Source organism: Gadus chalcogrammus, chromosome 2 (assembly GCF_026213295.1).
Source record: "Gadus chalcogrammus isolate NIFS_2021 chromosome 2, NIFS_Gcha_1.0, whole genome shotgun sequence".
NCBI lineage: Eukaryota > Metazoa > Chordata > Actinopteri > Gadiformes > Gadidae > Gadus > Gadus chalcogrammus.
The window spans coordinates 20,165,485-20,225,772 of NC_079413.1; the positions used below are offsets into that span (position 1 = coordinate 20,165,485).

The 60,288-nt window shown below is 45.7% G+C and overlaps 1 protein-coding gene and 1 pseudogene across 6 annotated transcripts; both read left to right on the top strand.

The window, feature by feature from the left end:
- LOC130402362 (serine/threonine-protein kinase BRSK1-like) overlaps nucleotides 1–1,447 on the top strand; it is a 6,788-nt pseudogene extending 5,341 nt beyond the window's left edge.
- A 4,646-nt stretch (nucleotides 1,448–6,093) lies between these two features.
- Nucleotides 6,094–56,095, top strand: LOC130397984 (carnitine O-palmitoyltransferase 1, liver isoform-like). Of its 6 annotated transcripts, none has more exons than XR_008900584.1 (32): nucleotides 6,094–6,170; nucleotides 8,287–8,429; nucleotides 10,526–10,665; nucleotides 13,751–13,928; nucleotides 14,962–15,063; nucleotides 15,276–15,413; nucleotides 15,572–15,649; nucleotides 16,522–16,629; nucleotides 17,165–17,252; nucleotides 18,750–18,945; nucleotides 20,339–20,527; nucleotides 21,686–21,791; nucleotides 22,204–22,320; nucleotides 25,921–26,085; nucleotides 29,764–29,892; nucleotides 33,234–33,389; nucleotides 33,679–33,792; nucleotides 34,609–34,701; nucleotides 39,581–41,252; nucleotides 41,917–42,001; nucleotides 42,636–42,704; nucleotides 42,880–42,945; nucleotides 43,426–43,503; nucleotides 45,823–45,945; nucleotides 46,106–46,214; nucleotides 46,647–46,661; nucleotides 47,683–47,721; nucleotides 48,751–48,903; nucleotides 49,025–49,075; nucleotides 49,183–49,274; nucleotides 52,009–52,050; nucleotides 52,751–56,095. XR_008900584.1 is itself a non-coding variant. In XM_056604887.1 (19 exons), the coding sequence occupies exons 2-19, from the start codon at nucleotides 8,289–8,291 to the stop codon at nucleotides 39,707–39,709; spliced, it is 2,367 nt and encodes a 788-aa protein (XP_056460862.1). In that variant the 5' UTR covers nucleotides 6,094–6,170; nucleotides 8,287–8,288; the 3' UTR covers nucleotides 39,710–41,431. The 6 variants fall into 6 exon arrangements, 1 of the variants encoding a protein (XP_056460862.1); XR_008900572.1 differs by having other exon boundaries at nucleotides 39,581–41,382; nucleotides 52,751–56,094; XR_008900578.1 differs by lacking the exon at nucleotides 41,917–42,001 and having other exon boundaries at nucleotides 39,581–41,382; nucleotides 52,751–56,094.
- Nucleotides 56,096–60,288: the final 4,193 nt, after the last annotated feature.

A 60,288-nucleotide genomic window follows, 5' to 3' on the forward strand; every position in this document is an offset into this window, starting at 1 on the left:
AGTCCCGGTGGAAATGTCGGAGGATTAGCGACGCCTTTGGCCTCGTTGGCACCGTTCAAGGTTTCTGTGTTTGCCCAGACGTGCTACGATTAGTCCCACATGCTAGTTATAGCATTGCTGTTTTCTGATTGGCCTGAATTAGGACCATGTGATGTCCTCACTTGAGGTTTGAGTGGATGATGACATCAGCAGGTAGTTTACCAGAGGTAGCAGGATGTTGTTTTAATGGGTGTTTCTTCAGACTGCCCTGGGAGGTTACACCCAGACTGGCTTGGGGGAACCCGACACACCGTCTGTGTGTGTGTGTGTGTGTGTGTGTGTGTGTGTGTGTGTGTGTGTGTGTGTGTGTGTGTGTGTGTGTGTGTGTGTGTGTGTGTGTGTGTGTACAGGTGTGTGTGTACAGGTGTGTGTGTGTATGTGTGTCTTGGTGTGTGCATGCATATGCATGTGTATACATGTGTGAATGTGAGTGTGTGTATGTATATGTATACGTGTGTGTGTGTGTGTGTGTGTGTGTGTGTGTGTGTGTGTGTGTGTGTGTGTGTGTGTGTGTGTGTGTGTGTGTGTGTGTGTGTGTGTGTGTGTGTGTGTGTGAAGACATTGAATACATTGAAAGGCGATTGTTGCAAATAACATGTTAGGAATAAAATACATGAAACGGATGTTATCGTTTGGTCAATGGAACTCTGATCTTGAAGGGCGTGCCTTGTGTACTCGTGTCTTATTGGATCAGGTCCCAGTCGCAGGTTTAAGAGGGTGGTGGAGACCATCCAAGCCCAGCTCCTGAGTACCCATGATCAACCCTCTGTACAGGCGCTGGCTGGTGGGTTACACACACACACACGCACGCACACGCACGCACGCACGCACGCACGCACGCACGCACGGCACGCACGCACACAAAGGCGCAAGCACACACACACACGCACACACCACACACGCACACGCACACACACACACGCACGGCACACAAAGGCACAACACATACCACACACACCCCCACACACCACACACACACACACACACACACACACACACACCACCCTCACACACACACACCACTCACACAGCACACACACACACAGACACACCCTCCGAGGTCCCTCTAACTTCCCCTCTCCGCCCCCCCCCCAGACGAGAAGAACGGTCAGCTACTGCGTCCGCCCAGCACCCCCACCCGACAGAACTCCCGCCGCTCGGAGGGCGCCCCCGACCGCGAGTGGGACCACGGCGCCGAGCGGGAGAAGGCGGACCGCGGCGGCGAGGGCGGCGGGGTTCAACGGCCGCGCTGGGCGACGGCGGCGGCGTTGGCGTCGGCGGCGGCGTTGGCGGCGGCGGCGGCGGTGTGGCGGCGGTCGCCGGCGGGGCTGCCCTACAACGGAGGGGCTCGGGGAAAGACAAGACCCGACTCCTCTCGACCACCAACGGGACGCAGTCTCACCCCTAGGTGGAGCCGACGGAGAGACGAGGAAGAGGGGGAGAAAAAGAAGAGAATGTCTTGGGGAGACGGGGAGGGGCTTCCCTTGCTGCCCCTTGCTTCCTCCCCTCCCTCCCTGTTTCCCTTCCTCTGTTCTTTCCATCCTCGCTGTCCTGGGACGGTGACACTCGTCCCCACCCCCCACCCCCACCCCCCCTGCCCCGCCGTCAACACTGAACAACACAAGATGTCAACAGAACAATCAGCGGAGAGCCGGCTCCAGACTCACTGACCCCGCGGCGCGGACGTCGCGCTCGGAGGGACGGGGGGCGTACCCGGTAACTAGCTCCACTGGTTCATGTGGAGCTACGTGCACTTTTGGCTCCGGACTAGGGACCCAACCCCCCCCCCCCCCCCCCCCACGGGGGTCAAGAATCGCCAATGAACACCGTCACGGTCGAACTACTTAAACCGATGGCTTCGCGTCTCTAGACGACGTTCACGCATACATATACGTCACCCGTACTCTTTGTTAGAGAGAGACACCATAGTCTACCCCTCAGCTATTAACCAGTTAACTATGCTTTTGCCACCAAACCACATTTCACTTCTCGTCCAATCCGCCCGCATCCCCAACATCACCTGACCAGAGGTGGAAGGTCACATGACAGTGAGATTGCTCTCTGTATTGGCCCCCTCTGGCGAAGATCACACGCACACACACACACACACACACACACACACACACACACACACACACACACACACACACACACACACACACACAACCTGAATGTCTTTTACGAAAACAGAACAATAACAGCTGCGTTACAGAATAGCAATTGAAAGTAGACCTTGACGACAACGTGCACGTTTTGAATGTGGGTTTTTGATCCATCGTTGACCAATCCCGAGCGTTCTTCTTCATAGCCCCCGCCCACTGCGAGATGACGGAGAATCAACACAATAATAGACAGTGGAAGGACTGGCTTGTAGCAACCCTGAACACACACACACACACACACACACACACACAAATACACACGCACACAGCTGACTCAGCAAGTTGAATAGAAAACCTTCACCTGGGACACAAGCGAGTAGATCATCAGCATAACAAGGGAACCATCCAGAGCAGATGGCCCTCTGAGGAGCTCCTCGACAGCCACGACGCACCACATTGCCTTCGGCGAGGAGACGGAAGAGTCGAGAGAGCCTCGCCAGATTTCGCTCGGGTGTAGAAGATCTGACCGTATACCGACAGGTATAAAGGGACGGACAAAAGATCCGCTAAACGATAGGTAGGTAGATAGATACTAGCTAGATAGAGCCATAGGTAAGGTAGGTAAGAGCACTGATAAAGGCCGAGGTTAGACGCAGGAAGGGTAGAAGGACGGAGGATAGCTATAGGTGTTGCTAGGCGATATCAGGACTGGTCATCAGTTGACGCAGCGCAATGAAAGTAGACAAAGAAACGTGTTTGAATGTTTGTCCGAATTTAAACAATAAGTCATTTTAGATTTGATACTGTCGATGCAAAGTGGCATGGGCGGTAAGCATCAACGTGTACAAAAGTGTTTCTGCAACAAACCTCAGACTCCACATTTACCCTTTCTCCTCTGGACCAATGAAAAGAATGAAAGGCACTGACCACACCCCAGGGGCCATACCCCCACCCTATAGCGGACTGCACTGCACGTTCACATTCACACCTTTCGGTCGCTCCCCTCTCCCCATCTCTTTCTCTTGTCATTTTGAGGGAGCGGAAAGAGAAAGAGAGAGAGCCGGCCGAAGAAGAGACAAAAACTTGCAGGAACTGAACTCTGCCGCTCATCACTGGAGCCAGCCTGTTTCTCCTTCTCTCTCTGCTTCTTCTTTTTGGGAATGTATCTTTATTGCTTTGACACCAGAAAAAAACACCATGTAGAATGTAAAATGTCACGTCTAGTAATGAATGTTAATATTTATTTATTTATTCAAATGTATTTATTTATTTAATTTCAACAGAGCCAACACTTATGTTCATTTTGTTTGTCGGTGGACATTTCGGTGGACATTTTTTTAATTGTTTTTTTATAATCGCTAAATGTCCCATGGATGAGGAAGAGGAAGGTACCGCAGACTTTCAGCGGAACGTTTTTTCTGGTCGGCCTCAACGTTGCTGATGAAGTGATGATGCGTGTCGACATACTGGCTTTCACTGGGCTGACCGGTGCAATGCAGTGATTCCCACTGTTATTCTACTGTGTCCTGTAGAGAGAACACGACTGAACTGCAAATACCTTTTCATTTTATAACATTGTTTGACATGCACTGCCGTAAAACAGGAGAACACACATGCAATGAGTGAAAGATTTGCTGCTTTTTAAAGGAGACACCGATCAAACTTGGTCTGCTGGAAACACGTATAGAGGTGACTGAACCAATTTTTTTTTTTTTTAAGTATTTAGCCATTAGTTGTTTAATTCACTCAATCCCTCCTTTTATTCTCATCGCACTGTACATTGATTGAATACACTTTATTTACTGACACTTAGCGAGGTATGCTGAGCTGACCTGAACTCAAATACCAGAATGTTAGTTATTTTTGCAGCTGCGTGCGTGTGTGTGTGTCTGTGTTTGGCTGTGTGAGAGTGTGTGTTTGTGTGTGTGTGTGTGTGTGTGTGTGTGTGTGTGTGTGTGTGTGTGTGTGTGTGTGTGTGTGTGTGTACAAGGCTGAACATGTTTACCCCCCCTCCCCACCACCATGAACATGTCATCTCCACTGTCCTCAAAACTGAGTTTCTCTTCATTCAAACGCAAACGTGTCGTTCCTTCTCCCGAGCCCCTCCTTTTCTCTCTTCTGTGCATTTCCTAGTAGCTACACGCTATACAAGAGACCACACCCTCTGACCACAAAGCCCGGTATCACCTCCTCCGTTCACCTTTCACCGGTTCCACCCTTGAAGTTCCTACAAAAGCTACATGTGTGATTCGGTTTTCCCTGTCGCATCACCTGGCAACCGGACAGCTATCTTAAGATACCGCAAAGCCATTTCATACCAGTCATTCCATTTCAGAACTGGGTTTGAAGTTGAGGTCTGACATTGAAGTTACGTAACAATTGCTTTGTTTTGTTTCCATCTTACTTCGTTGCGACGTCTTACTGCCGAAAAACGACACGACAGTGTGAGAGAGGTGGTTGGTGAGTTAGTTACCTGGTTAGTTAGGGTAATAGCAGGGAACGACAAAAAGACCACACGCTGCAAGCAGTGATGTAAGGAGGGGAAATGCCTGGAAGGAGCGCTTGAGCAAGGAGACAGGAATGTAGGGAGTCCCGGGTACTGCGGTACACACACTTACACATGGACATGAGAGGTCAAAGTTCATCCATTTCATTTGCATACTCTTGACATTTTGAGAAACCTTCAATGCCACAGTATACCCTGCCTCTCTCGCTCCCGCCCTCTCGCTCTCTCTCTCTCTCTCTCTCTCTCTCTCTCTCTCTCTCTCTCTCTCTCTCTCTCTCTCTCTCTCTCTCTCTCTCTCTCTCTCTCTCTCTCTCTCTCTCTCTCTCTCTCTCTCTCTCTCTCCATGAAACTGAATCCACCTCGCCCATATATGTAATAGCACTCCCCCCCCTCCCCCCGCACCCTATCACTTGTAAACATTTTATACATTGCATACTTTAAATGTCCGTGCTGGCGGACTCGGTCCGGGCGCGTCCTTCGTCGTATCTATGTACCCTTAACACTATCTTTGATTCGACACTGTAGTCGCCATATCTTCTTCGTCGTTATTATTCATCTCATTCATCTTCAGCACTTATGATTGTACGATTGTAATCTTCCTCTTCTCCCCCCCCCCCCTGAGCTCTTCATCCTTGCCCCCTCAAACCCACACGAGACCCCGCCCCCCTCCCGATCTGCCGTCGTCCTGTCACCTGTACCCCCCGCCCCCCCCCCCCCCCCCCCCCCTACACACACCTTAACCTGCACAAAAGAACAAGTTTGTCTCGAAACATCAATAATGACATGGGATACCTGAGAAGGTTAGAAGATCAGCATCGACGTGCTAGATGATGAAAAGAAATGTCTACAAAAAATACTAAAGTGAAAATGGTGAAGTGCACTATTATTATTGCCTGTGAGAAATAATGACCAATAAACAGAAAACAAAATAAGTAGTTGTTTTTTTAATCGTGGACGTGGTTAAATATTTGCAGATGAAATGGATGTCAATTGACTTTCCGAATTATAGAATTGTTTTTAGCCTATATAAAAATAAATAGCATGGCTAGATTTTCCGTTGTCAATCATAGGTAGGCTTAAAGATAGAGACTGATAGCCCATATGTTGATTTGTAAGCAACACACAGTGGAGTACAGATAACTAATGAGACTTATTTTAAATGCTTAGCTGACAGAGAATAATGCAACATTAAATCAAATTCATTGTCCTGTCCCACTGGGACGATACCATGGACATAAAAAGAACGAAGTTGTGTACCCCTACACAACTTCCTTTCTTGGCTTGTCACGTGTCAGTGGTGGGCGGGGGCTTCGTCGAGTGACGTCAGCGATGTTTTACAAACCATCCCTCCAAAAAAAGTGAAGCCGAGCCGAGCCGCGCCCCTTCGTCCCTGCGAGTGTTCTTCCAGTCGCTTCTTCTGTAGGAGCGATAGTGGGCGGTCAGATCAAAGAGCGTGGTGGAAAGAAAACACAAACGGTTCGGGACTTAGGATTTTCCCCGGGAAGTGAACAAAATATAACCGGGTAATTAACTTTTATTTTCGTTTTAACTAACCAGAAATCCGCCCTTTTCGGCTACGTTGTGTGTCAAAACAGTCTACTGGCATTCGTGTTTCAGCCGGTTGATGCTGCGTAGAGCACACTGATGCTGATGTTATATACCCAAAGCATTGTTTTGCTTTACTGTTTGTTAGTTTTTGCAGTTTGTGATCGTGTGGGTGTGCCTTGCTCAAGGGAATGTGGGCAGTGCAGGATGGCTGCACATTTAATGTTTTGAAAATGTTTCCGAACAGTTTGGCCTCATAACATGCAGGCCGGTAAAACAGCAGCCAAAGCAACGCGGTTTGTTTTATAACATCTTTTAAGTCTGATCTTTGAGCCACTGTCCAATGCCTCATCCTTTTACTTGGGAGGTGTTCTATGCTGTATAAATAAAATTACTTTATTACTACGTTTGTCACCCTAGTGTCGCTATCGGCAACTATACACCGCCCACACGAGACGTATGGCTCTTAAAGCGAGCTATGGATTCTGACGACGATTCAGCCAAGGGCTTTGTCACTGCCATTCGGAAATTCCAGTTCCTGTCAGACGTCGCTGCTGGCATAAACATGATTATAGGAGTATAGGAGTATATAGGTGTGTGTGTGTGTGTGTGTGTGTGTGTGTGTGTGTGTGTGTGTGTGTGTGTGTGTGTGTGTGTGTGTGTGTGTGTGTGTGTGTGTGTGTGTGTGTGCGCACAAACACACATGTTTGGGCGCACGTGTATGTGTGTTTGGGTGGGATGGGCACAAACACACATGTTTGGGCGCACGTGTGTGTGTGTGTGTGTTTGGGTGGACTGGACACAACCACGCACGTTTGCGCGAGTGTGTGTGTGTCAGTGTGCATGAGTGAGTGTGTGAGTGAAAGGCGCGCCATTCACCGTTCGTTTCCGCCGAGTGCCGCCTCCACGCGCTCTGTGCTCACCGCTCGGGTCCTTCCAGTTCGGCCTGAACTGGAAGGAGGAGTTCGTGTTTAAAACGTTTGAAAATGTTTTGTTTTTTTCTTCATACCTTTGGTGGTAAGGTGTTAGTTAGTGGGTTCGGCGTAGGTCATCTGGTTTTAAACATGGAACGAAAGAAAAAGCTATTATAGTGAGGTTTTTAACCACTTGGATGTTTGCATAATTATGTTTATTGATGGTAACTTGAATTTCATTCAAGTTACTCATTCATCAATGTAGCCCACAAGTGTCAATCTAATAATGGAGTTGAATATTGCTTCATATGACTTTTTTCTATAAGAACAATTTTATTTCAACGCTATTGACACATCCTATGTCGACCTAAATCTCCATGTTGTTGACAATGTCATGATGCGTTCCGTAGCCAAACCAAGAGGAGTCAACACTCAGCAGTCGACTGCTATTTCTATCCGGAAATACCAGATGAAGTTATTGCAATGGGTTTTGCATTGTTATTCTGCGTCAGTAGAGTGACAATAGAGTGGTCACTCTATTGTTGAACGTGGTGACAATAGCTAGAGATATGACCTCGGCTGATGGAGGGAGTCGGGCTCAGGCCTCCGCACATCGCAGAGACGGTGAAGAAACACAATGCTCCCTCTTTCCCTCCACAATACTGCACTTGTTAAGCGGCGGGGGTGGGGCTCCAAGTTGCTGCTTTTGAGAGTGTTGCCATGTCAGTCCTGTCAAGCCAATGTTGTGAGTTTGATTATGTTTGTTAAAAGCAAACTTTGTTTGGGTGTCTTATTTAGAACAGCATCAACGATACTGGTATCACTTCTAGATACATGCAACACTGCATGTGTGTGTGTGTGTGTGTTAGCTAGTGCCAGGTATGGTCAATTGTACTGTACATTGAGTGCATTGCTGTTCCATAAGACAATGTAAGAAGGTATAACTGGACTTCACAATCCCAATAACAAATGTAGTGAAACAATCTGAACACATCCCTCTGCATTTAAGATTGATTGAATCTTGAATCCTTGAGATGGATGTTTTTGGAATGAAGACACGCGAACGCACGCACGCACACACTCACACACGCACACACGCACACACACCCTTCCCCCTATAAGCTGGTTTACCTCAAGCGTTGTGTCTGTGTGCTGCTCCCTCCCCCCCCCCCCTTCCCAGAGATGGCAGAGGCCCACCAGGCGGTGGCCTTCCAGTTCACCATCACCCCCGAGGGCATGGACCTGCAGCTGTCCTACCAGGCCCTGCACCAGATCTACCGCTCTGGGCTCCGCTCCTGGAAGAAACGGATCAGCCGCATGCAGGTGCGTCCCCCCGGTCACTCGTGCACCGAGCTCCCGGCCCCCGCACCAGAGCCGGCCACACGTTTATTGAGGGGTTACCGGTGTCTGCTTTGCGATATTCAAATAGAGTGATTTATGAGGCTACTCCGATAGGAAGGCTTCGTGTTGTAGGCCCAAGACTGTGAGTCTTTTGTCTGTGTGGTCTGGACCTGGGAGGCGTCCATCTTTCTTTAACTGGTTTGCACCAGTTGACGTTGACGATGGATGCTTAACGTGCCTGGGTAGTAAGACCATGTAGGCCGGTGGTTTTAGAATAATGTAGAAGGATAGTCTAGTGGACATTTGTCTACGCAGTGTTAGTTGGACTTTTTCTGGATGCAGGATGATGTCTATATTGACAGGTTATAAATGATTGACTGGCTGATGTGCTTGGACATAAGGCTTTGTTTGCACTATAATATGTAAACGCTTATTTCAAGGTTGTTGTTGTTGTTGTTCAAAAATGGTTTCCTTTTGTGGTTCCAGATGAGCCACAAAAACAAATACCGGTACTTTCGCTTTTGGTATCGTGTCTGAAACCAGGTTTTACTGAAGTCTGGTTTCAGGGGAGCTGACAGACAAAGGTCTTGTTGAAGGCAATTTTCTTATACTTATATAAATTGAGTTTTGTGGTTTGTTTAATCAGCCCGACTTATCCTCTGGTTCCAGCTACTTCCACGGTAGACTCTGCATCATATATCAAACATAAATAATTCAAACTAACTTGACTCCCGTTGAAGCAACACCAAGACAGGATAATTTCTCATGAGGAAGCAAAGCAATGCGTGAGTGTGTACATCCTAATGCGAGTTTCCTGCCCTGAAGCGACTATAAGCTAAATAAACATCCACCTATTTGCCTACCATCGCAAAAAAAAGTTTGCTGGAAATAAATGCTTAATTTGAATAATTTATTGAGCAGCGACCAAAGCAGTTGGAAGGGTTTCAACCTTTCTCTTGACAGCTCTGGATTACAACTGTGAATCTGATCATCACAGGTATTTAACATTCAGCCCCAGTTCCAAAATACAATCCACCTGTAGAAGGACAACAGCTTCGGTCCGTGCACGTCAACCCTGACGCCAATGTAGACGGCATGCATTTCTCCCACACTAAATGCTAGACTGATGTTTATTTCCCACAACAGGGAAAAGGGTGTTTCCCTGTTCCTCTGCATCAGTGGAGAGTAGACATGGCCATAGCTTCTTCATTGTATCCTCTAGGATGTCAACATTCGGAGAACAAGCCTACTATTTGAACAAGATATCAATGCAAATGTTTGCTGATAGGCAGGTCAAAAGGCTAATATCAAAGTAAACAAACATTGAGCTGCCATGGCAACATCCATGGGGACTTTTGAGCGAGGCCTACAACAATGGAACTGTACAATCAATATTTTTCAGCACGAATACAAATATTGATGGTGCATCCCATCGTTAAGTGCTCCTGAGTCAGATCTATTTCACATCAACAAACTATGTATGTATGTATGTATGTATGTATGTATGTATGTATGTATGTATGTATGTATGTATGTATGTATGTATGTATGTATGTATGTATGTATGTATGTATGTAGTATGTATGTATGTATGTATGTATGTATGTATGTATGTATGTATGTATGTATGTATGTATGTATGTATGTATGTATGTATGTATGTATGTATGTATGTATGTATGTATGTATGTATGTATGTATGTATGTATGTATGTATTGGAAATCTATTTTGCTGCGTGATGAACTGTAGCCTGATTTTGCATCATATGCAATGATCACTCATTTATTCTTATGATGTATGCTCAATATCTTTACCCAACAGTCTTGCCTTGTTTACGAATTCAAAAGCAAGTGATAGTGGGCTCGCTTTAATGTGGCGGTTGGGGGGGGGGGGGTTGGTTGAACACCTAATGAGACCAATTATATCCCGCACATGTACAGACATGTTGCATCCATCAATAATTCACAAACAAAGGTGTTTCACTTCACCCCACCAGAGCTACGTGCTGCCCTAAGGTGGTTATTGTGTTTCTTGAAGGCTACAAAGTGTTTTCTTTCTGCTTCTTCCTGGGCCACAGAACAGGGTGATCAAGGGAGTGTATCCTGCGAGCCCTTCTTCCTGGCTCTTCGTCGTCATAGCGATCCTGGCAACCATGTACATGCGCTCTGATCCCAGCATGGGCCTGATTGCCAAGATACAGCAGCACCTGCCACTGAGGTAAACACACACACACACACACACACACACACACACACACACACACACACACACACACACACACACACACACACACACACACACACACACACACACACACACACACACACACACTTGGAAGTGTCATGTCATGGTAAATGACATGACACTTGGAAGTGTCATGTCATGGTAAATGACATGACACTTGGAAGTGTCATGTCATGGTAAATGACATGACACTTGGAAGTGTCATGTCATGGTAAATGACATGACACTGGTACATTTTTTTACAGTCATTTCACATAATATGCCATACCCTCTTATTATTATTAATTTACATTTATCAATATGACTCGGTCATCAATAATATTGAATGATTCCCACGCCCTCTGCTCAGGCAAACTACAACAGCATGTGCAGAGTAAACTCTGAAAGAAATGAAACTAGTGTATGCTCTGGGAGGCAGACGAGGTGTGGCTGGCTTTAGGTTCGAGCATGGCAGATGACTACATGACAAGAATGTGTCAGGAGCAGTCACAAAAGCACACAGCGTGCACAGACCCTTTCAATAGGCAGACGAACCAGATTCAGGTTCACAGGGAACTCGGGGCCAACTCCTGCCGACTATGCATCATATGCATTGAAGACTTGACAATTGTTTACAGGCCAGATGTTCAGTGTGCAGCTGGGCATGTTACCAGAGGAAGTTCCATTACAACGTGGCATGAATGAGAAACAGATTAAAGCTAAGCATTTTTCGAAAAGAAAGAACCATTAGTAGTCTGCAAAGAAAGCCCCAAAGCGTTCTAATGTGTACTGGTCGCCCACTAAAGACAAATCAAACAATATTTCAAGTCAAGTACATTTTATTTTTTGTAGCCCTTAACAACTTCCGTTCTTCCCGGGACCCTAAAAGGCCCCAATTCCAATTTCCCTATCAGGCACATTTTTAACACCTTGGGTTTGGCTATTTCTAATTGAGGTATATGATCCTATCTATACTGAGTTGCTTCCTGGCTGCCATAACTCTTATAAATAACTTTTAAGTGTCAAACTGGAACTACCGGTATTCTCTTTCCAACAGCACACCTGCATGAGGGCTTTGTGTTCAATTATGTCAAAGTGTTTGTCAAGGGCTCGAAAAAGCAATCACACCAAATTCCTATTTTCTGAGGATCGCGACTGATGGCATTTAATACATTGACCCAGACAAATGAAATGTTTTCATTGGCAACACTTTTGTGTGTGTGTGTGTGTGTGTGTGTGTGTGTGTGTGTGTGTGTGTGTGTGTGTGTGTGTGTGTGTGTGTGTGTGTGTGTGTGTGTGTGTGTGTGTGTGTGTGTGTGTGTGTGTGTGTGTGTGTGTCAACACCTTGACAAATATAGTTTAAAGATTAATGTTAAAAGGGACGCCTCAATCTTTATGATATATCCGGATATTTTCAAACCCCTCTGGACAAAAATTAAATGCAAACCTGTCCCGTAAGCTCGTCATGATCCCAGCAGATGGTGCTGCCACCACAGAGACTGCTTGTGCTTCTCAGGACCACCAGAGGGCAGTGTTCGATCTCTTACTCCGCGTGTTCTCAATTTATTTAAGGTCCAATGGCATGAAAATTTCTCTTTTATGAGGTTTTCTAAGATTAATATGAGTTCCCCTAGCCTGCCTATCGTCCCCCAGTGGCTAAAACTTGCGTTCGGTGTAAAACGAGCACTAGCTGTTCTGCTCGCCTTTGAAAAAAAATGGAAGCTCAGGCGAGCTTATTTGGAACGTGGCCCCACAGGTCGTCATAAGTGGCCAAGCTACCTCCCCTTTCTATGCCTTGGCCGCTCAGAGAATTTGGCCCGCCAATGAGACACGTCTGTGCGAGCGCCTCGCGTGTGTTTGTGTGTGTGTGTATTACACACACTGTAACACAAGTGTTGTATGCTTCTTTGTTATCTGGGTAACCGTTCTGCGGTTGGTGTTATGGCGCATAACACGTTGGTTCTTTGACGTCTCTGGTGTTTCCACAACGAGACTGTAGTTGGGGCTATCTCAGCCATGGTTCATGGTTGAGACGGAACTGGGGGAAACAATCGCGGTCAACAACCGCGGTCATCAATCCCTTTCTCCTCCATGTCGTGGTTCAGTCTATATCGTCTGGACACACACAGCTTTCGGCCGTGATAATATCTATAGATATCTGTGTATTATATGATATTATTTAGATATATCATATATTCGGGAACGTCTTCAAATACTGTGTTTGGGGCCCACTAATACCTATATTAAAGCATCCATAAAGTAGCATGCCATGGGACCTTTAATTAAAAAAATACCTTGTCGATTGAAAAAAAGTAATAGAACAGCCTCATTACATAAAAAAGAGAAAATTAACAAATAAAAAGTAGAGGTCCACTGCCCAAGGATATCGGAATACTGGCACAATGTACAGAAGGAAATAAAAAAAAAAAGTCTCTTTATAGATATACCTCTTGAATCTTCACACTTTATACTAGGGGTACTCCCAGCTGAACTTGAAGAGAACAACCAAACATACTTGCTGAGAGTCCTTCTCTTAATAGCGAATAAGGTAATCACAGCCCCCTGGCTGAAACCACAACCCCCAGCAATCATTCAATGGAGGGAAAGAATCCGACACGTTTACAACATGGAACGTACAACAGAATTATTACAACTGAAAACAGACGTATTCCTCATAGATGGTCATCCATTGCCCTACATTTTCATTTGATTTGGCTGATATGCAGATGTTTTTACTTTATTGTTGTTATTCGTTTGCTGTTATTATTATTGCTGTTGTGGTTGTTGTTATTGTCATGATGATAATGGTGATGTATTTTATTTTAATTATCGTATAATTTACTAGATGTAATATTATACCTTTACATATAATGTTAAGGATGAGAGACATTCATGGACTGTTAACCGTTTTATCCGCTTGCCCGTGGCACCGCACAGTACCATCAAATGACTTTGTTGTGTATTGTTTGTTTGTCTGACTGCACTTGATAAGAAAATGATAATAAAAATCAAAAGTTCAAAAAATAAATACAAAGTAAAAGCCGGGTGTAATAACGGTGTTGTGTGTCCCCCGGGGCAGTCTGCACGTGTCCCTGAGCTCGCAGGGCCAGACCATGCTGTCGGCGCTGGTGTTCAGCACGCTGCTCTGGCTCTCGGTCATCCTGGCCCTGCGCTTCTGCCTCAAGCTGCTGCTGTCCTACCACCGCTGGATGTTCGAGAAGCACGGAAGCACCTCCACCACCACCAAAGTCTGGGTGGTGAGACCTGCAGTACCCCCCCCCCCCCCCCCCCCCCCCCCCTCATCGCAGTGCCCTGTACACCTCTCGCTCCCCTTAGGGTTCACCGAGAAACCTGCACCCATCACTGCGTCAGCGGTCGCTTTGGTTTGAACCTTTGGTCGCTGGTTCATGGTCAACTCTTTCCCCGTTAAATGATAAGAAAGATTCAACTTTATTAATCCCCGTTAAATGATAAGAAAGATTAAACTTTATTAATCCGCCAGAGAGGAAATTTCTGTGTTACATCATTCGTGGCAGACACAGGATATAATACAATACAAATGCAAATAGATAAAAAAAAGTAAATGCTATAGTAAGGACCAACAGAACAAACAGGGCAAACTGGATAAACAATATGAACAGAATAAATTATAAATCCATTTAAAGGTATGATGTGCAACGTTTCTGCATTTAAATATCGTAAAACGACTACAGCTATATACTAATATTTGGTTGGGTTGTGTACTTTCATTATCCCAATTGTTTCCAACACGTTTCGAACGCAGGGAAGTCTCTAGTTTTATTCAATGATTACTTCTATACACAATCGCTTAAGTGGTCCACTAGATGGCGATGTTCCCCTGCATGCGTTTTAAGAGAAGTAGCAGACATTTCTGTCTATGTATGAAAGTGCATTGGCCTTTTCTGCTGCATACTGTAAGCTTCACAACACCGACGCCAACGCCGACTAATTACCAATCAGATCCTCGAACTTTGACATGACTGAAATATCTTCTATGCCCTCTAGATGTAGAGAATATGTTCATATTTTCTGCAGCTGAGGCTGTCCTAACTTCTTTAAGTCAGCCAGCTGCCTGACTCGCAAACGAATAATATAATATAAAAAATATTTATAAAATAAGGACATCACAAAAATTATATAACTGTCTGTCTTGTGGCCGCTAGCACCCTCTAGTGGCTACATTACTCAAACCGTTTCCAAAAAAATAACATCTGTGTAAAAATGTAATGCCCATCGTTGAAGCTCGCTCCTTCTTCCCCCTCCCTGCAGACATTGTTACGGCTGTTGTCGGGCAGGAAACCGCTTCTTTACAGCTACCAGACTTCTCTACCACACCTCCCCGTCCCCACCATCAAGGACACGCTCAGTAGGGTAAGCACACACACACTCACACAAACTTACCCACCAACTAGTCAGATCAAACCTATCTGCAAATATTGAAGTAAATGGAACAAAATAATATGACAGCGCTTCTTTTTCATTTTTTTTTTAATGAGTAGAAAAGTAGCTCATAATAATTGCAATAATTTAATGTTCTTGGGAAGATCAAATCATGCATTTTGTCCCTCCTCCCTCTCCGTCAGTACCTGGAGTCGGTGCACCCGTTGCTGACGGGTCCCGGGTTCGAGCGGATGACGGGGCTGGCCAATCAGTTTGAGCTGAGCCTCGGGAACCGGCTGCAGCGCTACCTCAAGCTGAAGGCTCTCTGGGCCACCAACTACGTAGGTACCCCCCCCCGAACCCCCGAACCCGCTGGGCTGAGTCCTCATCTGCATGGGGAAGAACATCCACAGCTATGAACACAGCAAGCCTTCATTTTAGGCCTATTTGAATGTATAGATTTATTTTTAAGCTTGAGGTGCGTTTGTTTTCTGCTCAGGTGAGTGACTGGTGGGAGGAGTACATCTACCTGCGCGGTCGCGGCCCCATCATGGTCAACAGCAACTACTACGGCATGGTAACTAGGGCTGGTGGTAACTAGGGCTGGGCCATTAATCACAATTTTGATCGCGATTTCGATTTTAGCGTCAAACGATCACAAAATTAACATAATCCAGTTTTTCGATTTAAAAAAAGATTATTATTATTATTATTTCTTTTTTAATTTTATCTTTTATAGAAAGGGCAGAACAGCTGGATACATATCTTTGTATTATTTTAGATTGGAACATTACTTTTTGACGATTTCGTGTATTTCCTTAAGGCAAACGTTCTTTTGGGAGAGACAAAATACATGTTTTTTCAAACTCAAAAATAATCGTTTGAATAATCGTGATTTCTATATTGACCAAAATAATCGTGATTATGATATTTCCCATAGTCGAGCAGCCCTAATGGTAACAGAGTCTGCCCCTGACTGTGTGTCTGTCTCCACAGACACACAGACGCTCAGTGTGCGCTCTGCTTTGTGTCCATAGAGTCCACATCGCCTAGAATCAACAACAGCCACCTAACATAGAATCCATTGTAAATATGAGCTGGCAAAAGGTGATTCAGCGTCTAGTTCACACTGAATCTGTGCTTTTCTCGCTGCTTGCTCAGGTGACGTGATGTTATGTCACTTGCTACTTGTAATCCAACACTCTTGCTCGATGAGAAATGGGATTGTATTATCTTTGTAATTAATTGTCTATATCTTGCCGGTGTTGTAGTCACTGCCCCTTAGTCAGCATCCTTTTTAATTATTTGGTGCTTTGGATTAAAGTGATAAGCGGTGTTCATTAAATGTCAGTTGCTGTTATGTTAATTAGTGTCAGTAACCTGCAGTGATCACACGGCTGACAATAAGACGAGGGTTTTGAAGTGATCGTCTCTCTGCGCTGCTCCCAGGACTTCCTGTACGTGACCCCCACGTCGGTCCAGGCGGCCCGGGCGGGGAACACCATCACGGCCCTGCTCCTCTACCGCCGCAAGGTCAACCGGGAGGAGCTCAAGCCGGTAGGGATCAGAAGCACCCTCTCGGATACACCTACAACACTGGTTCAGGTTCAAGCCGTTTTGAACACCGGCCTCCTCTGACATCACAAGTGGGCGTGTCCAACTAGATGTGTGACGGATGGATTAGCGACGTTTGCTACACTGGGTAGGCTGGTAGGCTGATCTATCCAGCACACGTCTAGGTGGACACGCCCACTTGTGATGTCAGAAGAGGCAGATTTTCAAAACGGCTTGTAACGGCTAATCCCACTCACACCTGGTGGTATGATATGTAACCTTTTAAAAGTAAAATTCTAAACCCCAAATAATGTATTGATATATTAATGGTCTGTTTAATTGTCTGAATTTTAAACCGGTAGGATATATCTGAATGCTGTATAACTCAATGCCAAGTTGGCAAAAGTTTTAGACCAGACTATTATTATTCGTGCTTCCATGTTGGGCAGGTAAAAGGTGTGTTTGTCATGCGTGTTTTTTCTTAGCCCTTTATTTGCAGGACGTAATTAGCGTGTGGTTGACCTCCCTCTCTCCTCAGAGCCGCGTTCCCGGTACGGTCATCCCGCTGTGTGCCGCCCAGTGTGAGCGAATGTTCAACACCACCCGCACACCTGGGATTGAGACAGGTGCACACACACACACACGCACACACACACCACAGATTTCCTACACTTCAACCACACACCACATGCTTTATACACCCAGGCCCAATTCCAAAGTCCGGAACCACAGACTTTGCTGCGCGTTCTGGCGAAATTATTACGGCTTCAAGGCTGTCCCAATGTCTAATTCCAAAGGGCATGAGGGTTTGAGTCCACACTTATGGAGCCCTCTACGCGAGTCCGCATCAGTGCAGACTTCACCTAAAGGAATTACCCAGAGTTCAAAGTTCGGATGGGCGTGAGGAATCGATTACTCGAGTTCAGTAGTAACACGGACAAGTTTTCTGAAGCAAACGTATTAATTTTCTGTGTGGCGCGTGCCGTGTGCACAAAGCAATCGAAATGTATCAAATTTCTGGGTGGCGCGTGCCGTGCACAACGCCAGACATCAAAAAGTTAAGCGATAGGAAAGCACAGCCAAGTATTGAAATACTTTTTACAGAAATAGGAGATCATGAGGTGAAATGTAAAACATGCGAAGCGAAATTGAGCTACCAGAGTACTACAAGTACTACTATGCGGCAACACATGCTCCTGAAACACAACGGTGAGTTCGGGAAAGCAGATCCGCAGCAACCAAGTGTGTCGGCTATTTTCACCGCTGCAAGACGCAGCTGTAATCCCGACCGTGTAGAGAAGATCACAACGCTGAGTTTTTTTTTTAAGTTCATTTGCTGCCGTTTTATTTGCAGCTTTCAATTATTATTATTAAAAGGTTACAGGCCTCTGCTCGACGTGATTTCAATTGTGAGATACATATTTATTTTTGTAAGGAAAATGTGTTTGAATATTTGCACAAATATATAATGAATACTCTGATAACTCTTGGCTGTTTTGATTGAGAATAAGCATTACATGTTTGGTTGGTAATATTGCCGTTCATCTTCAGGCCTATTCCTGCTGCAGATTCTAAAATAGATTTGATTAAATGAGTACTCGATTGATCCTTGAGGTATTATTCGATCACTCGAGTTTGGAATTTACTACTCGTTCCCATCCTTAGTTTAAAGGATGGGCACTTAACCCTCAGGGCTGACTTTGGGATTGGGACACACACACACACACACACACACACACACACACACACACACACACACACACACACACACACACACACACACACACACACACACACACACACACACACACCCTACACTTCACACGCACTACACACACACACACCCTACACTTCACACGCACTACACACACACACACCCTACACTTCACACGCACTACACACACACACACCCTACACTTCACACGCACTACACACACACACCCCTACACTTCACACGCACTACACACACACACACACACCCTACACTTCACACGCACTACACACACACACACCCTACACTTCACACGCACTACACACACACACTCTTCACGCAACCACAAAGAACGTGCCAAAAAAAGTGCTGACGGACAAAACTCCCTCCTCCTCCGCACAAACGCCCAAAGACGTCCTCCAGCACTGGCAGGACAGCGAGTTTGTGGCGGTGTACCACCGGGGCCGGTTCTTCCGCCTGTGGGTGTACCAGGCGGGCCGGCTGCTCAGCCCCAGGGAGATCCAGTCCCAGGTGCAGAGGATCCTGGACGACCCCTCCCCCCCCCAGCCGGGCGAGGAGAAGCTGGGGGCCCTCACGGCAGGCGACAGGTGGGTCCAGCACGACGTGGTGGTCGGATGCACACGAATGATGCCCTTACCTTCTCTCTTCTGAATCTGGGTCAAATGTGAACTCCCACACATTTTCCAGTACGCAAAAAAAGGACGAGGTTACCCGGGGACATGTTGATAAGACAAGGTACAGTTCATGGCCGACCAGCAGGGGGCAGTGAGGGACACTGTGTCTGAGGGAGAAGAAGAGGTAGAGTTCAGGACAGAACGCTAGGGGGCAGGCAAAAGGTTGACCATGGTTAAAGCAATTATGCAGTCTTTGCTCCACTTTTTATAAATTCATTATTAATGTTGCCATCGACCGTGTGTGTGTGTGTGTGTACAGACAGACAGACAGACAGTTAGGAGGAGAATAACCGAGTTCTAACACTTCGACTAACTAAGGGTGCACTCACACTAGGCCATCTGGCCGTGGCCGTTGGCCGTCGCAACTGTGGCCTGGCCGCGGTAGGCTCTTGTACATAAGTCATCACGTCATCACCAAGCGTCCGCTGCATGGACCATAATAATAACACAGAGAACACAGTTCGCACTTTGCTGAGTCTGTTGCTTATTTGGAGCCGTTCTCAGATGGAGCCCACAGACTTTGCATATGGTCGCGGATTCTCCCAAATACATCGGAGTTCTTGTGGGTCCAACTGTGCCTGAATAGCATCGGCTAACAGACACTCGACTTCTCTATGGGACCAACGTGAACCAACAGTTGAACCGATTGAAGCCACGTTTACCTTAATGGAAAGAAGGCTTGTCGCTTATATGTCCGGGTCGCGCATGGACTCTACCTCATCAGATCAGGTTGCGTAGCCGCGTTGTGTGCGGTGCCGGCTCATTAGCTATCTGTACCGTGGCGGCCCGTACCGTTGCAGCACACCTCTCCCAAGTTGCCTGGCCAGACTGGCCAGACTGGCCACACTCACACTGGCGGATTTGAGCACGGTTAGGTGTGAAAACGGCACAAACAACAAAGCCGAGCAGTTTGCAAAGCACCGCCGGTCAACAGATCCCGGCGTCCTTGTTATCCACACATACAAAGCAGCTTCTTGTTTGGGGTGTCCGCCCGCCCACGGCCCATCAGTCATGGATTCCTTTAAGCGCGTGTTGAACAACGCTAATCTTAAACACCAGGCTGAGGTCAGCACGCATTGCCCCGGTAGCCTCCGGCTCCTGGGCTAACGTACGCTCTGACCCTAGACTCCCTGGCACCGTGCCAAGCCTTGGATCAGAATCCAGAGGCGTTTCAGATGCTTTCTACCATTAGATATGTAGGCCTAATAATAATCATGGTTTACCATAGAATATAATCATTCATTTCTTCCATAACATACACATATATAGATATATACCTGTGTGCGTCTCGCCCCCCTCTCTCCAGAGTCCCCTGGTCGGAGGTGCGTAAGCGCCACTTCGGCGCCGGGGTGAACCGGCGCTCGCTGGACGTCATCGAGCGGGCGGCCTTCTTCGTCACGCTGGACGAGGAGGAGCAGGGCATGAGGGGGGACGACCCCGCCGGCAACCTGGACCGCTACGCCAAGTCCCTGCTGCACGGGAAGTGCTACGACAGGTGAGAGAGTGGGAGGGACGGAGGGAGGGAGGGGGAGGGAGGTAGAGAGGGAGGGGGAGGGAGAGAGAGGGGAGAGAGAGGGAGGGAGAGGGGGAGGGATTTCCAGCAAACTTGTGATTCATCTTGTGTCAAAAGAGAAGTAAACATTCATTTTCTTTGAATCTTTTGATTTAAATCCACTCCCTCAACTCAACTCTATTTGTTCAAATTTGGCAAATCCACGAGGGACGCATTAATGTCAGCGTTGTTTTTCTTCGCAAAAACTCCCGCAGACAAGTAAAAATAATCCAACTTCCGCGGAAGAATTATAGTAGACTTAACTCCTAATCCTCCTATCAAAATAAACGATGGTTTACTCCTCGTCTTCCTGCAATAAAGTAGCAGCAATCTGGCCACCTCAATCAACTGCGTCTGTCATGGCTGCTCTGGTTAGCCACGGCCCATTAAGTAAACACAGTAGCCGGGCGTCGTTAGGAATACGGGCATGTGCTCGCTGCGTCTAAAGACGTCCAACCGGTTCTGCCATGCGTCATGTGTCAGTCCCGGGAAGCAGATAGGCAGGGAGACGTGGTGGTGACAAGTGTTGGGGTAGTTACTCAAAAAAAGTAATTAGTTTATTATTACTAGTTACTTCTGTAAAAAACACTTGTTCAGGTAATGGGATAATGTTTTTCTGTCGGATGTTGGCTTGCGAGTCCGGGTATTTTGTCTAGTATTTTCCTAAATCTGGGCGATTCAATAGCAGCATGTCTTCTACGATGAACCCAGCAACCAGCCGGTCTCTCCGTGTCGCCTGCTTCTGTTCTCCAACCCGTGAACACTCCTTCGCACAAGCAGCTACGTCACTCAAATCGAGCGCCATGGCAACGTGCCGAGGCAAGCAGGCGCTGCAGACCCAGAGACAGTCGTGTGCTCACACCACAACAGAACACAACTTGTTTGGGGTAACGCAGGAAAGCGCGTTACAATAGTCTAGTAAAGTAGTGTCGTCACGGATATTTAAAATGTAATGCATTACTTTACTTCGTTACCCAACAAAGTAATATCGTTACCCCCAACACTGGTGGTTATTCCTTTCCCCTCATTGTATTTGCAGAAAATCTGCATGTTATAACACCCCCCCCCCCACCCTGGTTTTCTCTTTGTCTTGACCGTCAGGTGGTTCGATAAATCGTTCTCCATCATCGTCTACAAAAACGGCAAGAACGGCCTCAACGCAGAGCACTCCTGGGCCGACGCCCCCACCGTGGCACACCTGTGGGAGGTAATGATCAACGGCAATATTACCAACCGTGTTGTGTGTTGTGTGTTGTGTGTGTGTTGTGTGTGTGTGTGTGGTGTGTGACTTGTGGGTGTGTGTGGGTGTTGGTGTGGTGTGTGTTGTGTGTGTGGGTGTGTGTGTGTGTGTGTTGGTGATGTTGTGTGTGGTGTGTGTGTGTGTGGGCGTTACCTGTGCTTGTTCTGTGTGTGGTGTGTGTGTGTGTGTGGCGTACCGTGCTTGTTTCTGTTGTGTGTGTGTGGTGTGCGTTACCGTGCTTGTTTCTGTGTGTGTGTGTGTGTGGCGTTACCGTGCTTGTTTCTGTGTGTGTGTGTGTGTGGCGTTACCGTGCTTGTTTCTGTGTGTGTGCGTGCGTGCGTGCGTGCGTCCAGCCTCACCTGCCCGTCTCTCCCTCCAGTACACCCTGGCCACGGATGCCTTCCAGCTGGGCTACACAGAGGACGGCCACTGTAAGGGCGAGGTGGACCGCTCGCTCCCGCACCCACAGAGGCTGCTGTGGGACATTCCCTCAGAGGTGGGAGACGTGTGTGTGTGTGTGAGAGAGAGGGATATTGCATCCTGGTGTTAAGACGATCTCCTAACCCAAATGCGCATGGGGGGGGTCGTAAAAACATTACCGCGTGACTTATTTCAGAAACGGTGATGAAATGGCCAAGATTACTATGTTGATGATCATATGACGCAATTGACCACGTTTAAAACGGATATGGGTCCACAGGCTCTTTTTTTAAAACCCTTACCTTCACTAAGCCGGTCCACCGCAACTGGTGAGTCGAAACAGGATTCCACAGTCAGAGCCAGAAGTCAGCAGGCTGCCGTTGACCAGGCCCGTTCACAATAAACAGCTCCTGCTGCGCTGCGCGCCTCTCCCTCTCAAGGCCCGGGCGCACACCGTGAAGTGTGAACACAGAATCCATCCTCTTTTGGTGGTAGCTCTTGGAGAACACGACCCAGCCAGGTCGTGTTGTGCGTACTTGTGTCTTCAAAGTCATAAGCCGCCAGGATGGCTGCCAAACACTTGTTAGGAACAGTGTGGGCATCAACGGTTTGCCGACTGCCAATTTTCGGAACAGGCTTACACACGAAAGCCGGTGAGTTGGACAGTCGTCATGGCATGGTTGGACGCTCACATGTCACGTGACAATGTTAACAACTCTCCTGCGGTGAAATCAACCAAACCAACACTTTTCAAAGCTTGACTGAGTGAAAGGATGGCTGGATGCCAAGCGAGAGTGAATGGTTTACCACGGGAATGCCTTGGGCCACTCTTGTGGTGGAGGCTTACTTTGGTCTTGACGTGAGGGGCTTTTCTTTGTGTCGTATGAATGCTCAGCGAATGCGTGTGTGAGCATGTCTGGTTGTGAAATCTGGGCTCTCTGTTTCACATTATGAGGATGAAAAAAGCCTCATTTGATTTCAGCCAATCATTTTGAATTTGCTGGACACAGTTAGTTATAGGGGCCAAGTGCTGTCGGGGCAATTTCTCTATCAGATATTGCGTCTAAGACAGACGAGATATTTAGTTGCAAAAAGCGCGCAATACTTGTTGGTGGTCATATATATTTGTAATAAAAGTACGAACAAAGATACATCACAAAATGCATCAACAAACAACATAACAGGCATACACTACAATAATCAGAGGCCTCAGATGGGAGTTCGCCCTGGGTCTTACTTCATACACTAAAGGTACGCCAAGACAGGTCCACCGAGTGTTCAAAGTCATTAGTTCTTATTCACTTGGGTTTGGTTCTGGAGGGGTTGTGTCCCCCAATGAACCAAAAGCCTTTGTTTACCAGACGGTAATCGTTACAATCGAAGCTCCCCGCGATGCAGTTGTTGGACACAGTTAGTTATAGGGGCAAAGTGCTATCGTGGAAATCAAGGCATGCACTACAATAATCAGAGGCCTCAGATGGGAGTTTCACATTTTAAATGACCCACAAGGAGAGTAGAAGGCAGGCAATATATATGCATCACACAAAATAGTATCAAAACCTAAGTTCATAGATAGACAAAAACGTAACAGCATGTCGATTTTCCATCGCAGTATGTACAATGCGCACTGTCTCTTTAAAACACATGGCGGCCTCATGGTTGCATCATAGGGTTAAGGGTCACATGGCATGCTACTTTATGGATGCGTTAATATATATATATAATATATTAGTGGGCCCCTAACACAGTATTTGAAGACGTTCCCGAAATTCAGCCGTGCTGCAGAATAACAACCACTCCGAGCCAGTCGCTCATTGAGCTTCCCCCAACCGCGCCGTTTCGGTGTCTGTAGCTTTAATGCAAATGAGGAGGAGGGAGGCTTGTCATGAGGAGGGTGGGGGTGTGGCCCTGAGCAGCTTTAATGCAAATGAGGAGGAGAGAGGCGGGTCATGAGGAGGGTGGGGGTGTGGCCCTGAGCAGCTTTTAATGCAAATGAGGAGGATGGAGGCGGGTCATGAGGAGGGTGGGGGTGTTGGCCCTGAGCAGCTTTAATGCAAAATGAGGAGGAGAGAGGCGGGGGGTCATGAGAGGGTGGGGGTGTGGCCCTGAGCAGCTTAATGCAAATGAGGAGGAGAGAGGCGGATCAAGGAGGAGGGTGGGGGTGTGGCCCTGAGCAGCTTACGGCCAGTGGGGCGAGTCTGAGCTTAGTTTTTTTTAAAGGCAGAGAAGGATACCTAGTACTTGTTTTACACCTTCCACGCCATTTCTAGCTACTTGGGGACCATAGTCGGGCTAGGGAAACTCGTATTAATGTTAGAACACCTCATAAAGTGAGATTCTCATGCCATGGGATCTTTTAAGACTTTCAACCTCTGGCATTGTGCCATGAAATGCCACTCGTGTGTGTGTGTTTTATTTATCAGGGCTTATGGTCTCGCTCCTAATAAAGCGGATATGTTTGAGTGCCATATAATGAAGCAATTAAGCTATAACAATGCTCGAGGGATTGTGCAGAAACCAGATTCGGCCCGAGGATTGTCCAAGATAAACAACGATCTGCCTTGGTTTTGTACACTATCGGCCGGCTTTTCTGGTCCTCAGCCAAGCACCACAGTTCAGGCTCGCTCGGTATGCTGCAACTGTTCCTGACCCAACAAGTCTTTTATGTGGTTGAGACGATTGCACAACTTGATGATCCGCCAAACCGCTCCTAGATGACGGGAGATCGCCTGCTCCGTTTGGGAAATGACAGGAAACGGAGTGAACGGTTGGTTTTCAGGTAACGATATCGGCTGCAGCCAGACTCAAGACGGGAGTGTAAAACTGAGTCATGAGTCGGGTGGATCTACCCTGAACCACATCCGACCGTCACACAACGGGGATCCAGGATGCCGCCCGCTCGGAGTACCATAGGTTTAATAATATGGGGTCACCTGAGACATGTGTCGACTGAGGCCCCCTCTCAGGTACAGCCTATTGACTACACTCGGCCACATGCTGACACCCGAAATCGTAACCAACAAAGAAAGGAATGCTTTCAGACAGACGAATGCATACACACTCCATCAATCATGTTTAGAATGTGTGTGTGTGGTGTGTGTGTGTGTGTGTGTGTGGTGTGTGTGTGTTGTGTGTGTGTGTGTGTGGGTGTGTGTGTGTGTGTGTGTGTGTGTGTGTGTGTGTGTGTGTGTGTGTGTGGCAATATCCTGTGCAAGGTTTTCAAGAGGTGCCCCTGGCCATTGACTAGAGACAATAAATAAGCTCTCTGTCTCCGTCTCTCTCTCTTAATGTCTCTCTTCTCTTGATGTCTTTCTCTCTCTCTGTCTCTGGCTCTCTGCCTCTCTCTCTCTCTCTCTCTCTCTCTCTCCCTTCTCCCTTAATGTATCCCTCTCTCTTTGTCTCTCTCTGTCTCTGTCTCTATCGCTGTCTCTCTGTCTCTGTCTGTCTCCGTCTCCGTCTCTCTCTCTGAATGTCTCTCTCTCTCTCTCTGTCTCTCTCTCTCTCTGTCTCTCTGTCTCTCTCTCTCTGTCTGTCTCTCTCTCTTTCTGTCTCTGTCTCCCTGTCCCTGTCTCTCTCTGTCTCTCTCTCTTAATGTCTCTGTCTCTGTCTCTCTCTCCCTCTCTCTCTCTCTCTTAATGTCTCTCTCTCTTAATGTCTCTCTCTCTCCCTGTCTCAGGTCCAGGCTCAGGTGTCCAGCTCTCTGGCGGTAGCTCAGCAGCTGGCGGACGATGTGGACTGCCACGTGTTCCCCTTCAGGGACTTTGGGAAGGGCCGCATCAAGAAGCTCCGCATCAGCCCGGACGCCTTCATCCAGCTGAGCCTACAGCTGGCCTACTACAGGGTGAGTGAGGCCTACTACAGGGTGAGTGAGGCCTACGACAGGGTGAGTGAGGCCTACGACAGGCCTGGTGGAGGGCCACGACAGGGTGAGTGAGGCCTACGACAGGGGTGGAGTGAGGCCTACTACAGGGTGATGAGGCCTACGACAGGGTGAAGTGAGGCCTACTACAGGGGAGTGAGGCCTACGACAGGGTGAGTGAGGCCTACTACAGGGTGAGTGAGGCCTACGACAGGCTGAGTGAGGCCTACGACAGGGTGAGTGAGGCCTACGACAGGAGGCTGAAGTGATGGGCCTACGACAGGATGTGAGTGAGGCTCAGACCCAGGGTGAGTGAGGCCTACGACAGGGTGAGTGAGGCCTACGACAGGGTGAGTGAGGCCTACGACAGGGTGAGTGAGGCCTACGACAGGGTGAGTGAGGCCTACGACAGGGTGAGTGAGGCCTACGACAGGGTGAGTGAGGCCTACGACAGGGTGAGTGAGGCCTACGACAGGGTGAGTGAGGCCTACTACAGGGGGAGGCCTACATGCCGGGCAACACCATGGCAAACCTGTTTTCAAGTCATACTTCTGTGTGCGCACACGCACACACACACACACACACACACACACACACACACACACACACACACACACACACACACACACACACACACACACACACCACACACACACACACACACACACACACACACACACACACACACACACACGGTGCACAACATCTGTGAATAACGGATTGCAAATTATAAAGTGCACCCCCTTTGCATAGGACAGCTGGTGCTCCTGCTATGTTTCTGCATACTAGAGGAGTGTATCACACTTTTCAAGTTTCAAGTCGTGCAATTAAAAGATTTCAATGTTTATTAGCATCTAAGCTAAGCTAGTGGTAGCCTGCAGCTGAGAAGGTGCTAACGCACAGGGTGTCCGCACGGTACTAAAAGGTAGTAAAAAATCAAATAAAAAATGAAGGCCCTTCAAAGGTAGTAAAAGGTAACAATCGCAATTTGACTTGTAGTAAATCTTTCACCACCACCTCAATATAAATTGAAGGTTCCATATTTTGCTTAATATTTGTGTTTACATGTTTGAACTTCTTCTAGCCTAAATAATACAGTATACGGTGCGAACAGGAACTGCTGTTAGAGTTGGCGTCGCTGGTTGCTATAGCGACGGCGGCAACATTTTCCGCCTTTTCCCCTCAGAGTTCTGTATGGCTGGGTTTCTAGCTCCATGAGAGAATGGATAAATGCAAGTTTTCACAAACGTGGGTTGACGACACGACATTTAAAGACTGGCTGAAACCCGTGATGGGAAATGGCCCGGAAGCTTTTTGCTCGTTGTGCAAAAAAAAACGATCAATGTGACATGGAACGGCATTAAAGCGATTAAATCACACAACGCTTCGAGCATTCACCAGCAGCGGCTTCGTGCGAAGGGGGAGCAGCTCTCTATTAGAGGTCTGCGCGGGACACAATATTCAGTCCCGCTCCCGCCTTGTACAGTACCGCTCCCGCAAAGAACTGTAATTTTTAGTCCCGCTCCCGCCCGCAGTTATGATATTATATCCCGCTCCCGCTCGCAAATGCCCGCAAGGATGGATGTTCACTTTCTGTCTCAGGGAAGGCCTGTCCATTGGTTTGGAAAAAAACGACCGCGCACGTAATTCCTTAGCCTACCAGTATTGTAACACATTTATTGGTAAGCCTGCATGTTTTCAACCATACAAAACAATAAATAGGCCTCAGTGACGGAAAGCTGCCAACTGACAGCTGCTGCTTCGATCATGAAGGAAAATTAGGTTTTGCTTATGGATGAGGGCTTCATGATAGTTTGTATATTTTACTTGACCCTCATATTGATTTGCGGGAGTGCAGTGCAGTGTATCATCCCGCCCGCCCCCGCACCCGCAAATGCACCTCCATCACCCCGCCCGCACCCGCAATGAGCTTTCATTGGTCCCGCGCCCCGCAGGAGTGCAGACCTCTACTCTGTCGTTGTTCTGCGGCGCTAGCAGCAGCAGCACGAGGGCTACAGGGATCACGGCAGTGTCGCATTTATACTAGTGCTGTCAGTTAAACGCATTATTAACGGCGTGTACGCAAACCAATTTTAACAGCGTTAATTTTTTTATCGCGCGATTTACACTATTTATTTATATATATTTTTATTTTTATTTTTTTCTTTGCCTCAAAACAAAGAAGCAATAGCCTGACTGCTATGTTCAAGGCAGTATGTTTGTATGTTCATCGTTGCACCATAGGCTTTTTCTTTGTATCGTCCTGTTTTGATCAGTATATGCCAATGTTGTTATCTATAAAAAAACATTTGCACAAGGCAAGCCGATGCCCTGCTCCATGTTGATAAGAGCATTAAAATGAAAGTCGCGGGGGGAGCAGCTCAAGCAGGGGGCCCCAGACTTCCCTTTCCTGGGCCACGTTGACCAGCTCTGACGGGGGGATCCCGAGGCGTTCCCAGGCCAGTGTTGAGATATAATCTCTCCACCTAGTCCTGGGTCTTCCCCGAGGTCTCCTCCCCACTGGTCGTGCCTGAAACACCTCCCAAGGGAGGCGCCCAGTGGGCATCCTTACCAGATGCCCGAACCACCTCAGCTGACTCCTTTCTAAAGGAGCAGCGGCTCTAATCCGAGTTCCTCACGGATGGCTGAGCTTCTCACCCTATCCCTAAGGGAGACGCCAGCCACCCTTCTGAGAAAACTCATCATCACCCAACCCTCATGACCATAGGTGAGGATAGGAACGAAGATCGACCGGTAGATCGAGAGCTTTGCCTTGCGGCTCAGCTCTCTTTTCGTTACAATGGTGCGGTAAAGCGAACGCAATACCGCCCCCGCTGCTCCGATTCTCCGGCCAATCTCACGCTCCATCGTACCCTCACTCGCGAACAAGACCCCAAGGTACTTGAACTCCTTCACTTGGGCTAAGGACTCATTTCCTACCCGGAGTAAGCAATCCACCGGTTTCCTGCTAAGAGTCATGGCCTCAGATTTAGCGGTGCTGATCCTCATCCCAGCCACTCGGCCGCCAGCCGGGATATTTAGCGTAGAAAAAAAATTGCGATTAATAGCATGTTAACTATGACATTAATGTGATTAATCGCGATTAAATATTTTAATCGCTTGACAGCACTAATTTATACCTTGTAGTAAGTGGTGCTTTGCATACCCCCCATAATATGAGGTCAGACTTGCATAAAATGTTGATTTGCATACCATATTTTTCCAGGTCCCAGCTTTAGCCTTGACCATTCATTAACCATTATGCATACAGAGCGATGGTGCACATGTGAGCTTTACCCTTGAAAAAACACACAAGATAGGAACAGAGTGAACCTACTCCCTGGCGCCATGTCAAACCTAACTTATAGGGGAGAGGTGATCAGCTCCCTTCCACCATTAAAGTATCTGTGTTATATAGGCCTAATAATAATCATAGTTTACCATAAAATGTAGGGTTATTTTCTTCCATACTCGGACGCTCGGACCCCAGGACCCCTGACCCCCGGTCGGGGTGCTTACGTGATGCAGTCCCACAAGAATGCACGGACCTTAACCCAAGGGCTCCAACCTACACCGTGCACACGTGAAGGGAAGCAGGCCTCCTCTAACCCCGCCCTCTCTCTCTCTCTCTCTCCCCCTCTCTCCCCCTCGCCGACGCAGGACCGCGGGGGCTTCTGCCTGACCTACGAGGCGTCCATGACGCGCCTGTTCCGGGAGGGCCGCACCGAGACGGTCCGGTCCTGCTCCAACGAGAGCTGTGACTTCGTGAAGGCCCTGGCTGGAGGAGAGGTACATCAGCCCAGCTATGCGTCTTTTGGGGTTCGATTTTTAATTGAAGTGTCTGCCTCTGCTTGTGATGAGGAATCCATCCGTTGGGATGAGATCGGCCCCTCTTTTGAACCCCCGCCTCATTCAAAAGCCAGTATTACACGCCGCTGGCCAATGAGGTTGGTAACCGAGACCCAGTTAAGCTTAACTGCCATGCTTCTTTCATTTTAGTACCACGCAACCATCTAGTTTTACTCACAACTACGATGATTAGGTGAGGAACAATTTCGCTTGTCTTTATTTTATTAACGTGCGTTGTCATGGCGCCGCGGCTGGCGGCCACAGTTCTTCACTCTGTGGTACTTTGTTTGTTTTTGTGAGCTTATTATGCTTTCACCAGTAACTTTTGCCAGAGGGGAACTCGGGTTTTATTGAAATCCTGGTGGGAGGCACATCGGTTCTCCATGGGATATGCCGTAATCGCAGATATGAGCGCTGGTGAAATTGAGGAAACGGGGGACTACGCAGCTCACTCCCAGCCATGCACCTGGCAAATGTCCGCTCCCTGGCAAACAAGGTGGATGAGCTGCTGCTTCTCAATCACACCAACTCAGACTTTTACAGATCCGCTGCCCTGTGTTTCACTGAAACCCGGCGCTGTGAACGCATCCCGGAAAGCGCACTTCAGCTGCCCGGGTTATGCCTCATCCGGGCGGACCGCAACACATCTGCTTCTACTTAAACGATGGTTGATCTACAGATGTTAAACTGCTGAAAAAGACTGATGGCCTTCACTTAGAGTCCCTCGTGATAAACTGTAAACCCTTCTATTCTCCCCGGGAGTTCTCCTCGTTTGTTATGGTTGGTATTTACATGCCACCACAAGCCTGCGTTGCAGAAGCGCTGCCACGGCTGGCCCACCAGATAACCGACACGGAGAAAAAACACCTGGATTCGCTCGTCATTATTATTGGGGATTTTAACAACTTCAAACTCAACCAGGAACTGCCTAAATACAGACAGCATATCGAGATTCCCATCAGAGACAAAAACACACTTGAACACTGTTGCACAGTGTCTGCTTCATCTCATCCCAACCTACAGGCAGAAACTAAAAACTTCTAAACCGGTGGCAAAGACTTTAAAGAAATGGAAAAGGGAATCAAAGCTGGAGTTGCAGGCTTGCTTTGACTGCACCAACTGGAGCGTTTTTGAAGCTGCAGCTACAGACCTACGACCTCACGGACACTGCAACATCTTACATCCGTTTTTGCGAGGACCTCTTGTGTGCAGACCAAGACCTTCTGCACATACAACAACAGCAAACCTTGGTTCACTCCTAATCTTAGGAAGATGCGTCAAAGCCAAAGAGGAGCCCCATATAAGTGGGGACCGGGACCTATATAAGCAGGCCAGGAACAAGTCGACAAAGGAGATCAAGGTAGCCGAAAGAAGCTACTTCCCCCCCCACCCTGCAGAAAATCCCAGTCTGGCAGACGACCTGAATGACTTTTACTGCAGGTTTGAAAAGCACCCATTCTCACACCCCTCACGCACAAAAGGCTTTCCCTCATCACCCAACCCCCTCCTCCCCACCGGTGCTAGATATCCGCGGGAAGGATGTGTGCCGGCTCTTTCAAAGCAGAAGATCAAGAAGGCTCCAGGACCTGATGGTGTGCACGTCGGAGCTGGCGCCCATCTTCACGCGGGTCTTTAACTGGTCCCTGGCGCTGTGTGAAGTGCCCTCCTGCTTTAAGTGCTCCACCATCATCCCAGTCGCCAAAAAACCCTCCATCACAGGACTAAATGACTACAGGCCTGTCGCCCTGACTGTCTGTGGTCATGAAATCCTTTGAGAGACTGGTGTTGAGCCACCTGAAGGACATCATCGGACCCCTGCTGGACCCCCTGCAGTTTGCCTACAGGGCAAACAGGTCGGCGGATGATGCTGTCAACATGGGACTGCAATACATACTGCACCACCTCGACTACCCAGGGACGTATGCCAGGATCCTGTTTGTGGACTTCAACACCATCGTCTCTGAAATCCTACATCAGAAGCTCACCCAGTTCGAAGTGCCTGTCACCACCCGTCAGTGGATCGTCAGCTTCCTGATTGACAGGCAGCAGCATGTCAGACTGGGGAGCAACTCTTCCAAAACCCGGTCCATCAGCACTGGCGCCCCACAAGGGCGTGTCCTCTCCCCGCTGCTCTTCTCCATCTACTCTAATGACCGCACCTCAAAGAACCACCTGATGACACCACCGTCATTGGTTTGATCCAGGATGGGGATGAGTCTGCTTACAGACAGGAGGTGGACCAGCTGGTCCAATGGTGCAGTCAGCACCACCTGGTGTAAATCCACAAGAATACTGTGGAGATGACAGTGGACTTTCGGAGAAGTCCCCCCCCACTCCCCCCCCTCACCATCCAGAACGACACGGTGTCCACTGTCGAGTCCTTTAGGTTCCTAGGTACAACCATTTCACAGGACCTAAAATGGTGTCCCCACATTTACTCTGTCCAGACAAAGGCCCAGCAGAGTTTATACTTCCTTTGACAATTAAGGAAGTTTAATCTGCCTAAAGAGCTGCTGACCCCCTTCTACTCAGCCATCATCCAGTCTGTCATCTGCACCTCGATCACTGTCTGGTTTGGGTCAGCCACCAAACGGGACGGGGCCAGACCTCAACGGACAATACGGGCTGCGGAGAGGGTCATTGCAGCTGACCTTCCCACCATCGAGGACCTGTACCAGTCTAGGATCAGGAAAAGGGCAGCAGAAATCCCCCTCGATCCCATCCTGGTCACAAAATGACCAGGATGGGAGGGAATTTTAAATTCCTATATTGTTGTTAATATATTGCCATTGTACTGAACTGCATTGCACTGAATTTATATTTATATTGAAATCCTAAATCTCTGACTGTATAGTGACCGCTCTGATATCGCACCATTTCTTCCCCTTATATTGTATTGTTATACTGTATCAGTATATTTAGATTCTGTACTGTTTTCTATTTTGTGTTTTCTTTTTTATATATTAACAATAGGTTAAGTGTTGAGTGTTGTACTTTGAGAGCAAAGGGTTAACCAAAGTCAAATTCCGTGTTTGTTACGCAAACCTGGCCAATAAAGCTGAATCTGAATCTGAATTTGGCTTAACGAAAGGTCTCATAGAATCGTGTCTAGTCCAGAAAGTCCACAGAAATGTCTGTTTTCCTAACTGGTTGCATACTGGTTGCGTCAATGGACCTCTCGAGAATAACGCTCCCAGGCCACGACACAAATCGATTTGCTTTTTAATTAACAAGTTTTGTGGCAAGAACTCACCCATCCACTGTGTGCTGTGGTCCCACAGGAGGAGGAGCATTGCAGACAGCTGTTCCGACGGGCTGCCGAGAAGCATCAGAACCTCTACCGACTGGCTATGACGGGCGACGGCATCGACAGACACCTCTTCTGTCTGTACGTGGTGTCCAAGTACCTCGGTGTGGACTCCCCCTTCCTCAAAGAGGTGAGCTTGAAAAAAGTGATCCATTTTTTTTGATGAGGCGTTGGATCAGTGGAATCCTTTCATTCCTTAATCACGCCGACTTGCATATACCGAACGTCATATTGTGTTTGAATGTGATCTCGGAATAAGACTCGGGGGTTGGGGTGCGAGTTTATGAAACAACGTTTGAACATTGCCTTGATACATCACTCACCTTTTGACCCCTTTCTCTTTCACTTTCTCTTTCTCTTTCACTTTCTCTTTCTCCCCCCCTCTTTCCCTCTCCCCCTCTGGTCTGACTCGGGGCCAGGTTCTTTCCGAGCCCTGGCGTCTCTCCACTAGCCAGACCCCCCTGCAGCAGATGGAGCTATTTGACCTCAAAAACAACCCGGAGTTCATATCCCTGGGCGGAGGCTTCGGACCTGTGAGTCTCTCTCCCTCTCACTCACACACTCACACTCACACTCACACGCACCGCGAACACACACAGGAGGTCATCAGGACTTTCGTTATTGGTAGAAGGCAGTCATGAATATCAATATTGTCTTTGGCAATAACATAAGAGGGGTGCTGCCATTGTTCGTGTTCTTTGGTAGGAAATGGCGACGGGCCGCTGCCTTGCAGCCCAGGGTCCACCCAATGGCCTTCTTCCTCCTTTTCTTTTTAGAAAGTTGATGAAGCCTGTTTAAAAGCACAGAAGGGTTGTATGTTTTGACTCTAGCCGTGTGATAATGAACTCCTTCCAGGAGTTATGTCCCACGGTGCATATACAGGATCTGGAGCGTGTGAAGGCCACCACTGCTTTAGATCACGTGGTGGATAAAGGTGGTGCTTAGCCTTGCGCTTAACGTTCAAATCCTGTTGTGCACACACTACTACATTCTTCAGGTTAGGTGAAGTGTAGCATCTCCGCGCCAGCTAGTTATAGTGGCGGGGGCTCTTGTGTTTTGTTTGTCATTGATCCTCACACTCACTCTCACTGAGTGACTATTTTTTTTTGTTACCACTCAAACATACTCATGAATCATTTACTCACGAGTATGTTTGGATGAGAGGGGAAGGGGAGAGCAGAAAGATTAACCGTATTCCCACACATTACATACTTGTGGATCGAAAGTTTTTATAATCACTTGACGTGGTAATTTCCGTCTATTTTGGTATTTGGTGGAATCTCCTAATCAAAGGCACCTCCAGATCATTGATAGAGGTGTGTGTGTGTGTGCGTGCGTGCGTGCGTCAGGTTGCGGACGATGGCTACGGAGTGTCCTACATCATCGTGGGGGAGGACATGATCAACTTCCACGTGTCCTCAAAGCACTCTTGCAGTGGAACCGTGAGTCACACACACACACACACACACACACACACACACACACACACACACACACACACACACACACACACACACACACACACACACACACACACACACACACACACACACACACACACCGTCTATGCCCCCCATAGCAAACTGTCCAGTAATGCGTGATGAGGTCATGTTGAGGACGTCGCGCCCGTCCGTTTGGTGAAGCCGTCTCCAGCGTAGTATCACCAGTATCGCCAAAACTAACATCCAGCAAAACAGGATGGAAATGAATCAACCAGTCTGCAGGGGAGAGGCCAGACATGACATTTTTGATCTGCCCATGCTGACAGTATCAACAAATAACATGGAAGGGCCAACTTAAATAGATGGGGGGGGGGGACCACTCTGTGAACTGGATAACAAAGCCGGAGATGACCCCGAGGACGGGGGGAGTGGAGGAAACGTGGCCCTTGGACGGTCTCACGGAGGGTCACCCCCCGGAGGGTCACCCCCCGGAGGGTCACCCCCCGGGGTGAGGGTCCGGTGCGGGGAGCGCCCACGTCAGTCCTGCTCACTGGTCGGAGTGAAGAGGTGTCTCAGAGTTGTAGCGTACTACAGGCCCATCGCTAAATGCAACAACTGCGTTCTTGTGCAGGGAATATCGTAAAGCGCTTTGGGTGGCCAATGATTAAGAAAGCGCTTTATAAATGCAGTCCGTTTACGTTTACTGATCGTAAATGTCTTGTGACTGGTCTTAAAAAGGTATTTTATGGAACCACTAATGCAAACTGTGCAACTTGGTTAGAGTTGATCGCAGCACACCGATCGTGGGGTGTTCCGTCTCCTCTCGTCAAAAAATAGCTTTTTCTTCATTCCTTAGTACTTTTTTTTGCCATTGTGGAGATGAAATGGGTCTTAAATTGCATTCATAATGGTCTTCAAAAGTCTTAAATTGAACTTGTTTAAACCTGCAGAAACCCCGGATTAGGAAGCAAAAAGGGGGGATGACAAGATTAACGGAATTCATCGTGGATTAAATAATTGTTTACCACACACGGTCTAGTAGGGATACTAGCCTTCCCCACCTAACTCCCACCTTATTCTTCATGTTTAACCTCTGTTTTTCTTTTATTCCTAGTCTGTTTTACATAGTTTTGATAGGGCAATATGTAAAGCGTCTTAGAGTACCATATTAAGCGCTATATAAATTTAATTTATTATTATTATTATATCACTAAATATAGATGTGTGTTGTTGTGTGAAGTTGAGCCCCTGCCAGCATAACATAAACATGTTCTATTGTTGCTCTGGTGAGTAACCACATCCTGCCTACCATACGTGCGCTGTGTCTCAGACACTGAGACACGATAGGAAGTGACCAGCTAGCTACGGGCTGTTGCATAAACCATGGTCCCACCCATCCAATGGCTCTAGGATGCCATCATTTCCTTTCTCGCTCTTTCGCTTTCATCTCTGTGTGGGCATGTTTAGCCCACACAGAATGTGTGTGTATATGTGTATAGCCTATATATTGTATTGTCACTAATGCTCACTTAAATGTTTTTAAGCTCACCATGTCCGGTACCCAGAATTAAAAACATTTATTAAAAACGATGCTACTTTTTGCCAAGCGGAGCCAGACAGTCCTGTGTACGTATGCAAATTAGCCATGTTCGCCAAACAGAAGAAAGACGTAGGCCCCTATCTTGCATCCGGCGCAATTGACTTAATCACTGGCGCATGGGTCGTTGCTAGTTTGCAACTGGCGCAGAGCGTTCTTTTCCCTCCTGCGCCACGCGTCGGTAAATTAGGGAATGATCTTGCGCCCCAAGGTGCTGCTCGGCGAAAGGACGAGGCGTGTTATGGCGCAAACGTTCCCTGGTGCTATCTTGCCGTTTCAGAAACCACTTGCGCCACAAACAAGGAAGTACCTGGTTTAAAGTCAGTGGCGCGTTGTTCAGATGCTATTTTATCAACTCGTCCGATTCAAATGCGCTCATGGCTCTTAAAGGGGATGGGAGCTGGCACTCTCATTGGTTTATTGCTCGTTACTTTAATGGTGGAAAGCAGCTGATCACCGCTCCCCTATAAGTTGGGTTTGATATGGCGCCAGGGAGTAGGTTCACTCTGTTCCTATCTTGTGTGCTTTTTGAAAAATATGCCGACATGCACACACTTGGGGCTGTTACATAATCAACGCATACGTGTCCAGAAGGCTACGCATCGCTACGCTTCGGCCGCCATTATGCGGCGACGCGTTGCAAAACGCGTCGTCCCAATTTTTGATACGCGACGCGTCGATCCATGCAATACTATGCGTTGTCGGTGGGGGCGATACTGCAAATATTGTACATTATTTCAACTATAGGTTATATTTACAGAAGAAAATTTGAATAAAATGGCGGGCGAAGGGGAAAAATTGTGCGCCCAAATACGATTATATAAGCATTTATATGATACTTCACTATTACATTCCAACAAGATTGCTTTGGAAGCTTGTTTCTGTGTTTCTTTCGTTGTGTCTGTTATTTTACTTTTTTTTGTGTGTGTCTTGCGCACTTGGGTATATGGGTTCGGAGCCACTTCAATCTCCTTTTTATTTTATTTTTCATTATTATCATTATTATCATTATTATTATTCTCTCCTATTTCTTACTTTTGTAAATCAAATTTTGTTGAATAAAAATAAAGTTGTCCTCCGAAGAAGGGGGGTGGTGGTGGGATATAAAAAAAAAAAGATTGCTTTGGGAGGTTGCAGGTGCAATGGGGAAAATCAGTTGTGAAAGTGAAAACAGACTGGAAAGCTGTCTTCCGTAGGCATTCTGATCGGAATGTCACCCGCAATGTCACCCGCGAAAACACCGGTGACTCTGCTGCCACCCGTGGCGTGAGTGGTGTATTGCATGTCATGCATTGCCCACGACGTTTGCGTATGCTGTGTAGACTATGAAAGGAAGCGTGTCACTCGCGTTGCTTGCGTTGACTATGTAACGGCCCTTGCACCATCGATCTGTATGCATAGGGATCAACGTTCAAAGGTGAAGCTGTGACCTGGAAAAACATGTTATGCAAATCAACATTTGATGTAAGTCTGACTTTATATGATTGGGTATATAAGGAGCAGGACGAGAATCATTCTGGAGTGTCAACACCTCACTCGGCTTTGTGGTTTCTCGTTTGCGGGGAACAATAAATTCTCCATCAATACTTGAGCCGGACTCCCCGATTCCTCATGCTCTCTTAGTTAGTTGGAGTGATAGAACTGGTTATTTTCTACCACACCCACAGCCCTGGATCAGAATGCGGCTCCATAGATATATTGATGTTTCTGGATCACCCCAGCAACATCAACATATCTCACGATAATGGACAGCTGCGCACATGAAATTACGGTAGTCTCATCGACCTGAGATGGCGCGACCCGAATTTGTCTCGCCACAAATCCTCACCTGGGCACAGCGAAAGTGTGGCGCTACAAATCAAAACTTGTCGCCGGTTTTCTCTTGCGAAAAATTCGCCCGATACGCGTCTCTACGTTCACTTATGGGATCTTGTTGCCCCGTCGCGTTTGGTGTGAACCCACAATTCGCTTCTTCCTCGGCGGCGCCATGTTTGCTGCGTTCTGAACCGAAACAAAGCAGCGTGTGTGTGACGTCAGGACGCATTTGCCGCGACCGGAACCGATAAGCGGAATCGTTAAGCAGGCTTGCTAATGATTCCAAGGAATCGGTTGACTCGGCACCGGTTCTGAACAAGAACCGGTTCTCGATTCCCATCCCTAGTTTCAAAGCTGAAAATGGGATTATTCTACGATTTTTATTATTATTATTATTATTTATTTTTTGGTGAAGCACTGCTTCACCTGTAGTCTTATAGAAGCCTCCACTGGTACAGACTCATATGATACACTCCGGGCATTCGTAAACCACGCCACAAATATGAGAAAATGAATGCGCGGTTCCCAGACCCCTTCTCGGTGTATCAGTGTAATCACTCTGTGTCTTTCTATCTCTATATCTCTATCTCATTATGTCTCTATTCAGCTATATTAATCTCTGGATCTCTCAATCTCTCTCTGATCTCTCGCTCTCTGGATCTCTCACGTCATCTCTTGATATCTGGATCCTTCTCTTTATATTCATCTATCCCTCTTTCTCTCCTTATGTCTCTATACATTCATATCTCTCTCTCGCTATATCTCTGTATTTCAAGTCAAGTCATTATTATTGCCAAACAAAGCAAATCGTTTGGAATTCATTCAGGTGATTCGGCTTACACAGGACAGTAAAATACCACACAGAACAAGGGAGACAACAAGTCTGACTGGACATCACATTAAAACTAGACACGTGCGTTGTTACCAGTGTGAGAATACAATAAATAGCCAAGACAAAGTGCTAATGCATGTAAATACCCTGAGATGGGGTGTTTAAATTCTCTCTCTCTCTCTCTCTCTCTCTCTCTCTCTCTCTCTCTCTCTCTCTCTCTCTCTCTCTCTCTCTCTCTCTCTCTCTCTCTCTCTCTCTCTCTCTCTCTCTCTCTCTCTCTCTCTCTCTCTCTCTCTCTCTCTCTCTCTCTCTCTCTCTCTCTCTCTCTCTCTCTCTCTCTCTCTCTCTCTCTCCCCCTCCCTCCCCCCCCAAACCTCTCTTTCTCTAACAAACAAACAGGCCTACTCCAACTTGCAAGGCTAGGCTGCCACACTAAGACCACAACGCATTCATAACGTACGCACACAGTCACACCACAACGCTTTCATAACCATGCGGTATGCCGAAGCCGGAAAGGACATGCATGCACACAGTCGCACACACATCTTATGCACAGTGCACCCTAGGTCCCAGTTCTATCATGTCTCTTTCTCTCGATCTCTTCTCATATGTCTCTCTCTCTCTCTCTCTCCTAGGACTCCCATCGGTTTGGGCAGCAGATAAGTCGGGCGTTTAAGGACATCTTGGCCCTCCTCTCGTCTCCCGATGGCAAGGCCGCCATGCCGAGGAGCCCCCCCCAGCCACAGACCAAGAAGGCTCTCTGAGCTCGAACCACCAGCACGCCCGTTAGATCTTCTTGAACAAGACTGTACAAAATGGTGGAAGAAACCAACAGATGTCCTCTCGTACCACCACTCCACCTCTGGATGCTCATTGGGCCCCGGATCCGTCTTACACTTGACCTGGATGTCCAGCCAGTAAACTTAAAATGTGTTTTTAGAAAATGTTATTAAGTATATTTTGTTAAAGGGAAATAGGCAGGCATCCTTCATCCTGTTGGTTTTGCCTCTCAGTTGGATGTGGCCTAAAACGAACATGAACAGCTAGTCTCTATGAAGGCAAATTACCTTTTAATTAGTGTACAAAATAGTGAATCAACAAGCTTTTATTTTTATATATATATATATATATATATATATATATATATATATATATATATATATACACACACACACGAATTGTTTATTGTTACAAAGGGACAGGACACTGGGATAGGGGCCACTTTGGTAAGAGATTTTCCTTATTTTTACCTACTTAAGTTACAGGGGCGTATTTGCTAGTTATATCACAAGATCATCAAAAACGGTACGGTGATGTATTAATGAAGCAATTAGTCGTGCTCCAAATAATGGAGTGTCTACTTCTGGTATGTAGAGTGTGAGTTCATACGAGTCGTTTCTATGATTTAGTATGCCTTTTTTTCAAATGGTCTTCAAAAGGAAGGAAAACAAGGTATCAAATGGCTTAGTTTCACACGGTCATCTAAAATCTATGTTTTATATTCTATAAATGATCAGGGCCTTCATCCTGTAGCTATCACCTTGGGGTTCGTTGTAAAAAAAAATGTCTAACGTGGTGCATTCAAAGCATAGAGCAAGCTTCCCATCCATTGCTAAACCAGGGCTAGCCGGTTGATTAGGAGACCGCAACGTCCCTCGTGGCTGTTACCGTAGACCAGTGGGGAGTCTCCATTTGCTACGCGGGGACGGTGATGCATGTCTAACTTGTTTAATGATCTGAAGGACCTGTGTTTTAACGAGAACCATTTAACCATGTAACCTTCGTAGTCAGACTAATGGTAACGTCTGGTGTACCGAAGACTGCGGATACCGTAGAGCTTTTATTTTGTATAACTTTGTGATTGTTCACGTGTTGGTGTTGACCTGATTTAAAATGTTGACGCAGATCTGGTATGACGGCACATACTTGATACAGAAGCTCACAAAATACTGCCACCTATGTTTAGACACAAGGGGGTTTTCCTTGAGCGCTCCCTCTGTCTGACACATGGCTCTTGGCTCAGCCGCTCTCGCTGTTTTGCAAAGGAAGGATTTAATAAATAACGGGGTTTTTTTTCAATCGTGTGTGTGCGTGCGTTTGCGCGCGCGCGCGGGTGTGTGTGTCCCCTGCAGGAAATTTGGTTCTTTTGAAGAAAGGGGTGGACTAGGTCCATTGAAGAAACCTTGCTTGGCTAGTGTTAATGAAAAATCGTATCATTTTGTTTAAGGCCGGTAATGATTAACTGCAATGACTGCTTAGTGCCTTTCATGGTGCGTTGGCTCATCAGTGTGCTCTGGATTTCTTCATGTAAGAGGACTCTTTCAATGCAATTGTTAATCAATGAAATTTCTTAATGGACAATTTTTTACCTTTATTCGATTTCCCGTATGTTTTTTGAGGTGTGCAGCGGATAGCCAGTTCATCTGATGCTTGAGAGGTTGTATGTGTTTTATATCCTTGATAAAACGTTACACTCACAATCATTATCAATACGTTAGCCTATGTGTATAACTTGATTTCCTACTTTTCAATTATTTGCTTAGGGCTGACAGCGCTGACTTTTTGTTAGCAGTTTTTGAGACCCACTTTCTCGCTATGTCAGGGAGCGCAAACGAGATCAGGGAAAGAATCAGAGGAGGCTAAACAGAAGGACAAACCATCGAAATTGTAATAATAATATGCGATAAACCAAATCATTATTTTTCAAGCTATAAGTATTAGGGTGGAAATATATTCTTTATTTTTTTTTGCTTCATTGGGTGTTATAGTCTCTCAATTAAATCTGTTTTTGTTTGATATTTAAGAAGGTTTTGTTTTATCATATTGACAAAAGTCATAAATAATCCTAAACCATTTAATCGAAACAAATGTATCCTAACCCGAACAGAATGAGCTAATTTATAGGCCTATATTTAAATGAAACAATAAAAAATACAAATATTCCCTATATTTGCTGGCTGGGATTGTGTAGGCGTGTCCCCAAGTTGAAAGTGAAACAATAAGGCAGACGCCGCAAGAAGCCCTTGAATGCTGCCGGTATTTTTTCCCTTGGCAAGGTATTTATTGTTCATTGAGTCTACAGTAATTGTCGTTTAACATTATGATCACCGTATCGTGGGTTACCTGGGTTATTTGTGTGTGGGCGTGTTTGTGCGCGTGTACGTGTGGGCTCGGTTTGGAGGGGGGTATGGGTGGCTTGGGGGGATATGTAGCCTAACGTGTGCGATTGCTGATTCATGGTAGTTTATGCAGTGTGAGAATACTTTCTCTGCTTTTTCACACAAACACACACACACAGACAAACACACTCAGTTGCACTTCTTGGATGGCGTTTCCAGCGTGTCCTGCAGTTGTGAATGTAGACTTGTCATGCGTGATGTTTTACGGACGCTATTGCCTTAATGTTGCAGCGCACGTCCACGAAATGGTCAGCCTGTATTACAATTGTCCGGTTAAGAACATAATGACTATGTTTAATAATTAATATGTGCCTGCATGATAAGACGTCCCTGTACGCGTGTGTGCCCGTGTGCGCGTGTGCGTGTGCGTGTGTGTGTGTAAGCGATTGACTGATTCCACAAACATTTGGCTGGATTCTTCCCAGCCATATATCATAAAAAGATTGATTGATAGATAGATGAATGAATGAATCTCACACTCTCACTCTCTGCTCTCTCTCGCTCTCTCTAGAGTCCTTATGGTTTCCCAAGCAGCATGGTTCCACTGAGATTCATGTGCGACATTGCCCTTTGTCTCTTGGTAGGTCTCTTGTCCTGCGCTCCTAACCACAAATTAATTTAGCCCTGGTTTCAATTATTTCTAAAACTGTAAGTGTTAAAAGCTAATTTTGTAGGATGGTTGACGCTAAAAAGCCTAGTTCACTCTGAAAACTTGAAAGGAACAACATTACCCCATCACTATCTTCTTTCTTCAGGTGTTCCTGTGCATAATAGGTCGGTCCCTCCAAGGCTGTGACGACTATTTGGATAACTCCGCTAAGGTGAGGAGCTTGTGTCCCCCTGGCGTCTGAAACACATATGGGGGGTGTTCCGCTACGTTAGTTAATGCCAATCGTCGCCAGGATTGCGCAGCGATGTGTGCTGAGGGCCCCCCGTCCCAGGGTCCTTGCCGGGCCCCTGAAGAACAGAATGAACCAACATGTTGCGCTACGGGCTGGAATTTGGCTCAGCCTCTCAGTCTGTTCGACACGTTAGCTATATAATCAGAGTGTGTAGCATCAGAGCGAGGGAAAGACCCAGCGACAGATCGATATAGATGGAGCGATGGACAGGCCGATAGACATTTGACTATGTGAGGCACTTTGAGTCTGCCTCGTGTAAGAAAAGTGCTTTATAAATAAAGATGCCTTGCCTGGATACATTAGATTGGTACAGTAGATACACGGACAGACGGACCACTGAATCAATGTACCGATTCCCTCTGTTTCCTTAAACTGTGTCTTATCTGGTTTTGTCTCTAGTTTCTGAAAGCGAATTTCTCACCACACCAATACATCCGACTGGAAGGACTCTCCCTGAATCCGGCTAGAGGAACAATGGTGAAACACGCCCGCCACACCTTTACCTTACTCACCTTGGGCCCGGTCCCATGGTGTTCTGGCTGTGACCCTTGACTTATGCGGCCGAAAATATCCTTCTGCTAAAACTGTTTGTCACAATCGGCAGGATGACATCGTTTGCCTAGTGTTTGTCGTCCAAGTGTTGGTCTGATGGAGCAAAGAGTGTGTGATAACGAGATCATTATATCGCTACAATCTGCTGAAACCGAGCATTAGTCACGGTGCATGGGGAAGAGACTTGCTTGGCATTCCTCTAGCAGCTTTCACGCTAAATTTGTACCGGCTGCCAAATTTGTACCGGGCGCGTCATCCATACGTTATCCATTCCAAACCTGCCTGCCTGCAACAGATGATCGCGTCGTCCGTTGCCGGGCAGGTTTCAAAAAACATTTGCGCTCATGTTGCCAAAGACGAAATAACATAATACAGTTAACGGATCGCTAGATAACACTTGTTTTTACTTTATATTTGTATTGTATTTAATTGTTTAATCAAATTTAGCTGGTAAATTGAGTGTTTAAAGCGGGTTTCAAAAAACATTTGCGCTCATGTTGCCAAAGACGAAATAACATAATACAGAAAACGGATCACTAGATAACACTTGTTTTTACTTTATATTTGTATTGTATTTAATTGTTTATTCAAATTTAGCAAGTAAACTGAGTGTTTAAAGCAGGTCAAGGACGAAATAGCACAATACAGATAACGGGTCGCTAGATAGAAGGTTCGCGAATGTTCGTGAACCTTGGACGACGCGATCATCTGTTGCCAGGCAGGTTTGGAATGGATTGCGTATGGATGACGCGCCCGGTACAAATTTGGCAGCCGGTACAAATTTAGCGTGACACAGCCTTTCAGTGAGTCGCAGGGACGACGACGCAGAGAGTACCGCTGTCATGCCAAATTTGTACCGGCTGCCAAATTTGTACCGGGCGCGTCATCCATACGTAATCCATTCCAAACCTGCCTGGCAACAGATGATCGCGTCGTCCGTTGTCTGGCAACGGACGATCGCGTCAAATGACGTGAAAGGTTCACAAACATTCGCGAACCTTCAAGCTCGTTCATTCGCACTTAATAATAATAATAATAATAATACATTTAATTTAGAGGCGCTGTCATGCCAAATTTGTACCGGCTGCCAAATTTGTACCGGGCACGTCAACAGTTGTCCGTTGCCAGGCAACGGACAACTGATTACGTAACGGTTGTCCGTTGCCGGGCAGGTTTCAGGTTTACATTCAGGTTTACATTCGCTGACCGTTGCCTGGCAACGGACAGCTGATGACGTGCCCGGTACAAATTTGGGCGCTGCGATGGGCGCTGGTCGTTCCTACAGTACGTAAACTGAGGAATGTCTGTCTGTCTCTCTGTCTGTCTGTCTGTCTGTCTGTCTGCCTCTCTGTCTGTCTGTCTGTCTGTCTGTCTGTCTGTCTGTCTGTCTGTCTGTCTGTCTGTCTGCCTCTCTGTCTGTCTGTCTGTCTGTCTGTCTGTCTGTCTGTCTGTCTGTCTGTGCGTGCGTGTGTCTGCGCGTGCGAGCGTGTGCGAGTGTGTGTGGTTCAGGGCTCTGTGGACAGACTTTGACCATGTGGGCGACGGTTCACCGTGTGGAGAGCACTCGGACACTCTGGTGGACAGTATCTGCAATGACTCTATGTATGTCTGACCTTGACTTGGACTTCTGTACGTCTGTCCAGTTAACTGTGCGTCTATACCTCTGTCCAGTGACCTGAGCTTCTGTTCGTCAGTCGAGCAAACTGAGCGTCTGTACCTCTGTCCTGCGATCTAATCGTCTGTACGTCCTTCAGTTAACTGTACGTCTGTCTAGCGAGCTGGGCCTCTGTCCATCCTGTAGTTAACTGTTCGTCTGTACGTCTGTCTAGCGAGCTGGGCCTCTGTCCATCCTGTAGTTTGGTGTATGGTGTAGTGCGGTGGTCTAGCGAACGGAGGGATGCACAGACGTGCACTCGATGGACCTGACGCCTGGCATGTGAACTGCGTGGAACCGACGGCCTCGTCGACAGTGTTTTGCATGAATGCGTTGAAAGAGCGGCGTTCACTGAACGCGCTCATTTATTTCGTGAACGGAACGGAACTATCATTCCCACTCGTGATAGTGAAGCCAATAGTGCATATGGATATTTGAAAGAGAGTACAGATTTGAACGTTAAGAACCACCATTCTTTTTGGAGCGAGCGGTGGGCAGCATTCCTCGGGAAAAGCTGCAACGATCGGCCCGTTCTGAACACGCCCCGTTTTGACGTCTGACCTAAAGGTTGTTCTCCCTTCTCCACGCAGAACCGCTCTGAAGTGGCGAACTGCACCACGCATCAGTGGTGCATCCACTCCGGAGATAATAAATCACGTCAATGCAATATATATAAAAGCTGTTTCAACGAATATATGAATCTCGCCCAAACGGTCAGCAAAAATCACTTTTTTATTGACCAAATCCATGTATTACATTGCCAATAAATGATATTTACAAATATTAATAGGAACACCAATATTTTTGATAAAGTTTCTTAAAGTTAATATTTTTGTATTTCTGTATTCCACCTGTTTTCTTCTCCTACCAAAGGGTTGCGATTCAGCTCACGAGCTATATCCCCAAAAGATGGAAATGGTCTCCATGCTTCAGCTGTATTGTATGGTGAACATTGTGAAAAACAGGACAGATTTTCCTTCCGGTAAGTAAAAGTGAGCCATCACACTTCAATCAAGTCACAAACGGTTAACCCTCACTTATAGTAACCCACACGTGGCGGGGCAAACCGCCAACAGCAAACGAGTAGACCCATAAATATGTAATGAGGCACACCTGTGTTTGTCTTCTGATGAGACCATCTGAGATAAGGGCCCGTCACAAATTCATTCATTGAATCGGTCGGTATTGCAGCTAGCGCTTATGATACTTTTTCGGTTAATGTGCGAAAAGTATTATATTCACACCTGGAAATGTTCAAGTAACTGCTGTACGACTACTTCAAATTCATTAAAAAAGTCTTATGTGCTATGTGTTACATCAAAAGTTACCCTGATAAAGACCAAAGTACATTTTATGAACCTATTCTGATATGGTAAAAATTTAATTTAATTTAATTGTCTTTCTGTTTATTCAGAGTGCAAGGAAGGAGGTGAGTGATCTATTCTTTTCTTCCGATTTTCAGTGTGCGTATGTGCGTGCAAGTGTGTGTGTGTGTGTGTGTGTGTGTGTGTGTGTGTGTGTGTGTGTGTGTGTGTGTGTGTGTGTGTGTGTGTGTGTGTGTGTGTGTGTGTGTGTGTGTGTGTGTGTGTGTGTGTGACCTTTGAGATAGTTTCTGCCCGGCTTCACACTGGCCAGTGGTCCACCCTCATGGGTTTATTAGTCACCGACGATGATAAGATATCAGTAACTTTCCTCGGTACCTAGTTCCTGGCGCTTTAGGTCTTTTGTTGTTGTGGCTTCAAGGGAAAGTCTGGTCAATAGTGGTATTTGACTGTCGTTTTTAGTGTTGTATTCGTGTAATTACATATGTGTATATATACTGTGCAAGAATCCTATGCAAGTCTGCTTGTCTCCTGTGCAACGTGAAAGGTGTGTATAGTTGACACATTTTTTAGTGGATTTTGTGCCAATAGTTCCTATTTTGAAATCCACGCATGTAAATAATACAATTATTTATACACTTTAAGTTAAGATTTGTTAAGATTCGTTAACAGCAAATCATTTTCACATCTTGGAATATAGATCCACAAATGCACATTGTCGTGTCTTCCATCTGTGAAACTTTTGTTGTGATTTGTTGTGGATCTGTTTTCACACATTTGTCGATCTCATCTTGTGGACACAGCTGTTGAGACAAAAATAGTTTGCGTCATACATTTGCATTATCCAATCAGCCCTAGCCATTGAGAGAAATGCAACATCATCATGATGTTGAAGTGTGTGTGTGTGTGTGTGTGTGTGTGTGTGTGTGTGTGTGTGTGTGTGTGTGTGTGTGTGTGTGTGTGTGTGTGTGTGTGTGTGTGTGTGTGTGTGTGTGTGTATTTCGAGGTTTGAATATGTATATCTGTGTGTGCGCTTACCTGATAATGTAATGTAATGTATTTTCTGTACGTTTTGATTTCCGCTGACGTATCGACTCACTGCCAGTTTTCTCTCTGACTCCTAATCAGAAAAGATCTATGTCTGCACGCTGAAACCCACAGAGAAAAGTAAGGCAACCAGTTCACCCTCTCTTCCTCACACATGTGTGATCAGGTGCTTAATATGAGCTAAAAGTATCACATCCATGTGAATCAGTTCTCTCGAACCACCATCACACAATGATGAATGAAAACATTGCAAACACTAACGAATAACAACACAAAAAATATACACCTTCAGAAAACCTATTCATGTTCGAATTAAATTATTATTAGATGCTCCTCTGCACATATATAGTGATATCAATTTATATATGAGAACCAATATATATGAGTGCCATGACAACCAATATAGAGTAGCTTGTTATGAATGTCAGTTTTGTCACATTGGCAATACGAGCTTTCTGATTCTGATAAATCTTCATCTATTTGATCTGGGGTCCTGCTTTCTGTTTTCTTTTCTTTTACTCGTTCACTATACCTTCTAGAATCTTCTCTCGCTCTCCGCTGTAGTCTGTACATGAGGAGTCCTCCCATTTGTGGCTCACGGTTATTCAGTCCAGACTGGAATGTGGTACATAAAAGGGGTGTGCACGGGTACACGTGTAACCGGTTAGTAAATTATACACCCCTAAACGAAAACCGTAAAAATAAAATGAAAATCACAGCGCCCTTGTTTCAATGGGAATCGGGACGGTCCATCATTTCAACATAAAGTTTACATATTTATAATTCGAAATTCGTCCCCCGAAATCGTCCCCCTTTATACCACAGATACTCTAGGGTCTATAGCATATTACCGCTTTTTTCTGATTACAGTTTAATGTAACAGTAAGCTGACAGCATCCTAATTAACACCGCAACTGCAAATGAACCGCACGGAGATAACCATGGCAGTCAAACTAATGTTCTTTTTGCGATCATTCTGCTCGCGCATCCGCCTTGTTGATGAACAAATAATCCCCCTATAGCGCGACTGCGGTTCACGGTTGTGTAACCGTTTACAATTTTTTGTAACCGTTCACTCTACTACTGAATGCTTCCAGCTTGGTTTTAAGCATTATTACTCATTTCATTTATTATTTTGGGCTCAATTAGCTCCCACTCCGTCGTTTCACGATAAAACAACAACAGAAGCAGCGACAACAGAAGCAGCAACAACAGAAGCAGCGACAACAGAAGCAGCGACAACAAAAGCAGCAACAACAGAAGCAGCAACAACAGAAGCAGCAACAACATGCGGCTCAAAATGTACTGTCAATCAAATCAAATCAATCTAATCAAAATAGTTTTACAGCCGCATGAATGTTAAGGCTCCCCCTCAGATGTCACTCTCACCAGTGTCTTCTCTGCTTGTGTCTTTGTCCTCCAGCCGAAAGTAGCATAGACAACCAAGACAACCAAGGTTTTATTGCGTCTAACGGTAAGCTTGAGTATGGCCACTGGGTCCTTGATTTACTGTGTCCCCCAGCTCTGTTCCTTTGTGGTTTTCAGCTCAAAGTTATGAAACTATTTTCTGATCTGTTCTAGTGGTTCTAGTGTTCCTGTTGGTCTTACTTATCGTCTCAAATGCAACCTGGTGTCAGTACTCCCGAAGACAAAGAAGAATACACGAGCTTTGGGTGAGCGACGTTATTATTATTTAAATGACGTTCTTCTGTTGGGTTGCACCAGCCTATAATACATTTTTACCTGGATTCAAGCTAGGCTTAGTTATTAATCCTGGTGCAACAGGTGGTGTTATACGAATAAAGCTTCAGGATATTGGTAGCAAATGAGAGGTTCCTCGATAGCAAATAAGGGATCACCTCAACCCAGTGGAGATTTGAGTACAGAGAATTCCCATCATTACCCATTTCCCCAAAATATCTACATTATTGTTACGTTAGGGGCCTAAACGCGGCTTTAGATTGTCTCACTCAACAGGGCTCAAAAACTTTTTCTAATGATCCTTTTTAACCTGGACCCGCACCGCAACAAATTTGATCGCACCTTTCATTAAAGCAAGAATTGCCCAACAGCTTGTCCCGTCAGAACAAGACAACAGGACACCAATGTAGGCATGTTGTTTCCACAAACAGAGGAGCTAAGCAATGAACACAACAAACTGATCTACAAACAGAAATAGTGTAAGCATTCTGGTAAAAAATAAATAAGTAGGCTACCTATATGGTCCATGGCACACAGAAGAACTATGAAGAAGCTTCTAAATGATTCAACGAGCAGCTGCAAAGCGGGGGCGAGGAGTGGACGACGTGTTGACAAATCAGTGCATGCCTACTTCAGTTTAGACTCGAATGCATTCACATAATATATGGTCACAGTCTAGAGCCCGGCAACATGATTTAACTCGCTTCTCCTAAAAAGATAACTTGCTCTTCCCTTTAGGTTATTTTGAATGTAAGACAAGCTGACTACAGGGATTTCAGCGTTTGTGTTTTGTCCTTTGGAGACACAACATAGCCACAACACAACACAGCACACAGGACAGGCCGGGAATGTGGTTGCAGGCTGTTTATACGTCTGGCAATCCAACACCAGACAATAAAAAAATGAATCACTGCTGGTCATTTTGTTAACACGGTCGCTTGGCTGTTCCACCATGGACTACATTGTTGCTGAGTGTAAACAAATGCAATGGAAACGGTTTTCCAATGCTTAATTTAGATTAACATAATCCATGATTACATTTAAGTGGTGAAACAAAACTCTGATTCATTTTAAACTTGGGTTTACTAAAGTGTGATTCTCTCGAATCTTGGATTAATTTGAACCCTGTTGATGCAAACCACCCAAAGGCATATTTTCTTTAAGGATATTAATAGCACTTGCTATTTTTTATTTGGTCATTAATACTGCAGTACATTAAAGGGATGATATGGGTGTGAGTGTGATTAGCCATAGACCTCTGAAGAATAAGTCCCGCCTCCAAGGCCAAAATCTGCCCTGTCCAGTGTTTAAGTGTCGTCTCAAGTGGGCGTGTCCACCTCAATGTATGCTGCTTAGATCGGTCTACCAGCCTACCCAGTGTAGCAAATGTTGCTTACCTGTCCATCATACATCGAGGTGGACACGCCCACTTGTGATGTCACTAAAACATCAGATTTTGAAATGGCTTGTAATGGCTAATCACACTTTGTTTTGTGTTGGGCATGCACTGCAGTGACTTTGATTGATGAAAGCTGTCTTGGCATGAGGCGTTCTGGAGTCAACATAACTCAGGCTCAGAGATTTATGAGGTCGATTATTACTACTTATGGCCAATGGTTTGTGTTGTACAGTTGCTAGGGATGTGTCGGTCGCGACCGATTCGTTACAACGAACGAATCCCGAACGTGAACGACAAGAACTGGTTCCCCAAAACAAGAAGAACTGGTTCTTTGATTCTTTTTTTTAAACATAAACCAAACATATGGTCGTGTATATAAAATATACAAATGAACTGAGCTTCGTCTCCCCGCGACTTATATTGATTGAGTCTACAACGTTCTCAAAGATTCAGCCAATGAGAGGTAGCAATGGTGTTGCAATGGCACCTGGGTAATCCAATGACAAGGCGGTACCGTCGAATATGCGTGCTTTCTGTCTGACATATCTTGGGTCATACCATTCGACGTGGGGCCATTCATATATCCCCCTACATTTTTTCGAAAATAGACTTGACCTCCATCTGTTTATTGGATAAACGCATTTCCCAATCCCAGGAGTCTTTGCTCCATTCTACGTCAATTTAAGAACAAACAAAGAAATTAAACTGCAGTTCGTATTTTTTATTTATGACCATGAAAGTTCTGTAATGCCTGAACAATGAAGAATTAAATGTAAAGTAAAATAAAATGATAAATGTAAAACCATGAATGAAATATAGAGAGTAAGCAAGTGTTATAAATATTGGTGGGACGTTTTTGTTATACTATATAGTGTATCTTCTCGATTTCCACGGGGTTTAGAGCCTAGAAGTGGTTTAAATTATGCTCACGGCCGTCTCGCGGGGGGGGGGGGGCAGACACCAAATGACGTAATCTGACGTAACGAACGAATCAAAATGAACGAATCAAATAAACGAATCGTTATAGTGAACTGAACTGAAAGAACTATTTCCCGGAAAAGAATCATTTTGCCCATCCCTAATAGTTGCTCATTGTCAACAGAAAACACCTTCTGGCTCAGTGATTTATGAAGTAGGACTATGGTTATTTATTGTTCCGACAGGGTAGGAAGGTTCCCCAAGGAGGGCCATACTGCCAATAAAATGTGTTCCCCTGGCTGGTACATATTTCCCTTCAACGGAAGTGGTCTGAATGGTCTGATTCCTGGTGCATTTACAATGCTTGTTTTGGTTTTCTGATTCAACAGAGAGCGGGACACCAATGTGCTTGCCCAGACCAGCTATTGACGGTAATATTATTGAAATCCCTCGAATCCATTAGTTTTCTGTTTTTCGATAGTAAGGTCTCACTGACCTGCTCTGCTTTAAGGTCCGATGACGATGATCTGGCTCTCACAGGTGGGGGCGTGTCCACCTAGATGTGGGACGGACAGATGAGCAACGTTTGCTACAGTCCACCGGGTAGGCTGGTAGACTGATCTATCCAGCACACATCTAGGTGGACACGCCCACTAGTGATGTCATAAGAGCCAGATTTCACACTCACACCTGGTGGCATGTCATGGGACCTAATATACCATTTTCACAGAGGACAGATCCTCCCAAACACAGTAGTTTTATAACCAAACACTCAAAGTCATAACCATAAATATGGGTCTGCTCCTTCCATGTGCCAGGACATCTTCCCTGTGTCGGTCCACGATGACAAAAAAGAGTATATTTTTCTGTATCATCTATTTCAAATGATCACGCATTACTGTCATTCATTTTAGTCGCCATTTGACATTCTTCATGGGTTCAACACATCATCGATGATATATATATATATATATATATATATATATATATATATATGTTTCCATTATTCCATAATAATAGTAATACATATTTTGACATATCTATTTATTAATTTCATGCTTGATGTATACAGCTATCTTTATTCTATTGGTTGTTTGAAATACAATCGCCCCCTCCCCCCCCGCCACCCAGGAGTTTACGGATCAAGAGTCGAGGCCTTGACAGAACTTCTGGGGGGAACCACGCAGAACCGGGGAGGACGCAAGGGCCTTACGCTGTGTTTGTTTTTTTTACAATTTGTTGTATTATATGGATATGGTATTTGTCTATATGGATATTTCCGATGATAGCCGCCAGTCTTTTACACGGCTTTCCACTCCAACCTATAAAAGTAAAGTGCCATTCTGACTGCTGTAGAGTTGTATATTAGCCAAAGCAAAATGTTTTACCAAAAAAAGATCCATCCGAAACCCCGCCCTGAGGTTCGCTCAGCGGGGTTTGCAGTCCGGGGCCCATGAAAGGAGACTGGAATGGGTCTTTTCCGTTTTTTTAGATCCCCTATATTTCAACTAGACAATGTTCTCCTTTCATCACAAAAGAAATGCATTTTTTTTAAAGGTGTCGTGTGTAGGATTTATTGCCACCTAGTGACGATGTTGCAGATTGCAACCAACTGAATACCCCTCCCTCTCCCTTTCCAACCACGCAGTAGATAAGCTACCTTGGCCTGAAAGGTGCCATTAGGTACCTCCAGAATGTTGTAATTTATGGCGTGTCAAGTAATGAGGTTCCTTGGTCGATTTAATTGTTCATTGTTCAGGACTACTTCACAACACAGCTGTGCCACATAGCGGGCTCCATGGCCGAGGTCCCTATCCCGCTGCCGTATGGAGATTTAAAGAGCTCATTCTGAGCTAGCAAAAACAAAGATTGGTATTTTCATGGGATGATGCATTGATTTCAAACATACTTTAAAAGTGAAAGGCTTCAAGCTAGCTATTCAAAGTCGATGTCACCTGAAGGAAACTGTGCTTTATGTGTTTTTTCTACAACAGTGAGCCGTATTATGTATAGGTGTGTATTATAGGATTGTATTATTCAACCCTTTTTTTTAAATGCAGAAAACATCAACTACTTCAACTCTTTATTCTCCAATTCATCCATTTCATGACTGTGTGTTGAATTTGCCTGAAATGATGTGATTCGTGTTGTATCATTTGTTGATAAAACTTTGATATTGTGTATTATATGTACAATGTTTCCAAAAAAAAGGCATGCATATTGGATGTATCATATATCACATAGTTTGTAGGTTTGAAGCTTTTTAAGCTTTAACAATAAGGTTACATTAATTAGCCGTTCATTAACATTAGTATAGTATAAACTAACATTTAACTAAAGGTTAATTAACCGTTAACTAATGGTATAGTAAATCTGTAATAATCTGTAAATCTTTACTTATGGTGTTCATGTTGATTAAGCTATTCATTCATACATTATTTAATAGGGGTAGGGTAAGGGTTATGTAAGTTAATTAGGAATATTAGTTAATTTGATTAATGTGATAGTTTTACTTTTACATTTAGGGCATTTAGCAGACGCTTTTATCCAAAGCGACTTGCAATAAGTACATTTGTCATAAGAAGTGCAACAATATATCACTGTCGGTACAGTAAGGATGTTCATAGAACCAAGTGCAAGTACCATAATCGCTAGGCTAATCAATTCCCCGTGTTAAAGCAATGATAGCAGCTACTGCAGTTGCTACACAGTTAAAGGACAATTCCGGTATTTTGATCATTGAGCCCCCTTTCTGGTTTGTTTAGGATGAAATAGAGTGGGTGACACAGAAATTTGAACTATAAGTCCTTTCTCGGGTATTTGGCTCATTTTGAATCGCTCCTGCCTGCTCCACAATGGTTGTCTGTGTGCATACACAAACCTGTCAACCCAGCAACCCTAAACGTTCGTTTTCAAAAATGTGCAAGTAACCGAGTGGTTAGTGGCATTCGTGAAGTTTAAAAAAAATATATCGGCGCAATATATGGTTTCCATCCGTGTTAGTTGCTAACTGGAACTATTTTTTCAGATACCTCACAACCGCATATAAACTTCCGCAAAAGGTCCCACTCCGTGCAGCACCTACTTTCGACTTCCTTCGGCGTCTGCCTGCACTTCCCACAGGCACACCCATAGGGCACACCACCCGCCCGTGATCGTGGGGACCGCTTCCGCCGGAGCTTCAGGCGCCTCCGTAGCCCCAGCCTCCATCTCACGTAGCTCCTCTTGGGTGAATTCTGGTTCAAAACGATATCCTCTGCCGTCAAACTCAAAATCGAGTGCGTCCTCCAGAAGCCACCTTTCATAATCCATTTTCAGTGATTTTCTATGTGATTTTCCCTAATCCGAGGTGCGCACGGTACAAGACTTCAAACCCATAGACATGTTCAAACCAACGTAAACAGCCCACCTTTACGGTTCGGCGGAGTAATATCATCGTGCAGTAATGAGTCTTCCAACTGAAATCAACTGGCGATAAATGTGCAATAAAACACGACAGAAACCATATATTGCGCCGATAATTCTTTTTTAAACTTCACGAATGCCACTAACCACTCGGTTACTTGCACATTTTTGAAAACGAACGTTTAGGGTTGCTTGGTTGACAGGTTTGTCTATGCACACAGACAACCATTGTGAAGCAGGCAGGAGCGATTCAAAATGAGCCAAATACCCGAGAAAGGACTAATAGTTAAAATTTCGGTGTCACCCACTCTATTTCATCCTAAACAAACCAGAAAGGGGGCTCAATGTTCAAAATACCGGAATTGTCCTTTAAGTACCATAATACCATACAATACAATACAGTGTACAATGGTGGCCAGAAGGGGGAGGGTGGCTATGCAGTGTCGAGGTGGACTCTGAACAGGTGAGTCTTGAGTCTTTTTCGGAAGATAGTGAGCGACTCTGCGGTCCTGAGAACGGCAGGGAGCTCGTTCCACCACTGAGGCCCCAAAACCGAGAAAAGTTGTGACTTTGCTGATCGACCTTTGCTAGCTCTTAGCGATGGCGGTACCAGGCGGGCTGGACTGGCCATCGGGCGTACCGGGCAATGCCCGGTGGGCTGGCAGGCCTTTTTGGGCCGACGAGGTTTACTTGAGGTTTACTTTTTTTTTTCTTTTTTTTTTATTATTATTATTTTTTGTCACACAGCCGAGGAGGGCCGAGGTCCGTTCCTTCCCTCTCGGTCGTGCGGGCTGTCAACTTAACCTGAAAGTTCAATACAACTTTGGGCCGGGCCATAACTCATTATGATTGGTTCTGGGCTGGCCCTGGCCCTATCACACACACAGCAGAGGGCCGAGGTCCCGCCCCTTGGGTCTCGGCTGTCAATCAGTCAATCAGTCACGTCACTAACTGACAGAAAAATGGAGAAGAAACGTAAAGGAGGCGCGGAGAATCTCTCTCTCTCTCTCTCTCTCTCTCTCTCTCTCTCTCTCTCTCTCTCTCTCTCTCTCTCTCTCTCTCTCTCTCTCTCTCTCTCTCTCTCTCTCTCTCTCTCTCTCTCTCTCTCTCTCTCTCTCTCTCTCTCTCTCTCTCTCTCTCTCTCTCTCTCTCTCTCTCTCACTTTAGGGTGCCACTTTGACTTACTGTGTTATAATTTGTTGTGTTTTAGTTAGTGTAGGCCTTAATAAAATGATACATATATTTTGTATTCTTCCTGTTGTTCTGTGTTCTTGCATTTTTTGCTGATTGTGAGATGGTTCAAACTGTACATATTATAAGCATTAGTAATTTCAGAGGGGATTTGACCTAGCTGCAAAAGTCTCTGCGCTTTATTTTAATTGTTGAAACAGCACAATATGCGGATATATCCTCTGGTATGTCGTGTGCCTCCGCATGTCGTATAAATAATCATAGTGGGCGGCCATGGCCAAAAAAGCCGGTGCAAGGGTCCGTCTACACTGGTTCTAGGAATAAAACTAGCTGATGCTGGTAGCTTACGTCAAAGCACCTTCTACCCCCCATATTAGATGGTCAGTGAGTTACAGATGCGCTCCTCCAAAGAGAACTCAAAATAATGAAAGATATGCATGCCTTTCAAGGCTTGCACCCTGTTGGAGCCATTTAGTCTTTTGTGTTGAATGTTTTTAAGTAAATATATTTTGAGTCTAAGGCTAAAAGTATGAGTTATGATGAATTATAAAGTGTATGAAATGTTAATCAAATTTTCATTCATATGTATATTTATGCATTTTGTGATGACGTGGTGATTAGCCCGTTGTGTCACCTGGGGAAGTAGGTGTGTCACGCTCTACCTGGAGCCTATTGGAGGCCCTCATATAGGGCAGGCTGATTACTGTTGGTTTGGAAGGCAGAGAGCCAACAGTTTTCTGACCGCATTATTTCGGATTTTTGGACGCATTATTTCGTATTATTGGACGCATTTTGACCGATTATTTTACGTTGAAAAGCCCTTTTTGTACAATACGAAGAACACTGTTTTGGCCGCAAACAGTTACATTGTTTGGAGTTTTTATGTTTAGTTATTTCCTGGAAAGTCAACCAGAGTTATTGCTTAATAAATTATTCAACACCAAGTTAAACACTCTTTGTGCGTGCTTCCCAAGAAATGTGTGTCGGACTACCTCTGCCTCAGGAATAAATAGGGCGAACAAAGGGTTCGCCACTTCACACCCTAATGGCACATATTTTTTTGAAGCTTATTCCACTTTTGAAGACCGGAAATATGAGGTTCATCAAGTATACAGGGTCTTAAATTTTTTTTAAAAACTAGGAGCCTAAAAGCCATCCAAACAGCTTGAATACATAGTTTTGCTTGAGCCTTTCAAACATGTTTTTCATGAGCTATTCAGGCTTGGAAAGTGGCCATTGTAACATTAGTTTGTTGTGTATCGTGTGTTATGATCCAGCTCTGGGACCTGAGGGATTCAACAAAATAAAGGAATTTAAACGGAGAAACAGAGCTCAATAACTTATTTGAATCACAAGATAATAATACAACAAAAACTAGGCTCAGGAACCGCTCATAAGTGAGCTCCGAAAACAACGTGGGGGCCGAGAAAAGCCTCATGCAATCCTTGGGAACATCAGAGGCAGCTGCTCCCAAGGCGCTGATAGGCCTACAACTTGATGATAGATATCTACAATTCAATTACGACTATCCCTTACTCCAGTTAGAGATATCTACAACGTCCTTTTGACTAGTCATAACTCCAGTTAGAGATATCTACAACGTAATTTCGCCTAGTCAAAACTTAATTTAAGATATCTGAAAAGGGACATGTAGATATCTTGAATTGAGGTGAATTAAAGATATCTTGAACTGGAATTATGACTAGTCAGAATCAAATTGTAGATATCTCAAACTGGGATTACAGATAGGCCTATCTACAATTCAGTTGCAGATATCCGTAATTCACATCGTGGATATCCGCAACTGAATTGTAGATATCATATCTGTAATGAGAAACCCCATAGACATGAATGGCAAAAATGACGTAATTTCGCCTAGGAGGAATGTCTTTGTGGATATCTGAAATGACAATTGTGGATAGGAGGAATGTAGTTGCGGATATCCGAAATGTTATTTTTGACTAGGCGAAATTGAATTGCAGATATCTGCAATGTAAATTCCGGATAGTCAAACTTAGTTAATAAATGACAATTCGGCTTGCCATACTGATAAGCCAGCTGCAACCAGGCACACACACGCACACACACGCACACACATGCACACACACACACACACACACACACACACACACACACACACACACACACACACACACACACACACACACACACACACACACACACGCTAACACCCTGGCCGATCACAGATGGCCGGTGACACTAGCTGCGTTTCCATTTAAAAGGTGATGCGAATCTTTAGCAAGTTCGCAAAAAAGTAATTCTAATTAGGTGCGTTTCCATTAAGTGGTTGGAGCGGAATAGGGAGATGACGTTACACGTTGATGTCGGCAGGGGCTGGCCGGTCGTTATGCGGAAATCGGAAAGACTGTCAAGGCCGATGCTCTGTTTTAGACGTAACGCGTAAGCACGTAAGATACATAACCCCCCCTTGCGCGGTAAAATATCCCCCCTTACGTGCTTAAGTGCGTCGGCCAAAATTCCTGACTATGCGACTAAACACTACGGCCCTACGCAGCTCGCAAAGACTGTGATTGGCCAGCTAACCACATCCTTTCAGGAGTCTCACATTTCCGGTTTTACAGCATAGTAGCGCCATTTTTAAAAGGCTGTGACAGAAGCGAATGAAGAATTTTGAAGAAGGAGAAGAAGAAAACACAAGAACGAATTATGATAATTATAAATATAAACAAGCCAGCGATTTCCACTTCCACGCCCACAGATTTGTTCGTTGCTCCCCCTACTGTCTGGCGGAGAATCCCCTTGCAACACGCACAATCCTTAAGGAACCTTAAAGGAACCGTAAATCAAAACTTGTCTAAAACAAGTCCCTTGTGTAAATTACGTGCTTACGTCTCTGCGTCTAAAACGACCCTAAATCGGCCTTCAGTCCTGTGTGTTCAAAGTTCGCTACGTCACAGCTGTTACGAAAAGTGTGTTTCCATCTCCCATTTTGCGAATTTACTCTCTTTCGCATTTCTCAAAAACCAAGCGAGCGGATAAACCTTTTTGCGAATTAGAGGACTTTTATGCAAATTTTGGTGTTTCCATCTCCGTTTACTGATTCGATACTTCAAAGTTTGCATAAAATCAGGGGGATGGAAACGCACTAAATTCAAAACATTCACACAAAGCTCAAGATCAACTCAAAGCCCAACAATATAACATAGTCCTAAATGGCTAGAGCACCCGTGGCTAGGTGCAACTTAGTGCCGCTGAGGTTCTCCCCCTTTTAAAGTGCTGGCCAGCAGCTTAATACTCAGACACACAAGCACAGGTGCATATACTGTGCATGCCGCAAAAACACACAAGCATGTGTGTGTGTTTGTGTGTAATGTAGATGCAAGATATTAACTGTTCAGGTTGGATGAAGATATAGGCTACAGCCAGGGAACTGAAGAGAGCGACCACGTGTTTCTGAAAGCATACAAAATAAAACAAACAATTACTACTCTCTGAAGAGCACATAATACAACACGAATAAATAAATAAACGTTGCTGGGTGGAGAGCGAGAGAGTCTGTGTTTTCTCTCCACCCAATGACAGACCTTAGGTGAAGCTAATACGTGCAGCAGAGTATGTGGGTGGGCTACTAGCCACACTAGCTGCCCCGGATGTTAGCGAGCGATTCATTGTCATAACGTTACCGGTAAATGCATTATTACAACTCAAACGTCAGCTAGCTCATATTAACAGTTAAGGCCCAGCCAAGAGCCTGCCTGGAACGCGGCACATCCCGCTACGGCAATTTTGCACAAAAAAACAACACAAAATACTACAACATTGATTATCTGCAACTGTTTTGCTACTTACGTTTATGTTTCGACGAAATCATCCAAGGATGTAAACGACCGAAAGAGAGCTCTCACGTTCTGAGACTGGGACCTGAATGTGCTCCGACTGTGCAACGTGCAAATTCAAATTTAAATTCGACTCAAACTAAAAATATTACCTGCAGGACATGAATAAAAAGAAATTGTTTGAGAGAAATCTAAAACTTTTGTTTGTGTCTATTGGACGTACATTTAGTTCAGTTTAAATCAAACTTGGTGTCT

Bases quoted from the DNA above. Each gene is read 5' to 3' on its own strand.
- LOC130397984 (XM_056604887.1), top strand. From the start codon at position 8,289: ATGGCAGAGGCCCACCAGGCGGTGGCCTTCCAGTTCACCATCACCCCC. The intron at 17,253-18,749 runs GTGCACACACAC...AAACGCCCAAAG, and splicing joins CACACCTGGGATTGAGACAG to ACGTCCTCCAGCACTGGCAG. The intron at 33,390-33,678 runs GTGAGCTTGAAA...ACTCGGGGCCAG, and splicing joins ACTCCCCCTTCCTCAAAGAG to GTTCTTTCCGAGCCCTGGCG.